The following is a 70,455-nucleotide window of genomic DNA, read 5'->3' on the forward strand; positions in this document are numbered from 1 at the left end:
CATCTCTAAGGTACGAGAACGAACTGGCGCTCCACCAGAGCGTCGATGCCGACATCAATGGCTTGCGGAGGGTCCTAGATGAGCTGACCCTGTGCAGAACCGACCTTGAGGCCCAGCTGGAAACACTCAGTGAGGAGCTGGCTTATCTCAAGAAGAACCATGAGGAGGTAGGTACCCAACCTTCCCAGTCTTCACAGCCTGCCTCCTTCCGGGAATCAAAAGCTAATTACATTTTGATAAATAGTGTGTCGGTCTGAAGTCATCAAGACAGTTTTTAATTCCTCCTTACACCTTTGAAATATTTCTATTATTCCCTGTCAAATGAAATAAGCAAGCCGAGGGTAATACCTTACAGCTACAATCCTAGATCTCAGGGAGCAAGGAGGAGAGTTCTAGGGGCAGCCTGAGCTCCAGAATAAGGCTGTCTCAAAACAGAAAAAGAAACAGACCTCGCAAAAGAGAAAAAGAAATCCATGAGGCTTTGAGCCTTACAGATCCTGTCCACTTGGCTTCCTTAACAAACCGAACCTAATGTCGTTGAACGAATCTGTTTCAGGAAATGCAGGCTCTGCAGTGCGCGGCCGGAGGTAACGTGAATGTGGAGATGAACGCGGCCCCCGGAGTGGACCTCACCGTCCTGCTGAACAACATGCGAGCCGAGTACGAGGCCCTGGCTGAGCAGAACCGCAGGGACGCCGAGGCCTGGTTCCAAGAGAAGGTAAAACCAGACTCGCTGGCACGCGCCCGCACCAAGCGTGGATGCGGATGCCGCGCTGCCCGCACCCTGACACCACCTCCTGACTTTGCAGAGCGCTTCCCTGCAGCAGCAGATTTCAGACGATGCTGGAGCCACCACCTCAGCCAGGAACGAACTCACTGAGATGAAACGGACTCTCCAAACCCTGGAGATAGAGCTGCAGTCCCTCTTAGCCATGGTAAGTAGGGAGGTCGAGGCGGATTTGCTTTGGAAGCTGAGAAAAACTCAAAAGAATTTTCATCCTCACTTGGGATTTTATCCACTGATTACTCTATTGGCATCTGCTTGAAAACTACACCTACATGTTAGCAAGCCCTGGAAACCAGCAACTACAATTATTGTAGCGTGCTCTAGGAGAAAGCTAATTTTGCCTCGAGCCTTCTCTCCCAAACCCAAAGATCAACACATTCATCTCTGCACAGCATAAATATCTTCCCTGGACTCCCCACCCAGTCTCCTCTCAGTCAGTTAATTAAGAGCACTTAAGTTCCTTTTAAGTGGCATGAATAAGGAGCAAAGTAGAGGTGTGAAGGTTGAGTCTAAAGCAAAATCTGCCTAATGACAGTAATAACACCTTTTTCATTAAGGGTTTGCCCAGCCAGTGCCCCCACGGGTTAGTCCACAAAACCCCCTGGGGCACAGACAGGCGGACTTCACCACTCACACCATTATCTCCAAAAGAAGCAGCAGGTTCAAAGAGGAGAGGCGATTCCCAGAGTTGCACCATCGGAGGACAAAGAATGGGACTTCCTATTCAACTTGCCAAACTTAGTCTCTTCCTTTCCGCCTGGGGCTAGGAAACTTCGAGCATTTACCCACAAAAGAATGCTTGTGCACTATGCGAATGTATGTAAAATTACAGGAAGATGATATAGGGCTTCAAACGGTTCAGTAAGATGTTATCTAGCCAGGCATAGTGATTGGTGCACTCGTTTAACTGCCGCACTTGGCAAGCAAAGGCAGGTGGATCTCTGTGAGTTTGAGGCCAGCCTGGTCTATGTAGTGAGTTCAGGACAGCCAGAGCTCCAGGGCTACGTAGAGAGACGGTGCCTCAAAGAAAAGAAAAAAACGGAAACCCTGTTGTCCTCATTTAAGTAAAATTATAATAGGTGTTCCCTCTTGTTCTGTATAAACTCACTTGACTTCATTTGACTTTACAAGCCAAGCAATTAGACAGTTTAAAGTTTAAAGGGGCCGTGCTTTTCTTTGGATCACAATACCTACACACTGTTTATACAACTGACTATAGACCAGCAGGAGACAAAGGCTTCCTGTGACTCACAGTGAGGGAGCAAAGTGTAGGGGGTGTCTACCACAGACTAGTCTGGTGTCTGCCGTGAATATTGAACAAGTGGAATCTTTTAGGTGGGCATGGTTGCCTATGTATATATGTGCAGTGTGTATCCATGTATGTGGTGCGCATATGTGAGAAGTCCAGAGGTCAGCCCAGGGTGATGATCTTTGGAACTGTCCACCATGTTCTTTGAGACAGTCTCTCAAGTGGAACCTGGGGCGTACAGGTTAGGCTACATAGGCTGATCCTCAAGTCAGAGAAATTCTGTCATCACTTCACCAGTACTGGCATTACACACACAGAGACTTTTTAATGTAGGCGTTGGGGACATGCTGCATGGCAAGCCCTTTACCAACAGCCGTCCTCACAGCTCTGAGTGTGATGGTTTGCCTTGTGTGAGGCTAACTCTCTTCTAAGAGACCTGGCTTTTTCTGAATCAATACAGTAACGTTCTCTGCAATACCATCTTCCCAACCTACAGAAACACTCTCTGGAGTGCTCCCTGACCGAGACCGAGGGCAACTACTGCACGCAGCTGGCTCAGATCCAGGCTCAGATCAGCGCCCTGGAGGAGCAGCTGCACCAGGTGAGGACGGAGACCGAGGGCCAGAAGCTGGAATATGAGCAGCTGCTGAATGTCAAGGCCCACCTGGAGAAGGAGATCGAGACCTACTGCCTCCTCATAGGAGGAGACGAGGGGTAAGTGCCCTTCCTTCAGAATACTCCTTAAGATTCCTAAACACCATCTGACTCTGAGCCAAGTCTCTGTGGTCCAGATCACATGTGACTAAAACCTCCCTCCCCAGTGTTACTTCAGCAGTCAACAAACATCTTCTGTAAGTCGGTGCTGGTTTATGGCTTAGCAAAACACGCATGTAATTAATGCAAATGTATTTGTGTTTTACAGCTCTTGTGTTAAGTCAAAAGGCCAAGGAGGACCCGGAAATCAGACAAAGGGTAAGTGAAAGCTCTATGAGGTGTTCATGGTTTCTTCCTCTCCTCCTTTTTCTTCTTTCCTCCTCCTCCTCTTCCTCTTCTTCCCCCGCCCAACCCTCTCTCCTGTGTGTGTGTGTGTGTGTGTGTGTGTGTGTGTGTGTGTAGGGGCACCTGTCTATGGAGACCAGAAGGCAACCTCTAATAGTATTCCTTAGCCATGGTAGTCCCCTTTTTTGTTTGAGACTGGGTCTCTGACTGTCCTAACGCTTGCCAGGTCACGAGATTGACTAACTACTCACTCCCAGGGATGCCCCTGTCTCTACCCCTCCAGCTCTACAATGACAAGTGATTTGTTTTATGTAGTTTCCAGGGTTGAAGCTCAGGTCTCCATCATTACAAAGCAAACACTTTACAGAGACTGAGTCACCCCCTCAGCCTTGCTTTCTGTCTTTTTTTATTGTCTAGGTTTTTGTTTTGTTTTTCAAGGTAGGGTTTCTCTGTATAGCCCCAGCTGTCCCCGGCTGTCCTGGAACTCTCTATGTAGATCAGGCTGGCTTCGAACTCAGAGTTCCACCTACCTCTGCCTCCCGAGTGCTGTGGTTAAAGGCGTGTGCCACCACACCCAGCATATTATCTACTTTTCAAGTGATGAGTTATTCTCTACCTGTGGATTTAGCACAATTTTAAGAGTTTGTTTGTGTCGTGTTAGATTCACCTAAAACCGCCATTGTTAAAACTGTCGTCGAAGAATTAGATCCCCGTGGCAAGGTTCTGTCCTCCCGAGTCCACACCCTGGAAGAGAAATCCACCAAAGTCAACAACAAGAACGAGCAGAGGATCCCTTCTTGAACTCCACCTCTAAAGCAGAGAGCTCTAACTTCAAAAACCAAATCTAAATGGTTTTCCTACATAGAGCCCTCTTAGGTTTCTGCCTTTCCCCAGGAGCAAAGATGAGCTCCTTTTAGATTAGTGACATTCTTTGGCTTTCTCTCTGGTTTCAATAAACGTCTTCCTGTTGCAAGTTATCCTCCCTGGTTCTGGTCCATCACTTCATCTTAAGTATACCGTCCCACAGAAGCTAAATTCTACCCCTTAATTTTCTCCGTTTAATCTACTGATCTTTGCAAGTTGGGAACTGGTTGAATTCATATTGGTGGTAGTCACATGTGAGTTCAAGACTCAGTTGATATGGCAACTGGTTGAATACAGAGTGGTTTGGCACATGTCTATAAGATTTTGTCTTCCATCCTTCCACGAATGCTGGGCAAACATAGGCTGGGTGCTGGGCACTGAAAATAAAAACAGCTAATTGAAAATAAAACCCAGTTTCTGGAGCTGGAGAGATGGCTCAGTATCAGCTACTGGTTCAGTTCCCAGCACTCATGTGGTGACTCTTGAATTCCTGTAATTCCAAGGGACCCAATGTCCTCTTCCAGGCCTCCTTGGTCTACATACAGTGCATACAGTACTCTGTACACATACATGCTGGCAAAACATACACATAAAATACAAATAAATAATCATTTTTTAAAAAACAGATCTTGAGTATAACAGACTAGTAGAAGTAAAAATAAGAAATTAAAAAGTCACAAACAGCCTAAACATAAAGGAAAAGGGGATTTTTTTTAAGAGAAGAGAGAAAGGGGTTGCATAAGAGGGAGCTGAAAGTATAAAAACCAGAGTTAGCAGAAGACTGTGGTTCCTGGACATGATAGGGCTGTTATGCTTGGGAGTTCTGTGCACTAGACCCATGCAGTACTAAGCTACTCAAATCTCCAGCACTGATGGTGAAGGGAGTTATGGAGTCTCACCCCCAGCTAAGGAGCTAGTGGCATGATGGCCGATAGGGGAGTGGAGGTGAAAGAGGAGGAGAAAGATGGTGAGAACTGGAGGATGGGGAGGAGCGCTGTAAAATACTGTCTTCTAGATTTCACATAGCTACTGCTTCCTGACCTCACAGCTCTATGTTGCATACGTGGCCATAGCTACCTACACAGGATCAAGTCAGCTATATTCCAGCAGAGATGGAGGAGGTGATTCACCAGGGCCCACCCCTTACAAAGGAGCTACTGGCAGTGGATGGTTACTAGGGAAGGGAGAATAGCTCTTTATTGAAGTTATGGCCATTGGTAGATTTCCATGCTCTCGAGGATGGTTCAACACCCATGTACTTTTGGGCAGCATTAACAAGACTTAGAAGGTGATGAAAGAAAAAACATGAAATCGGGAGAGAGTCATATTGTGGGTATAACAGTTACTTTTCTCATACAGTGATGTAATACCATGATTGAGACAACCTACAGATGAAAGACTCTGTTTTGGCTCGGACAGTTAGAGTCTATCACAATGCCAGGGCAAAGGTAGCAGGCAAGCAAGAAGGCTGGAGTGGAATCCTGGTTTTTTGTTTGTTATTTGTTTGTTTTTTAATTTTTTATATTTCTAAGATTTTTTATTTTATTTATGTAAGTACACTGTAGCTGTCTTCAGACACGAGGGCATCAGAGCTACCATGTGGGTTGTTGGGAATTGAATTCAGGGCGTCTGGAAGAACAGTTCTTGCTCTTAACTGCTGAGCCATCTCTCCAGCTCATGGAGCAGAATCCTTAAAACTGACATCCTGAACCACAAACCCAAAACAGAGGGAGTGACCTAAAAGTGATGAGCTTTAGGCTCTCAAATCCCACCCCTAGAGACATACTTCCTCCAGCAAGGCCATGCTTCTCAAGCCTTCCCAAACTACTGCCATCAACTGGGGACCAAGCATTCAAATTGAGCCCAGGGTTATAAGGAACATTTCTCATTCAGACCACCATGTAGGGGATATAGGAATAATTGGAAGGGGAAAATAAGATTATATTTCATTATCTACCTGTATAAAATTCTCTAGATAAATAAAAATTAAAATTTATTAATGGAGAATAGTGACTGTGGATGTCATTTTGTTTGTAGAGTGCTTGACAAGCATGCACGGAACCCTCATTTCCATCCCAGCATCACATAAACCCGGGCGGGGTTTCACACACCTGTACTCACACTCTTGGACGTAGATGGAGGAGGTCCAGAAGTCCAAGGACATTTTTAGCTACATAGAGAAGCCATCCTGGACTGCATGAGACCTAGCTTCAAAAGTATAAATAAGATAAAATAAGATAAAATAAGATACACAGATGAACTTAAAAGTTAAAACACTTAACTTTTTTTTTTTTTTTTTTTTGGTTCTTTTTTTTTCGGAGCTGGGGACCAACCCAGGGCCTTGTGCTTCCTAGGCAAGCGCTCTACCACTGAGCTAAATCCCAACCCCAAAACACTTAACTTTTGAGAACCGGCTTTTACAACCTATTCTCTTACGTCAGAACCAGAGGGGGAAAAAAGCCTCTTTCTGCATGGTTCCGTAGTCAAAACTACTTAGCCACTGTAGAAGACAGTTCAGCAGGTTCTTACAAAACTAAACGCACTCTGATTGTCCGATCGAGCAATGTCTGGGAACCACTGGATCCTTGCTCCTCCACCCAAAGGAGGTGAAAACACCTCCACACAAAACCCTGAGCAGGAGGAACTAGAGAGATGGCTCAGTGGTGAAGAGCATTCGCTGCTCTTCCAGAGGACTGGAGTCTCGTTCCCAGCACCCGTGTCAGCAGACTCACAATGCATCTGTAACGCAAGAGATCCAACCTCCTCTTCTGGCCTCTGTGGGCATCAGCATATATGTGACATAGACTCACACCTACTCAGACATGAGTAAAAATAAATCTCTTTAAAAAAAACTGTACAAAGATGTGTATAGTGAAATTATTAATTAATTAACAAAATTCAGGAGCAAACCAAATGCCCTTCAGTGGGTGGGTAAAAAAGAATAAATGACAGCAGATTCAGAGTTGGGGGGGTACTAACAAACCAGGGCTATCAAGCCAGGAAAAGACAGGAAACTTGAATGTGTGTTACTAAGTGAAAGAAGCTAATTTGGAAAGACTGCATCATGTAGGAGTCCAGCTCTCTGACATCCTGAAAAACACAAAACCATGGAAACAGTACACACGGGTCAGTGGTTGCCAAGGACTGAGAGGAGAGGATAAACAGTAGGGAAGGGGCAAAGGGATTCATGGGACTATTGAAAGTACTCTATATGCTACCTACCATGAGGGCAGGCAGGGGTCAGTATGTAATTGTCCAACCAAAAGAATTCACCAAAAGTGAACACTAACATGATCCATGGTGAGTATGATATGTCAAGGTATCTTTGTGAACAAATGCTCTGCTCCAGAGAGGACTGCTACTGCGGGCCAGTGAGGGCTGTTGATAAGTTGGGCGTGATGTGGGGAGAGGGGAGTAGGTGGGATATTTTTGTACCTTTCTCTGAATTTCATTGTAAAATTAAAACCATTCTTAAAAACTCTTTACAGATTTTTTCTTTTTAATGACTGAAGAGTTAGCTCAGATTTCTTCAGTGGTTGAGATGTCTGATCATCAAGTCACCCAAAGGAAGGGAACAAACTCTTTCTACTGGAACCAAGTAGAGAGAATAGGTGGGTGTACTGGGTGTACTTGTGCCTTTTAAACTATAACTTCTAAGGAAGAATCGGCGATAACAGATAAGCACTAGGCTACGTTCTTGGTCCCCACAACAGCCCTATAAGGTGGATACTGTGGTCATCACCATGAATAAGGAAACTGAGTCAGAGAGCAGTGGACTATTTTCCCAGAGTCACACAATTAATAACCGGAGGTGCTGGAATCCGGGTAGTCTGACTCACCACCCATGCTTAGCCACAACCTGACACCATGCTGGTGAGAACCAAGAGCTCTGAGGCTCCCCCTCCTTCTAGTGATAAAGGGGTTGCTAGCTCTAATTGTCTTCTCTTTCCCAAACCAGAGAAGCCATTAGGGGAGGAGCTAACACAACATAATCTGGTTCTCAGAAGAAACAGGAGGAATCTCTTACACAAAACAAACCACTCCTGTTCAAAAAAAGTGTTTTCCTGGTCAGGCAGGGTGGCTCAGTAGGTAAGGATGCTTGTCGCCAAAGTCTGATGACCTGAGTTAGATACCCAGGGTCCACATGGTGGAAGGAGAAAACTGATACCTGAAAGTTATCCTGTGATCTCTACATGTATATTACAGTACATGCACACATGCTCACATGCACACACATAAACACGCACACACCACACAAACACACACACATAAACACACACTAAATACATACAAACATACGTACATAAAAAGTTTTTTTATAAAAATGTTCTAGTCAACAGAAATGAAAAATATGCATCTTTAAAGTTTTAGATTTCTTTTTTTTATTCCTTTGGTGTGAGTGTGGATGTGGGTGTAGGGACACACCATGGCGCACGTGTGAAAGTCAGAGGACAACTTGCTGGGCTTGCGAATGTAAGTCCTCTCCTTCTGCCATCTGGAATTGAACTTGTACCCTCAGGCTTGGCATCAAGTGCCTTTCCCTCCTCAGGCATCTCACCAGCCCCTAGGATTTGCATTTTAACCGATGGAACACTGGAAACTAAACAGTGCATTTATGCGCAGTCAGGTCCTTAGAGGAAGACAGACGAGTAAAACTTCATCCGGAAATGAGAGATCGAAGCAGCATGGAGATTCAAGTTCAATTCAGTTTAGTTTCTTTAAATACCAGCCGCGTGCATAGAAGGCACTTCAGTACTTACTGCAGAGTCTCAAGAAACGACGGCTGACACACCAGCAGGTGTGAACACTGCTTTCCAGCCGTGAACGCACAGTCTGAAGAAACAAAGGCACCGATAGAAGTGACCTGGGAATCCATTCTAGTCATCTTAAGTTTCCAGAAAAGCAGAAATATAATAATTATAATAAAATTATAAATAAAACAGATTTATCCTTTTAAAGTTTTAGTTTAGAGGGATGGAGAAATGGCTCAGCCATTTTGAGCACTGGCTGCTCTTGCAGAGGACCTGAGTTCAATTCCCAGCATCTACCCAGCAGCTCACAACCATCTGTAACTCCAGTTCCAAGGGCAAGGGGCCCAACATCTTCTTCTGATCTCTATGGTGCCCAGACATACCTGCAGACGAAACATTCCTACACATGAAAAATTTAAACTTTAAAGAGTATTGGTTTGCGGGAAATCTGTGATGACGAGAAGGAGGAGACTCGTCCTCCTCCTAAGCATCAACCATGTTTCCAGGGGGTTCACATCATCTGTGCTGCCGTGATACCGAGCTCTGTGATCTACGTGGCCGTGGTGTTTCCACAGCCTACTCATCTGCAAAATAGTTCTAATAACATGTGCTTGACTTAGTCCACAAGAGATAAGTTAATTAGTATTTATAAGCTACCTGGAGATTAAGCAGACTGTGTTAATAACACTTTGCAGTCTCGTTAGAACTCTTATCTTTAAAAAAAAAAAAACTCAAGTCTCATAAACTATTTCTCTGCCAACACACTGTCTCAGTTGTCTCATTCATGGGAAACACTGGCAAAAAGTGTAAAAATCCGGCCAGTCACAAGCAAAATCACTAATAATTCTCTGGATATAACGTCTAAATCTTATGGTATGACGCTATGATCCCAATTACGACTCTGTATGAATTGTTTTTAAACATGTGTGCTTGTTTAGCTCACGCATTCTTGTCCACTTGGATAGCTTTTGTCTTGCAGTGACAAACACCCGATATTTCTCAAACTTCAATGCCTACAACATTAAAAAGTTTCATCCGGGAGAGAACTCATGCTTCGAAACTAAACCGGTAATCAGTCGACCGATCAATTTGTACCCACCATGGGTGATGGGTCCAACCTGCCCCTGTCCGATGTGTCCACCTTATTATAATAATACAAATAATTAACATTTGTCTGTGCCCTTCAGACTGTCTTCTAGCCATTCATTATTGGAGCTGCTCCTTGAAGCCTTCGCCTGACACTGTGGGATGTGATTATGTTCGTTTGTTCCCAGGGAAGAGACACACAAAGAGGCTGGCTGGCTTCCCTAGGGCTTTGTGGAAAAGAAGAAAGCGCCGGCTTCCCCATGGCAACCAGTCTCCTTCCGCATGGCAACCGGTCTCCTAGGTGCCAGGTTACAGGTTTCCTAGATCGCGATGGAAACAGCCCTCTCCTCCACATATTTTGTTCCCCACTAATCAATGCGAAGCTCAGACCTTAAAGTTGCAATGCTTTACATACAAAGATGAAAGCCAGAGAACCACGACAGGAGAGGGCAGGGCAGGGCAGGGCACGCCTGTGATCTCGGCATTTGGGAAGGCGGAGTCATGAGGAGGACCAGACAAGTTCAACGTCAGATTGGTCTATACGGTAAGTTCCAGGCCAGCCAGAGCTATAAAATGAGACTCTATCTCAAAATTAATTTTTAAGGAAAAAGGGAAATCAAAACATCTCACCAGACACAGCAGCATATAGCTGCCGTACCAGCACTCCCACAGCTGAGAGCGGAGAACTGGAGTTCAAAGCCACCCTGGGCTACCTGAGACCCATTCCAAATGGTCAACAAAAAAGAAAGAAACTCTCAGTACAAATCCCGCCAAAACCACATATTTATAAACTTTAGCAAAGCTGATACGCAAGTTATTACAGAACTTCTGTTAATCACTTTTGACACTTGTAAACAAGTGTCAGGGGCTGGTGAGACCTCTCAGTAAAGCGTTTGCCATGCAAGTGTGAGGACATGAGTTTGATTCCCCCAGGAGCCTAGTGGAAAAGCCAAGAGCTTGGGCATGCGTCTGCCATCCCAGTACTGGGTAGGCAGAGACATGCTGATCCTGGGGCTTCCTGGCCAGCAAGCCTTGCCAACCTCACAAGCTCCAGACCAATGAGACCTTATCTCAAAAACTGAACAGGAGGGCTGGAAAGATGGCTCAGTGGTTAAGAGCACTGTCTGCTCTTCCAGAGGTCCTGAGTTCAATTCCCAGCAACCACATGGTGGCTCACAACCATCTGTAATGAGATCTGATGCCCTCTTCTGGTGTGTCTGAAGACAGTGACAATGTACTCTTATAAATAAAGTAGATAAATAATTTTTTTTAAAAAAAGGAAACAGGATGGATGACAGAACCACACCTGAAGTTGTCCTCTAGCCTCTACACTTCATGTACACGCACACGCATGTGCACGTGCACATGCAAACACCCATTAACGTGAATATGCATGCACCTGGAAAATAGATCAGTTCAGAATTCTTATTGGCAAAAGATAAGGAGTTTCTGTCTCAATAAGAAGGGAACAGCTTAGTAAAATAGGGACAATTGAGATATTCTATTCTAGTGCATTTCTACACAGGGAGCAATTATTTCCAACGTGAATTCTTTGTTGCGTGGGGTGGGGTCTCTCCACCCTTTTTCCAGGGGTCAAAAGAATGTAAATTCTCACCTTGGTAACACAAGTAATGGTTTTTTTCCCTCTGTAATCTCTGGGGCTGTGATTTAGTGTTAGTAACACTGTAAAACTATGAATTAGGATCACAGTCTCTGGCACCTTTTTCATATATAAAAAAATATCCTCCAGGCACCTTGCCACCTACCGGACACTATTAAAAATCACCCACTTATGAGAAACAGCAATTAGGATATGAATAACGTTTTATTACAGATCGGCATGGCTAAGATTGAGTCCTATAAAAGCCAGTGGAGCTGTCGGCCCATGGAGGATAAACTTCGACTTTGCGCCTGTCTGGGGAAAGGCTGCCGTGCTGTGCTGTCGCCATGTCTTTTCGATTTTCAGGGGGATCCAGGGTCTGTTCTCGAGCTGGGTCTGTCAGGCTGTCCAGGGGAGGGGCAGGCTTTGTGGCCGGGAATGTGTGTGTTGGGCCGGGAGCAGAAAGCAGCTTTTCTTGCACCCTTGCGGGGATCTCTTCTGGAGGAAGCTTTGGCAATGAGGGGTCGAGTCGGGGAAATAGCGTTGGCTTCATTAACAACGAGCCAGGACTCTTCTCTGGGAACGAGAAGGTGGCCATGCAGAACCTCAATGACCGTCTGGCATTGTACCTGAACCACGTGAGCTCCCTGGAGGAGGCCAACACGGACCTGGAGAAAAAGATTGAAGGCTGGTATGAGAAGTGCGGGCCTGGCAAGGGCCGTAGACTGGACCATGACTGCAGCCGGTATTTCCCAGTCATTGAGGATTTGAAACGACAGGTAAGAAATGCAGAGTCCCATACTGTGGCTAGAGGCATGGGGGCGGGCTTAACTAAAAGCTAATCAGCCGTAAGGTGTGGTGGCTCACATCAGACATCCCAGCGACTGCAGAGGCTGAGACAGGAGGATCACAAGGCTGAGAGGGCCCGGGAGCCTAGAGACCCTATCTCAATTTTTTTAAAAAAAAGCTAGGAATATAATAGAATTTTTCCCAGCATGCCTGTGACTCTGAGTTCAATCTCCAGTACCATGAATATGCTTAATTAGTTAATTAATTCGTTTCAAATGTACTTAGCAAGTTTATGGGATGTGGAATTTGCTCACTCTCTGTTCCCAAAGTTGAGGGTGGCACCTGACAAATAAAAAAAATGTAGAATCAATAGTGGAAGAGAAATAGCTTCGGAATCAACATAATTGATTGTATATACAGCCCTGTAATCCCAGCCACTCCAGAGGCTGGAGCACGGGGGAATCACAAGTTCGAGGGCGGACTTGGTAATTTAATAAGATCCTGTTTCAAAAGAAAAAAATTAAAATGGGAGCTAGGGGCGTGGTTCGTTAGCAGAGTGCTTGCCCAGCGTGTGCCTGGCTTCTAGGTTCAATGTCCAGCACCACAAAGATGGTGCACGACTTATTTTGTTTTGACCTTTAACTCAAACTTTTTGGTGAATAACAGTGGGGTTTTCAGTGGGCCTATTTATTATCTGAATAAAAGAATGGCTGGGCTTTCGTTGGTGGCAGTGTTGGTGGCTGGTTGGTTGCTCTCCTCTAATATGCTAAGCAAGAGCTCTACGGCTGAGTTATACCCCAAAACCAAGTTTCCTTGAATATCCAAACAAGATGCAAATGCCTGAGACCGGTTCCCACTGACGCTGGAATGTCCTTTGACGTTTGTCCATTTGTCCCGTTCAGATCCTGTCTATGACCACCTGCAATGCCAACCTTGTCCTTCAAAATGACAACGCCAGACTCACGGCGGATGACTTCAAGATGAAGTAGGTGAAAGTGGACGGATTATCATTAACAGTGACTGTAAGACCACAGCTGCACTAGAGAATGTATCTTTTGCTTTTAAAAACCTATTGTGTGTGTGTGTGTGTGTGTGTGTGTGTGTGTGTGTGTTTTAGTTTATGTACTTGAGTGTTCTACCTGTATATGTGTCTGGGCAGGACTTGTGTGCCTGGTACCTTTGGAGGTCAGAAGGGAGCATCGGGTACACTAAAACCGGAGTTACAGACAGTTGTGAGCCACCATGTGGGTGCTGGGAGCAAAAGTGGGTCCTCTGAAAAAAGCAGTCTGTGCTCTTAACCACTGAGCCATCTCTCCAGCCCTCCAAACTAAACTAGTATAATGAAGCCATTCTATTCTAGATCAAGAAAGAAGTAAAAATTAATACATCCTTATAAAAAGATCTATCATAAATTTTTATAAATCTGACACTATATTATTCTGACATGCTATTAGATGGCAAAGATCAACTATAAAGAAATGACACCTCTAAAATAATGTACTTATAAGGTCTGGGATGTCACAAAAGGGTTTGTCACAAGAACATGAGGATCTACCTAAGTTCAGACCCCCAGCATCCACATAAAAAGAAGGGACCCGAACACACATGTAAATCCAGTGCTGGTGAGATGGAGACAGGGCCAGGCAGTGGTGGTCTGTGCCTTTAATCCTAGCATTCCAGAGGCAGAGGTAGGCAGGTATCTGTAAGTTCAAGGCCAGCCTCTTCTACATACTGAGTTGCCAGAGAGTCAGAGAGATACACAGAGAGACCCTGTATCAAAAAAACCAGGGCTGAAGGGAGACAGGAGAGGCTTGCTAGCTAGCAAGTCTAGACAAACTGGTGAGCTCCAGCTTCATCGAGAGACCCTGTCTCAGAAAAGAAGGGAGAGAGATATTGAGAAAGATACCCAACATTGACCTCTCACCTCCACATACACATGCCCATGCAAACACATACGGTGGGGGGGAGGGGATGTACCTATAAGCTAATAGATATCTCAAACTATTTTAATAATTTGCCATTGTGGGGTTGGGGATTTAGCTCAGTGGTAGAGCGCTTGCCTAGAAAGCGCAAGGCCCTGGGTTCGATCCTCAGCTCCGAAAAATAGAAAGAAAAAAAAATAATAATTTGCCATTGCAAGAAGCCTCAGAAATACATGCAGAACCAGAATATGCCCTTGGTACCCAAAGTGCCTTTATAAGTTGTACCTGCTGGTAATCCCAACCCTAAAACACCTTCACACCCTTTAAGGTATGAAAATGAACTGGCCCTGCACCAGAGTGTTGAGGCGGACACCAACGGTCTTCGCAGAGTGTTGGACGAGCTGACGCTGTCCACAACCGACTTAGAAATACAACGTGAGGCTCTGAGCGAGGAGCTGACGTACCTCCAAAAGAACCATGAGGAGGTAAGGAAGAGCCTTGCACACCGATTTCCCTCTTCAAGTCCTCTAATCATTCGCCATCATATCCAGGATGTGAATATCGATCAAAAACCTCCCCCTGGGTATTAATGTTTACCCTTTTCCAGGAAATGGGAGTTCTGCAAAATGCATCAGGGGGGAACATCAATGTGGAGATGAACGCGGCCCCCGGCCTGGATCTAACCGCCATGTTGAACAACATGAGGGCCGAATATGAAGATTTGGCTGAGCAGAACCGGAAAGATGCAGAGGCCAGTTTTAAAGAGAAGGTACGCCTGCGGCAGGTGACAGGAGAGGGGCTCGTTTGGCAAACAATCAAGCGGGCTACTAACCCTTCTGACTATTCCTCTTCAGAGTGCATCGCTGCAGCAACAGATTTCAGACGATGCAGGAGCGATCACGGCGGCCAGAAACGAGCTGATGGAACTGAAACGCAATCTGCAGACTCTGGAGATAGAACTTCAATCCATCACGGCTATGGTACGTGAGAACGGAACTGAAGGGGTGCGCGCCTGCGCACTTTGCAGTAAAACACCTCACTCAGGATGTTTTGTAAAGAAAGGGGGTTTATTTACTCACCCAAGTAGTGCAGCCCCAACGGTGCTAAGAGCCCTCTCTGGCTACACCACATCATAGCAAGTGGCATCGTGGCAGAAATCTGAGCATCGTGAGACCAGAAGCTAGAGCACAGGGAGTGTCCACGCTCAACTGTTCTAAAATAACCCTCTCTGGAGAGCTAACTAGTGTCCAACTAGAGCCCCACCTCTTACTGTCACTTATCTTAATGTCACAGCACTGGGACCAAGCCCCTCATACATAAATCCTCGAGTGGAAATACTCAAACCACGCATAACACCTAACATTGCATTTGCATAGGCAAGTAAATGATATATTACGTCTATGAGAGTTTTGTCTGCATGTATATGTGTGCATCATGTATGCATCTGGTGACTGTAAGGCTCAGAAATGGACGTTAAATCCCCTGGAGCTAGAATTACAGTCTCTGGAGAGGCACCAGGAAGCTCCCAGCCCAGGTCCTCTGCTAGAGCAGTAACTGTTCTTAACTGTGGAGCTGTCTCTCCAGTCCCTACAAGATGAATATTTACAACATTAAATATTAGTCTACATAATTAAACAACCACCATATGTTATATTAACTATCAGAAATTCCGTCCATACGCACTACTTCTGACATGGCATTCCCAAACCTTGACATGCTTTTCTCGGTGAACCCCACCCGTTCTGATTTTTTAACTGAGAATAGGCACACCTCGAGCTAACACCCGATTCCACCTCAAGAATGTTTCAGCATGGACACGTGGCCCTCTCTTGCCTCATTCAAGCCTCACTCTGCTTTTTCTTCAGAAACAATCCTACGAAAGTTCATTGGCCGAGACCGAAGGGAATTACTATGCGCAACTCCAGCAGATCCAGGAGCAGATTGGGCTGCGGGAGGAGCAGCTGCAGCAGATCCGAACGGAGACCGAGAGCCAGAAACTGGAGCACGAGCAGCTGCTCGGCATCAAAACGTGTTTGGAGAAGGAAATTGATACATACTGCAACCTACTAGACCGAGAGGAACAGTGAGTACCAATGTCTGACACAACTAACTGCACGGGAGCTGGGTTTCTATGTGTTATTATACATTTGTTACATGTTATGTAATATAGTATGTGCTTGCTACAGTAGGTTACGGCATATTTAGTATATCTTCAATTTAACTTGCAATACATAGCATACACAGTAAATCCTATAACTTCATAAAAACCATATATATCCATATATATATATTCAACTATGTCATTATTGCCTACAATGAAATTAAAACAGACAGAAAATTAAAATCCAAAACTCAGGTTTCTTTTGGCTTAAGTGTTGTGGTGTTGTTGCTAATAATGATGATGATGGTGATGATGATGATGGTGGTGGTGAGGGTGGTGATGATGATGGTGCTGGTGATAATGATAGTGGTGATGGTGATGATGACGGTGGTGGTGATAGTGATGATGATGGTGGTGGTAATGATGGTAGTGGTGATGGTGGTGGTGGTGGGGGGGGGTGATGGTGATGATGATTTCTGAGACAGTATCTCATTATGTAGTCTAAACCCTTAACTCTGTGATTTTCCTATCTCAGTCTCCTAAGTACTGGGATTATGGGCATGGACCACACATACATCCTAGAAATCAAAGATCTAAGTATGGAAAACATCTGCATGCATAATTTATATAAAGAACAATTAAAAACAAAATACTTGGTCATCCCAGTATCTGGTCCAAGGAAAAGTTTGCTTTCTTTTATGTTTATGTTTAAATACATTTCTTAAAAACTAACTTGTTTTATCACTTCAGTAGTTACCCCACCTATACCCTCTGTCCAAGCTCAGAATGAGGATTAAGAATATCTCACTGGGGGCTGGAGAGATGGCTCAGTGGTTGAGAGCACTGGCTGCTCATCCAGAGGTCCTGAGTTCAATTCCCAGCAACCACATGGTGGCTCACAACCATCTGTAATGGGATCTGACATCCTCTTCTGTCTGAAGCAGGCATACATGCAAATAGAGTGCTCATATACATAAATAAATAACTCTTTAAAAAAAATCCCACCGCATTGGTGGTACAGCAGTGAACATAGCCATCTCCTGAGAAGATGTTATAGAGAGAAACTATCAGAGTTTGTTAGCCAAGATCCCAAAAGCCCCAGAATTGCAGTCTCGGTTGTGAGTCATGTTCCAAGTGAATTTGAACATGTAATTAACCCTCTTTGGACCACAGTTACCTTTTTGTTAAAGTTGTAAACACAGTAAAACCATACTCTGTTCTCAGTCACAGCACCTCCCTATGCAGACAAAACACCTTGAGAGAGGCTGACACTAAACCAGGCCATCAGTTACTAAACACTGGCCCATGTTCATACCATGTGTTAATAGTTGCCTTCTGCAGTCTCTGAGGCCAGGGGGAGCCCTCAGCAGACTGGTGATGGTGGTGGTGGTGGTGGTGGTGGTGATGGTGGTGGTTGTGGTGGTGGTGGTATTTTGTCTTCAATACATCCCACTACAGTTCCCCCTCCTTCCACTCCTCCCAGTCCCCACCCTACCCTCCACATCTCCCCTCTCTCATAGATCCGCTCCTCCTCTGTTTCCCAGGGACATCCACCAAATACAGCATAACAAGACACAATAAAACAAGGCACAAACCCTCATAGCAAGCCTGGACAGGGCAGCCCAGTAGGCGTTGGCAGTATGGTGGTGGACACAGCTGCCTTGCAGACTATTCTAAGAGAAGCCAGCAGTGATGGCCCCCTCCTTGGTATCTGGAGACCATTCATTCTTCTCTTAACATATAGTACCTTTTAGGCACTGTTAAGCATAATGATTTACGTGAATGTTGTCTTTCTAACACTATAAACTACTGTGCTTCTTAGGTCTTTATTTCTCTACAGCACCCAATCTACCTCTTAGAGGAGGCATTGAACCGTTGAATGAAAAGTCAGAACACAAGCTTGGGACAGATGCCCTTGCTGCTAGATAGAAGAGACAATATCCAGCCATAAACATCCCTTTAATCTCTTCTCACTGTGCCGAAGTCACCAAAAGCTTATTAACATCCATTTAAAATAAAACAATTTAAAACTTACTGAAATTATTATTTCTGGGGATGGAGAGAGGTGGCTCAGCAGTTAAAACCAGTTCAATTCCCAACACCCATGTCAGATAAATCACAACCAACTGTAACTCCAGATCCAGGGGAACTAATGCCCTCTTCTGGATTCGCCTGGCAACTGCATCTATGTGGATGCACACACACGTACATAAACAAAACTAAAAATAATTTTAAAAAAAGAAATCCTATAATTTCCAACTCACAATCATTTATGTGCTTCCAATTGAAAGGAAAATATAATAACCTACTCCTCTCTTCACAGAAAAAGTGAATCCACAGGTTACAAACCAAAGGATCGCAAGCCTACAAGCGAAGTCAATGGTACGGAAGAGATTTTACTTGGTGTAATATTGTGTGTGTGTGCATGTGCATGTGCACATGTATGCATCCTAGCACGTGTGTGCCTGCTGTGCATGGATGGGTAGGGCAAAGATCAACCTTGGGTGCCTTTCTCAAATGCTCTCCACTTTGTTCTTTTGAGACAATCTCTCGCTGGTCTGGAACTTGTCAATCTGGCCAGGCTGGCTGGCCAGTGAATGCCCAAGGATCCTCCTGTCTCAGCTTCTCCAGTGCTGGGATCGCAAGTGTGCCCTACTGTGCCTGGCTTTTGTATGTGCACGCCCGGGATTAGACTGGGTTCCTAACACTCCCGCAGCAGGAACGTCAGTTACCGAGCTGCATCCCCAGCCTGAATGATCCTGTTAAACCTTTCAGCTTTTTTTTTTTTTTCTTTTTTTTTTTTCGAGCTGGGGACCTAACCCAGGGCCTTAGCTTGCTAGGCAAGCGCTCTACCACTGACCTAAATCCCAACCCCCCTTTCAGTTTTATTTTTTTTTTTTTTTTGAGCTGGGGACCTAACCTCCCTTGCAGCCTGGCAATGCGCCCTGAGCTAAATCCCCAACCCCCCTTTCAGTTTTATTAACCCACCATCCTATGTGTTAACTAAAAAAATTGTTTTAAGTTTAGATCTAGTGAGTGGACCAGCGAGGTCACTGTGACTTGACTGACTGACTGATTGATTGATTGATTGATTTTTAACTAGAGTTTTGCTAGGTAGCTCAAACTGGCCTGGAACTCAGTCTTTTTGCCTTGGCCTATCACACGTGAGGATTACAGATGTGCACCACTATACTAATCACCTGGAGATTCTTAGTATTTATATCTCACATCCCTGTAGAACAGATGTGTTTAAATTATAAAATTTAATTTGTCGTGAAGGACAAATCCTCAAGCATCTTTATTGCTTAGAATGCATTGTTTTTAAGTTTTACTGCTTATTTAAAAGTGCTAAAATTTTAAGTCACTAAAATAAAAGAAGCTGGTATTTAAAGAAGGCAACAGTTCTGGCCCGGTGATTCAGGCCTATGATCCTGAGGACTTGGGAGACTGTAGCTGGAGGTTTGTAGATTCTGGACTCGTCTGGGTCACAAAGCGAGTTGAAAACCAGTTTGAGTGATTTAATGAAACTCTTCTCTCAAAATAAAGAACGAAACCAGGGATAGATATAAGTGAGAGACAAGAATCCCGGTCTAGTATATTTTTGAGTATCTGGGTTCAACCTCCAGTTCTAAAAGGAAGAGGGGGCAGGGAGAAAGGGGGAAAGGAATAGTGGAAGAAGGAGGGATAGAAGGGAGGAAGGGAGGAAGGGAGGAAGGGAGGAAGGGAGAAGGCATTGACTATTTCAGACCTACATTTACCTGATGCCTAGAGTCTCTCGCTGGTCTGGAGCTTGAAAATACATATTTCATTTGTGCTTTCAAACACCCTTTGCACACAGACAGACAGACACACACACAAATACACAGAGAGAGGGGGTCAGAGAGGGAGAGGAGGAGAGGGAGTTTGAGAGGGAGGAGAGGAGGGGGAGGGGGGGGAGAGAGAGAGAGAGAGAGAGAGAGAGAGAGAGAGAGAGAGAGAGAGAGAGAGAGAGAGAACATTCAATCAGGCCTGGCTCTTGTTAAGAACCGACCCCAAACATAGCATTGTATCTCAATTTTCTTCAAACTCCCAAAAGAAACACTTTAAATACATACCTGCCATGGCTAGGTGCCTCTCCCCTGTTAAGACTGACCACTGAACTTTCCCTAACTTCATTTTAGACTCAGCAGAAGAAACGTTTGCCAGAACAGTGGCTGAAGAGCTAGATCAGCTTGGCAACCTCCTTTCACTGCGGGTGCACTCCGTGGAAGAAAAATCCTCTAAGATCAGCAATATCACCATGGAGCAGCGGCTGCCTTCCAAAGCCCCATGAGGCCAGCAAGATCGTTCATCAGACAAGACGCTGCCTCTGCGAAATCCCTCTGCTCAAGAAAAATCATCCATGCCTGTTCCTATGAGCCAAACGACTAGACTCAAGTTTCCTTTTCTTCTTCCTCTTCTCACGCGGTTGTGGGCAACACAGACAGAGGCACTAGGACCCTTGGCTTTGACAGAGAAAAGAATTTCATGGACAGACAATGTGAAGCAGAATTGGAGATTTACTAAAAGGCCATTTTTCACTTAGATCTAAAGCATGGCAGTCGATAGAGAGGTGTCCGGGACAGGGGTGAGATAGACCCAAGCATCAGTGTGGGCTTCTCCCCAGAAAGTCACGCTTAAGTGTCTTTAGCAAAGGTATATATAGAACTTTGGTACCTCTCAGGTCATATCTCTAAAGGTTACAGGAATCAGCCCTCTTCTTTAACATTGCTCGAAGGGTGCGGCTGAGAAGGTTTAAACTTAAAACTAATTTCCTTCAGTAAACCAGGTTGTAAGATAGATTGATGGAGGTGTTGTTGTGCTGTAGAGCGAGAAAGGAGTGCTAGAAACTCAGGGTGATACACATGCTGGTCATGAGGAAGTACGATTTAGCTTGACGGGTGTCTCTCGAGAAGGATGTGCACAATGTCCGTTGTGTACAGTGTCAGTTGTGTAGTATGTCTTTTATGTACTGTGTCAGTTGTGTACTGTGTCAGTTGTGTATTGTGTCTGTTGTGTACAGTGTCAGTTGTGTATTGTGTCTGTTGTGTACTGTATCTGTTGTATACAGTGTCAGTTTTGGACAATGTCAGTTGTGTATTGTGTCTGTTGTGTACTGTATCTGTTGTATACAGTGTCAGTTTTGGACAATGTCAGTTGTATATTGTGTCTGTTGTGTACAGTGTCAGTTGTATACTGTGTCTGTTGTGTACAGTGTCAGTTGTGTACTTTGTTGTGTATCTGTTGTGTACTTTGTCTCAGGCCATTTGGGCTGCATCCGCATTTCCGATGGGATTTCCGATGTTTCTGGCCTTTCTTGGGAGAAGAGTCAGGTCAGCCTCTGAGATGAAAGGCATAATGTTTCTCATCCTTTTCTTCCCGTGTCCCCATGAAGTTCCTATCTGTCTACCCAGCCCAGTGCTTTGGTAAGCCTTTCCTAGAAATGGGGCAACCTCAGTAGCTCCTGATTTTATTTTGTGAACCTTTGGCCACTTCATAAAGAGCTCTTCTGTTGCTAATGAATTAGTTTTAAGTATCTGCTTCTTTTTGGTTTCCACGGCTGACCCCCACATGACTATGCCAAGGATGTAATAAGAAAACACCGTGCTTCACCCCGATGTCCCATTTACCTCAATAACAACAGAAAGGACACTAGTCCTAACCTTGGGTCCCAAACCCCAGTTTACTGTGTAAACATCCTATTCGGTCTTCTATGGGTGTAGAAGTTACTGTATCCATAGATCATTCACACTTGTGATGCTTAGATGGATGATCAGGGAAAGTTTCTGAGCCTGGTGAGGTCTCCTTCGACTTTGGAATGCATGTGTCTTTCCCCTCCAACCCCACAGTGATGACTAAGCAAACCTAGAACTCAAGCAGGAGGTCTTACTGACAGCCTCTGTGCACAAGACCATGCCTGACACTACGCAGTGAACAACCCTTAACAGAGAAACTCACAACTCATCAAAGCACAGAGAATAACGTCCTGCAGGGCTCAGTCATATATGGACCATCTATATCACATGCCCGGATCCAAGGTTCAGGGACCATCTCAGAAGATGGGGAAAGACTCTAAGAGCCAAAAGCCATAGAGGACCAGACTGAAACAGGCAGGACCACTGCACCCATGAACTCACAGCAGCTGTAGTTGCCCACACAAGATGAACACAACATCAAGCCAGTCATCAAACATGAATGAAACAGGGAGGGGTTCACAAGGCCCACCCCCCAACCTTAGCTGAGGCAATACTGACAGTTGATGGCTTCCAGGAGTGGGAGAAGATATGACCCCTGTCAAGTAGATCATCTCCATGCCCATATGCATATGAGAAGCACAAATTCGATTCAACTGGTTGGGGGGATGAAATTGGGAGGGGGCTGGAACATGGGTCTGGCTGCGCACGCCTTTAATCCCCACACTCATTAAAGCAAGGCGAGAGAGTCCAAAGTGTGAAGACAGCTTGCACTCGCAGCCAATTCTAGGCTGGCCTAATATACGAAACCTTGTCCAAGGAAAAGAATAAGGAAGGGGAAAAGGAGGAGTGACCAGGACCGACATGTCATTCTTCAGTGACAAGCCCTGAGGACCAGGGGATGAGAAGACAAGGAAACAGATAAGTTTAGAACTGGGAGGTTTGCTATGTCTTATGCGAAGCAAGCTTATTAAGGAGTACAGCACCTTGTGTGCTATTCCCATGGGGGGAATTAGAGTCAGTAGAAAATAACATACAATGGGACAAAGCCAGTATGAGGCTAATGAAGTAACGATGCACAAAAAGAACACGGGGTTTTCGAAACAGCATTATAGACCAAACACACAGCAGCCTGAGGACTGGTAACTCCACTTTCTTCAGTGGGAATAGCCAAGTTCCAGGGACAGAAACTTTAACCCTTTCTAGGCCCTAGCTTCAATCCCAGACTGGCCTCGCCCACATCTGCTCCTGGGCAAGGACACAGAATGAACGTTCCCTTCATGCTTCCATCGGGGCTCTGAGAAACCTTTAGGTCAGCCTGGCTCTCAACAGAGAAGGAAGGAAGGTAGGGGAGGATGAAGAGGAGGTGGAAGAGGAAGAAAAAAGAGAAGAGAAGATTAAATTAAAAAAACAATTTGAGGGGTTGGGGAAACAATTTGAGGATAAATGAAAGGTGGGTTGTATATAAAGGAGTAATGGAGATGGAGGCTTAGGTGGGGGGAGGGCTGGGAGAGGAGAGCAGAGGAGAGGGTGAAGGGAGGAATAACTAACACTAAGGGTGTTTGAAAGGCCACATGGAAACGTACTGCCTTTACACACGTGTGTGCGTGTGTGTACGTGTGTGTGTGTGTGTGTGTGTGTGTGTGTATCACCCCTCAAGTTATTGGTCAAGGGTATCCTGGAGATCCCCTCCCAAAACTACAGACTATTGCCATTGCTCTTGGTTCCCCTGGGCAACAAGAGCCTATTGCTGATGACATTCTGACTATATGACAAACGACATAAACAGGCATTGACTATATGACATGGAGAAATCACAGCAGGGATTTCCCAGGAAGCTCCCTCCCTCCTGGTCGGCTCTCATAGCGCTGGAAGATGTTTTGCAGCCTTCTGAGACAAAATAATAATAATAATTAATAATAACAACAACAATAATGATCAGTCATCTTGCCTAGCTGTGAACACTGTGAAACACCCATTGTGAGTGCTGGGAATGGAGAGGTGCGTGCTCGTAACACTAAGTCAGCCATTGCTCTAGCCCATCACTGCTGTTCTGTTTTAAATCCTAAATAGCGTTAGGGAGATGGCTCAATGGGGGGATTTTTTTGCTGTGCAAACATGAAGACCGAAGTTTGGATTCCCAACTCCCACTGGAAAGTCAGACTTGGCAACAAGTCCATGACCCCAGTGCTGGGGGTACAAAGGAGGATCCTAGGGGTTTGCTGACCAGACGAGCTAGATAAAATGGTGAACTTCAGTTTCCGTGAGTGGCCCTATCTCAAAAACTAATGTAGAGGTACTTGGCAAGATAGCCCAATGGATAAAGCACTTGTCACACGAGCCTAAGGACCTGAGCACAATCCCTAGACACCACATTAGCTTAGGGGGAGAGAAGTAACTCCCTAGAGTCATCCCTCAGGCTCCATGTGCTGTGGAATGCATGCACATCGTAAATATAACAAATACACGTGTACACACACAATAGTGATAACGATAGCAACTTTTTTTAAAAGATATAAGTAGAGAGGGACTGGAGAGATGGCTCAGTGGTTAAGAGCATTGACTGTTCTTCCAGAGGTCCTGAGTTCAAATCCCAGCAACCACATGGTGGCTCACAACCTCTGTAATGGGATCTGATGCCCTCTTCTGGTGTGTCTGAACACAGTGACAGTGTACTCACATACGTTAAATGAATAAATCTTCTTTTTTAAAAAAAAAGATATAAGTAAATATGTATAATGCCAGGGTTGGGGATTTAGCTCAGTGGTAGAGCGCTTGCCCAGCAAGCGCAAGGTCCTGGGTTCGGTCCCCAGCTCTGAAAAAAAGAAAAGAAAAAAAAATATGTATAATGCCTGATCAAACATTCATAGAACTAATAAGTGAATTCAGGAATGGTGTAAAAAACAATATTGACATATGAAAATCAGCAGTAACAAAGTATCACAGAAGAAAGCTATCCCTTTACCACAGCACAAAAGTTCCCAAGGAAAAAGTGTAACTTGATGCAGGAGGTGGAGGATCTTTCCACTGATAGCTCCCTAAATGAGGAGCTATTCCAGACCCTTGATGGCTACAAGGGGAGGGAGGATTAGTGTTAAGGGTGTGGCCCCCGGTAGGTGTAGACGATGAGCAGTCTCTTAATAGACATGCTCCTGGCCCCACACACAGGAGTATGTGAGCCCCACAAATTGGAGCCAAGGGTTACTTTTGAAAAAGAATACAAAATTGGGAAAGGAGGAAGTGGGTGAATCTTGGAGGGATTGAAGGGTAAATATCAAAATACATCGTGTGAAATTCTGAAAAGGATAGATGAAAATATTTTAGAACATTTCAAAAGACAAAACTCAGTGGAAATACATCTCCTGATTGTAGATTTAAAAGAATTGAAATTGTCAAAATATACAGATTCTGTGAAATCTCTTTTTAAAACACAGAGATAAAAAAACAAGCTTCAGGCTAGAGAGATGGCTCAGCAGTTAAGAGCACTGACTGCTCTTCCAGAGGTCCTGAGTTCAATTCCCAGCAAGCACATGGCTCACAACCATCTGTAATGGGATCCGATGCTCTCTTCTGGTGTGTGTGAAGACAGCTACAGTGTACTTATAGACATAAAATAAATAAATAATTCCTTAAAAAAAAAAAAAAAAAAAAAGCTCGTGGAAGATGTTCAGTGAGCTTCAAATGGGCCCGCAGTTGTGAACAGTTAGAAGGAAGAAAAAGAGTGAAGTTAAAGACATCACTTGCTTTGACCCCAGAACCTATTACCAATGTCAGGAATGTAAAACATTGTGTTCCAACACAGAAGCACACCCATAACCTCACAGATGAAAATGAAGGGCCCAGGAATAATCCCCAGGCATTCACAATCAATTTACTTTAAGATTCCAAGAATACATGAGGGGCAGTCTCTTCAACGGATAATGCGCCGAAAACTGGAGAAGAAATGAAGGTTTCAGGTCCTTGCCTAATCCTATGTAAAATAAATAAATAAATTAATTAATTAAATAAATTTAATGCTTAAAACTATGGCTTGGAAAATATGATTACTGGACAAATCATAAGAAAAAACTTCCTGACATGTCTGGAAAAACCTTTTTTCTGATTTACTTTAATTACATATGTGTGCATATCTGTATACGTATGTGCCCCATATTTGTGCACTGCCTGTGAGGCTGGAAGAGGGCATCAGATCCCCTGGAGCTGGAGGTAAAGGCAGTTGTGAGTTGCCTCATGTGGATGCTGGGAGTCAAATTTAAGTCTTCTGAAAATGTGGAACATTGGGGGGCAGTGGGGGGGAGGAAGCTAAGCTAAAAATACAGTCAACAAATGCAAAATTAGAAACACAGAACTACAAAACACTAAAAATCTTCCTCAGAACAAAAGAACAGAGTAAAGAACTACTCCACACACTATGAGAAAATACTGTGAAGGCAATATCTAGTAAGATTGTTTAGTATCCAAAATATATAAATATTAGTGTCATATATGTGAAATAACATATAAATATATGTATATACAAATGTACAGATTATAAATGTCATATGTAAATTATAAATATATAAAAATTTAGTACCTGAAATATATGAAGAACTTAATAACAAAAAAGCAATCTGATTTAAAAGGCATTCCTTTAAGGAAACTGTCAACAAACCTATACAAAGGAATTCGACCTCACTAATCTCACGGCAGTACAAGGGAAAATGTTGGTCGAGGGGCAAAAAAATTCAGTTAGGAGAAAGGAGTTCAGGAGATGCATTATACAATTGGGTGACTACATTAATGACAACGCATGTTTTGCTTGAAAACTGCTGAGTGCAATGTAAATGTTCTCACCACAGAAATATGTGAGAGAAGTGTGTGTTAATTAGCTGGACTTGCTCATTCCATTGTGTGTGCGTAATGAAACGCCATAGTGAGTGTGTGTGTGTGTGTGTGTGTGTGTGTGTGTGTGTAATTTCAATCTGTCATTTAAATGTGGGCTTTACATATTAAGGGTTTTCAATAAATATATAGGAACCCACACTCAGAGAATAGTTCATTACCTTTCCATGATTTTCAACTGAGCTAAATAAACCACACAAAGAAAGATGAAATTGCTCCTCCCAAGTTGGCTTCAAATTCTGTGAGGTCAGGAAATACGGTGATGTCCTTCCAAACTCCCACAAAACATACCAGCAATTAGGGGCGTGTTCCTAATTACCAATGGATGAGAGGAGAGAACAACTATGCTCTCTCATAAGTGTCAACAAAGTATGTTGCAGGTGTCAGCGGAATGGAAGCTAATTTCCCATCGGGAATGGTGACGAGGAATTCAGAATCAACCCCAGCCTAGTGACTGAAGGACCAAGTGGGAAGGAAAGGTGTAGCTGTTGCTCTTCCGGACCAACGTAAGAAGAATGGAAACATCAAAGTCCCAAAACCTTCAAAACCTGCCTTGGCGTAATAACCCCCAAACCCCTGATACCAAATCCCTGCTCTGAGATCGAGCCACAAGCGTTATCAGCCTCGGCTGGAAGTAACCTATGACTCACTGGTAATTTTAAATTGTAATAATGAGCCTGCCATTGCTCCACCCGGATCCATTTCTCAGATAAACACTAACCTAGGGGCAACTGCCCTTCTACAGAAACGAGCCCAACGATGTTAGTTACTAATTAGAAAAAATCATCCAATTACGCTAACTTGCTGAGGCTGGCAAGCCGGGCTTTACCCTATGTAGGCAGAATTTCATAGAACACCCTGGAGAATTGTCTATAAAAAGGCAAACAAAACCATCGGGGGCAGAAGGCACTCTATTCTGACTTTCAAGGACACAGTCCTGCGACACGCTTGCCCTGAAATCATGTCTCTTCGCCTTTCCAGTGGATCCAAGAGGTCCTATGCTCGTCCCAGCACAGGATCGCTCAGGGGCGCCAGCTTTGGTGCTGCAAATGCTTGTGGCGTAGCAGGCATTGGAAGTGGCTTCTCCTGCGCCTTTGGGGGCAGCTCCACAGGAGGAAACACGGGGGTGGCCAACTCCTGTGCTGGCTTCACTGTGAATGAGGGGGGCCTCCTCTCTGGCAATGAGAAGGTGACCATGCAGAACCTCAATGACCGCCTGGCCTCCTACCTGGATAATGTACAAGCACTTCAGGAGGCCAACGCTGACCTGGAGCAGAAGATCAAGGGCTGGTATGAAAAATTTGGACCTGGGTCGTGCCGCGGTCTCGATCATGACTACAGTAGATACTTCCCCATCATTGATGATCTTAAAAACCAGGTAAGAAATTGTATTTTTGCACATCACACCTATGTAATTTACTATCTAAACGTCCTTTTTACTGAAGGAAAAAAAAAAGCATGCTACATGATTATTAGTGGTTATTATTTTTAAGCGCATTTCACTTTAGCATTGGAAATAATCATGAAGTAGATTCAAGTGTTTAACTCCACATTAAAAAATACCCTTGACTGATAGCCTAGTTAATTTTTTTTTTTTTTTCTTTTTTTCGGATCTAGGGTCCAAACCCAGGGTTTTGCGCTTCCTAGGCAAGCACTTTACCACTGAGCTAAATCCCCAACCCCTAGTTAATTTTTATCATTAGCATTTTCTAAAATTAAGAAAACCTTTACGTTTTTAAAAATTATTGTGATAAGTAGCCTTTGTAAAAAGTCAAACTCCTGGTTTCCAGATCATCACTTCCACCACCAGCAATGCCAACGCCGTTCTGCAGATTGACAATGCCAGGCTCACGGCTGATGACTTCAGACTCAAGTAAGTCGTCCCAGAGTGAAAAGAATCCATGGCTATCCACTCGGTCTTAATTCAGGGTTTTTTTTAATCTCTCCATTGAGTTCTAGTCAGTCTTATGCCAGTGTTGGAAAGCGTTCAGATTTAAAGTATGCAGGATGAATAGAGAGGGGTGAAAAGATTGTTGGAACGAGAGGATGGGAGGAGTAAGACTCTGGACACAGCAGACTCAGCCACCCATTCATGCGCTCACTATTAGGGTTATCTGAAAAAAGTCAAGCCAATAAGATCAGTCAAGATCCCAGCAGGCAGCGCTGATTGTGGGCTAAGTCACAAAAAAAAAAAAAAAAAAACGGAAATATGGGAGGGGCCATGTTGAGGGTTATCCAAGGGGAGTGGGAGTCGATGGCGAGCTAGAGCGCTAGAGGTGTGTATGATCAATACACATCTTAGATTCTTTTAGAGAGAGAGAGACAGAGACAGAGACAGAGAGACAGAGCAGACACAGAGACAGAGAGACAGACAGAGACAGAGAGACAGAGACAGAGAGACAGACAGAGACAGAGAGACAGAGACAGAGACAGAGACAGAGAGAGAGAATTCTTTCACTTTTCTATACATCGGCTAGTTTTAGTGATTATTTATAAAACTGGGGCCCGGTAATCTGCTTCTTTGTTTTTTGTCAAATGCCTCTCACATGTTTTAAAAAACGTTAAGCGTGGGTTGGGGATTTAGCTCAGTGGTAGAGCACTTGCCTAGCAAGCGCAAGGCCCTGGGTTCAGTCTCCAGCTCCGAAAAAAACAACAACAAAAAAAAAACATTAAGCGTGTAATCTACTTCAAAGAAGTCATGAAAGTGGCCGGGTTTGCCACTTCAGAAGTCCCGAGTATACCCATGATTGGTGCCTGTCTCCAACCATGTGACACCCTGGAAACATCCCTGATGCTTTTGAAGGTACGAAAACGAGCTGGCCCTCCACCAGAGCGTAGAGGCTGACGTGAACGGGCTGCGCAGGGTTCTGGATGAAATCACTCTATGCCGCACTGACCTGGAGATTCAGTACGAAACCCTGAGTGAGGAACTGACTTACCTCAAGAAGAACCACAAAGAGGTAAGAGAGGACCGGCTGGCTGTCAGCCTCCCGGCACACAGCACCACACCTCCCCTCATAAACCAGAAATCGGTCTAAAGACTCAGGCTCACCCCACCGGAGGCCAGCTTGCCTTTGCAGGTGATGAGCTACCTGTGTTATCTGCCCTTCTCCTTCTGCCCATTTTCCCACGGCTGGGGGGGGAGCGGGAATCACTCTTTCCAGAACGATCGGGCTTCTAAGATCAGTGGCTGGCTGTCATTATCACTAAATTAAGCAGACCACTTAGACAATTATACCCAATTAGATGAAATGAATGTGCTTTAAAGGCCGTCCTGAGAAACCGAGTCTAAATTTCTACATAACAGCAGCACGTATTAACCTCATACATCGGGGTATTCAGTTTTAATAGTAAGACATTCTTTTTTAATAATATTAGCCTTGATTCTTTGAGAACTCAATATATGTTGGCCACATCCACCCTTCCTCCCCCACCCCCTCCTGTCTCCATCCTCTCTGTCTTCACCTCCCCACCTATCCAACTTTGAGTTTTCTTCTCCCCTATTCACATGGAGTCCATCAAGTGTAATTTACTCTTGGAAATGCAGCCAGGAGTGTAGTCACTGCCAGGGGTCACATTGCTGGCGAAAACTGACTCTCCCTCTCCCTGCTGCTGTCAAATGTCAGTAGATCCTCGGTACGAGTAGGATTTTGTGCCCAACTCAAGCACCATGCTTGGATTTTGTCTGGCTTGAGCTTGTATGAGTCTCGTGAACGCTGTCACTAACTCTGTGACAACCTCCCTATGGGATCCAGAAACTATTCCTACCTTGACATCATGAACTGCCTCTGGTTCTTCTTTTTTATTTTTATTTTTTTTATTTTATTTTTTTTTTTCTTTTCTATTTTTCGGAGCTGGGGACTGAACCCAAGGCCTTGCGCTTGCTAGGCAAGCGCTCTACCACTGAGCTAAATCCCCAACCCCCTCTGGTTCTTCTGATCTCTCTACACCTTCTGCCATAATTATTCCTGTGTTTTGCTTTTCAAGATCTATGTATGTACGCGTATGAGTGCTCTGTTTGCATGTGTGCCTTCATGGCACCAGAGGGCATCAGATCCCATTGTAAATAAATGGTCATGCGCCACCATGTGGCTGCTGGAAAAACAGCCAGTGAGCTTAACCACTGAGCCATCTCTTCAGTCCCTAAAATATTCCTAATAGACACGGTGATAAAGGTGAAACTACCATTGAACTGTTATACTAGAACTTACACTTCCAGGCACATAGCATCCTTCGAAGTGCTCACTTGACCACGAAGCCATTGTTCTTACAGTCCCTATTTCCTGTACTAAAATATGGGGGAGGGGGTAATGTTTTAAATCTTTTTTTTTTTTTTTTTTTTTTTTTTTTTTTTTTAGTGGTTGAAGACCCATAGTTAACACAAAAGCTTAAATCAGGAGCAAAGGCTAACACGCTCATGGTTAGTCATGAGGCTAATTTGTAAATTAACCGACCTGAATTATAGCATTTATTTGGCTCTCTGCATTCGCATGTGGTTATGATCCATGGTAGTTACTCAGGGAATTGTTGATGAATTAGGAGCAATTGTTTTTTTTTTAAATGCTTTGCTTATGGATGGCCCACAGATTTTCCTTTGGTTTTATTGTTTTGGTTTTTTGTTTGTTTGTTTGTTTGTTTGTTTTTTTGTTGTTGTTGTTGTTGTTGAACTGGCAAAGTTTTCACTAAATCCTGTGGCCTTTAAAGCCACACTGAGAAACAAAGGTAGAGCATCTACCAGGAAAGACATTATAGAAGGACCTGGGGGTTGGCATCGTGAAGGAAAGCCAGCCCCCCCTGATTCAGGGGTGGAGAGGAGAGGGAAGGTCTCTACAGCAGACAGCCAACCTACACTGTGTGGGTTCACACCAGCCTGGCAGGGACAGCTGCGTCCACAGAGACACTTAGAACTGCTCGCCAACAGCACGCCACGCAGACAGAATACTGCGGAGTCTTTGATGGCAGAACAGATCCCCGCCCTCCAGATGACAGGAGTCACCATAGCCAGCATTCACGTGGCAAACAATACTGGAAGGTCACAGGATTATTAATAATACTTCTCTTAGTACCACCCAGAGAGGGATTTTTCCAAGGAGCTTCAAGCTTCAGATAAATCATAACTTTCCCAAATTAGCACAATTACAACTGGCCAGAACCAGAAATCACACTAAAGTCCAAAGGGGTGCTTTATAATGATTGTGTAAACTTAACGATCAACTGGATGCACACGTTCCTGAGCGCTCGTGAGCGCACGCACACGCACACACACACACACACACACACACACACACACACAATTTATTTATTTATCTATTTATATCATTTCAACTGTCTCAGATTATCTGAACACAACCTTTTGGTTATGCCGAGGCTGTGCGTTTTCAGGGAGTCCCTGAGTTGAGAAAGCATCAAGGTGCTCTCTATCTGACCGAAGAAGACCGACTGAAAGCATATTTAAGCAATCCAGTAAGAGCCAGAGGGCTATCCTTTTAAAAGGTTTAAAGACTTGTACTTGTGAAGGAATGAAGGCTTACTCTGTGTCTCAGAGCTAAACAGGACTTGCAGCCTCAGGAACAGGGTTTGACTCACAATAATAAAAACCTTGAAGATTCTTTCAGAACGAAGCGGGACACTTGACGAGGTCATTGGCCTCGAGAGGCAAGTCAAATGAATGGGCGATACAAAATGTGGAGAGATGGTCACTGCAGAGCCAAGGAGGGAAAGCAGGGCTCTGTCGAAAGCTAAGCTTCTAGACTCCCTGAAAGTCCCGCTTGACTTGAGCTCAACATCCCTCTGCCTCCAGGAAATGCAGGCTCTGCAGTGCGCGGCCGGAGGTAACGTGAATGTGGAGATGAACGCAGCCCCGGGCGTGGACCTCACCGTCCTGCTGAACAACATGCGAGCCGAGTACGAGGCCCTGGCTGAGCAGAACCGCAGGGACGCCGAGGCCTGGTTCCAAGAGAAGGTAACTCTCGCCGGACAATGCTGCCCCTCTGTGTTTTGTGCTGTTCCCCAAACTAAACTCTGCCCCTCTTGGATATCACTTCAGAGCGCTTCGCTGCAGCAGCAGATCACCGAGGATGTGGGCGCCACCACCTCAGCCAGGAATGAGCTGACGGAAATGAAACGTACGCTCCAAACCTTGGAGATTGAACTACAGTCTCTCCTGGCCACGGTATGGAAGGAATCTCCCACAGCTCCCTGAGTTTGTTTTCAATTTCCACCTACTGGTTAAAAGCCCCACCCAGTTGCTGCTGAAAAGACACCCACATATACTTTCGTTCTGTTTTGGTTTGGTTTTTAAAGAATTATTTATCTATCTATTTATTTATTTCATGTATGTGAGTACACTGTCGCTGTCTTCACACACACCAGAAGAGAGCATCAGATCACATTACAGATGGTTGTGAGCCACCCTGTGGTTGCTGGGAATTCAACTCAGGACCTCTGGAAGAGCAATCAGTGCTCTAAACCGCCGAGCCATCACTCCAGTCCTTGGCTTGTTTTTGTTTGTTTGTTGTTTGTTTATCCGGTTTTGGTTTTGGTTTTGCGATAGGATTTCATATGTGGCTCTGACAGGCCTGGAACACCAGGTTGTCCTGGAACTCACAGAGATCTACCTGCCTCTGCCTTCCAAGCTCTGGGCTTTAAAGGCAGGGGCCACTACGGTAGCTAGGGACGACTCGCTGAACGGGCTGTGCATCCTCTTACCCACTCTCTGTTCTTCCTGACAGAAACACTCTCTGGAGTGCTCCCTGACCGAGACCGAGGGCAACTACTGCACGCAGCTGGCTCAGATCCAGGCTCAGATCAGCGCCCTGGAGGAGCAGCTGCACCAGGTGAGGACGGAGACCGAGGGCCAGAAGCTGGAATATGAGCAGCTGCTGAATGTCAAGGCCCACCTGGAGAAGGAGATCGAGACCTACTGCCTCCTCATAGGAGGAGACGAGGGGTAGGTGAAGGGGTTTATGTGGCAAATGTGTTTGCGTTCCCTCCTCTGCGCCTGCCTCTTCCACAAGAGTGGATTCCAACACCCGCAGCAGAAAACTATCTCGAAGAAAACGGCATTGGTGCTGGACGTGCGCACGCAGGCTTCCTCTTGATCTCCCTCTTTTTTCTTTCTTTCTTTTTTTTTTTTTTTTTTTTAATCTTTTTTTTTTTTGGAGCTGGGGACCGAACCCAGGGCCTTGAGCTTGCTAGGCAAGCGCTCTACCACTGAGCTAAATCCCCAACCCCTTGATCTCCCTCTTAAAGGACAGCAACTACTTGCACACCCTTTGCATTCCAGTCGGCACTGTAAGTGACCCGGAGATTCGAGGTATAGGAGAATGCGTATAGGTTTTATGTAAACAATATGCAACCCTAGCAATGATGATATTTGAACAGTCTTTGCCTCTAAAGCCATTACAACCACAGCACCTTTCCTCACCGATGCTAAGGAATGACTACCCCGAAATGCCCTTATCTACTAGATCAGGGACCAGACTGTGACCATCAGTGACCAGGAACAAACGCCACTGTTTCTGTTACCTTGGCTGCTGAGTGTTAAGCACCGCATTCCATTGCCAAGAAACAAATCAGCAGCACTTAGCCAAACCCAACACAGCAAGGAATGGAGATTAAACTGCTGCTTCTTAATGTTAGAGTGTTTTCAGCTGTGACCCACTGACCCTGTTCTCCAAAGAGCAAGAGAAAGCCTAATGCTGGATCTCCAACAGACGGGCTTCCTTCCCCCCTTACTCTTCTGGTGTCTCCACAGGGCCTGTAAGTCTGCGAGTTACAAGTCTAAAGATTACGGCTCTGGAAACGCGGGAAACCAAATCAAAGGTAATGAAAGGGAAATCCCATACTTCTGTCAGCCCCCCCTCACTTCCAGCACACAGGCCGTTGTTTTTATGCTACAGTAAGACTTAGAGTGGATACCGTGGCACGCTACATGTCTGAGTTCAGACGTGTGTGCTTATTTTCAATAACGTCAAAAGTCACCGTGATTTGGCCCAACCAGGTTATCAAAATTCACCAAAGATAAATCACATCTGTGCCCTCTACATACTCTAACCTACGCTTGTGGGGGAAACCGTCTTACTATTCCTTTCTGTACCCTCTTACTCATTTCCTTCTCGCTCGCTAAAAATCTTCCCTTAACTTGCAATTTTCAGATTCCCCCAAAGCCATAGTGGTTAAGAAAGTCCTAGAGGAGGTGGACCAACGCAGCAAGATTCTAACCACTAGGCTCCACTCCCTGGAAGAGAAACCTCAAAGCAATTAGCAAAGATCATGAGCAAACGAAGAAGAAAAAAAGCTTCAGAGAAGACAAGGCGTGAAATGCGTCTGGGAAATGAGCAAGCCTATGGAAAAAAAAAAAAAAAAAAAAAAAAAATGTCTGTCCTGTGGTCTTCTGTTCCTTTCTCCTTCTGAGCCAGCAACAGCAGCAGCAGCAGGACTCCCCATCCATCTGGTGGGATGTTGCTTGCAAATGAACGCCAGGGCTCACCTGATTACCCTACAGCCATCTGTTAGCTGTTCCTTCCAGTCAATAAACCTCCCTTGAGCAACTTACCTCTGGTGGCTGGCGCTGTCTTGTCTTTGAAAGGTCCGTGGCTGTGCTGCCGACTATGAACACGTAGCGACTTTGGGTTTTCGTGAAAAGTTTACGCACTAATTAAGAGGTCGTCCCCCTTAGGTGTTCACAAGGATTTCTAGACAAGGTCAGAGAGAATAAAGAGTATTTCCACTGACAGGTTGACAGAAGGAGCCTATTTCCTGCCAGCGTTGGTAAAATGTATCCCCGGCACATTCTTCATCCGCAACTGGGAACAAAGAAAGCGTTTGTCTCGAAGCCTTGTATGAAGTGAGGTAGACATCCAATAATTACTGACTTTACTCCAATTTTAATACTCACAGCAATTTAATTTTCAAAATCACTGCCCCTTAAGAATATAATGTCACAGCAATATTCCAAATATTAAAAAGATTAGAGCAAAAGTTGGCTTAGAATCTAGATCATGTCCATAAACTTGTGGTTTTGTCATTGTTCCTTATCAGTGTAAATTAATATTACATGATAACATACATCACTATGACGTTTTCATGCTTGCATGTGATGTATTTCGAGCATATGCACTCCCAGGACACTCTTGTCCCCCAACTCCTGCTGATCCCCTTCCTCTTCACAATGAGTCCTCCTATTTTCATGTTCTGTGTGTGCATGTGTAGGTGTGTGTATGTATGTGTACATGTATGTTCATATATGTGTACACATGTGTATATACATGTTCTTGTGATATGTTTTGTAAAGTACCAGGTACCTCAGCAGGCCCATGCCAAGGCACCAGTTTTTTCAGGGGCATGGGAAGGAGGTTTGAGAAGGGGAGTAGAGGCAGAGAGAGGGACAGAGAGGAGGACAGAGAGAGGAGAGAGAGAGAGAGAGAGAGAGAGAGAGAGAGAGAGAGAGAGAGAAGGGCTGGCAGAAACACTTGAGAGAGAAGGAAGGGGGAGGAGAGAGGGGGAGAAAGGGGTCAGAGAGAGCAAAGAGAGGCCAAACAGTCCTTTTACAGCAAGCCAAGCATGCTTGGTGGAACCTAGAAGGAACACTAACATGCTAAAAACTTGTATGTGCGTGCGTGCATGAGTGTGTGTACGTGTGTGTAGAGGGGGAGTATATTTCAATGAGTTTCATTATTAAAGTTGTTCAAAATCCTCAGGAGTGGATGGGAGCTCTCATACATTCCAATTAAGAAAGTATGTTAGGGGTTGGGGATTTAGCTCAGTGGTAGAGCGCTTGCCTAGGAAGCACAAGGCCTGGTTGGTCCCCAGCTCCGGAAAAAAAAAAAAAAAAAAAAAAACCAAAAAAAAAAAAAAAAGAAAGGAAGAAAAGAAAGTATGTTAGTCAGGAGTACTGAATGTTTTGACATCTACAAACGTGCAGGGCTGCACTCACGGCTATGACTATCCTCAGACGTACGTAGCCCGTGGGCCACAGGTTGGGAATACCTATTAGATGAACTGTAAACTTGATTTCCTTGGATCAAAGGTAGCCTGTTAGCTGTGCTTGTCCCTCTGTGGATAAGTTATCTGCATTTTAACCGATTTGGGGATTTTCCCTTTCGGGGCTCTGTATGAAAACATCAAAGAGAAAAGATGGTGACGTCCTTTAAGAACACAGGAATTATCTGATACAATCTTAGCTACGGGCCACTAAAGCCAGAATCACAGGTTATGTGAATCAAAAACATTGCAATCTCCCAGAAAATTCCACTTCAAAAAATATTTCATGGGGGCCAGAGAGATGGCTCAGCAGTTAAGAGGTGGCTGCTCTTCCAGAGGTCCTGAGTTCAATTCCCAGCAACCACATGGTGGCTCACAACCATCTGTAATGGGATCCGATGCCCTCTTCTTCTCTGCCTACCGGTCAACCCTCCTTCATTATCTACGCTGAAGCTCCCAACTGTAAAACTGTACACAACTACACACTGATTGTGACTAACCAGTGTGCCTAAAAAGGGAAATCTCAATAGATGTAAATAAATCGTACACAATGGTCTGCTGAAATGCTTTTACCATCTCCCGAGAGATTTCTAAATATCTCTTCCCAACGTGTCTAGCTTGATGTCAACCCTAAAAAAGAATTTATACCATAGGCACTGGAAAGCACTACAAAATAGGACTTATTTCTCCCTCGAACATGTGTGTACACACAATCTAAGAATTCTTAATACCTCCAAGCGGGTTTCTACTGCATGTGACACAAAACTTAAATATCTTTCAGGTCTTCTTGAACAACTAGTGATGACTTATCTTGAGAACATAGGGTGATGGGTTTTAGCTGCTCGCTTCAGGGCCAGCAAGATGGTTCAGTGAGCAAAGGTGCTTGCCGCTAAGCCTAACGACCCAAGTTCAATCCCTGAGAGCCACATGGCAGGAGATAAACAATTTAAACCTCCACTTGTCTGCCGTGGCACCTGAATACACACACACACACACACACACACACACACACACACACACACACACCACAAATAAACATGGAAAGAATATAATTTAAAATAATTTTGAGTAGCATATATTTCTGTGCTTGCAGTCTCCCAGTAGATCATGTGTGATGTGTGTCACATCGTGGCTTAAATGTTTACTGGTTAGTAAAACTGTTTTTCTGGTGGAAAGATGGCTCAGTGGATAAGAACAATGGTTGCTCTTCCAGAGGACTGGAGTTCAATTCCCAGTACTTACTTGGAAACTCACTACTGCCTATAATTCTAGTCCAAGGGAATCCAGCTCTCTCTTCTGGCCTCTGAGGACACCATGCACTCAGGCAAAAACATCCATACAGGTAAAATGATAAGATTTTTCCAAAAATAAAATTTAAAAGCAACATGAAACTTCACTTAAACGCACACTTCATCGTCACAGAATACATTCACGGCACGTGTGAAAACTTCATGACCTAGTTCCAGATCGCTCCCTTCGCCTTGAAGGAAAACCTCTACCACTAATCACTTCACACCTTAGTCTCTAACATACAGCTCGGCCCTGGAAAGCTGAAATTCGAGTAGGGAGAAGGGGCTGACAAGATGGCTCAGTGAGGTAAAATGCTCGCCACACAAGTGTGAAGATGTAAATTCAAATCTCCAGAACCACGAGACGGAAGCACCCACTTGCTGTCTTGATAGTCCTGGGAGGAGATGGGAAGTTATGGATCAGCTAGCTTAGCATAGAAAGCAGAAAAACAAGAGACCCTGTCTCAAAGGAAGTAAAATGGAAGGTTGTGAGGGGAGTGGGGAAGGGAGTGTCCCTGCAGGCTTTACAGTCTCCATTGAAACAATCCAGGTGAAGCAAGAATAAAACTTGGTTCAGACCAACCTAGTCAGCTGTCCACGGTTCAGACACCAGAGTTTGACACCAGGTCATTTATTTTATCCCTATTTATTTAAGCACAGTGCAACTTGAGGGGAAAAGTTTCCTGATAACAATTAGCTCACACCTGTGAGCACAGCTGGGCTTAAGACGTGTTTACACTGAAATGCTTGACAAAGTACATCTGGCTTCTTTCACAAAGACGGGTACTGTTGACTCAGAGAGTGACCGAGATTTGGGGTCTAGAAAAAATAACTAAGGTAAACACAGCCTATGGCTGTCAGGATCAGCCTGGCCCTACGATAACATGCAAAACACATGCACTGTTGTAAAGGACAAGTGACATCTCTCATATGGATGGATTTTAAGGCCTAGAATCTATGTCCAGAAGTTAGGGTGAAAGGGTCTGAGGTAAGCAAAACATAAATTCCGGGGAAACGGGTAGAGCCTGGCTCAACAGATAGCAAGACCACCAGGCTGTAAACTAGACACACACACACACACACACACACACACACACACACACACACACACACACACACCGCATTCTGGGAGAACAGGTAAATATATTCTTCCTTTAAGACAGAAGCCTGGCGTTGACCCTTTCCTGGCCTCTCCAGTGCTTGTCTGTGTACAAGGATTTCTGCTCTCTACAGAAGGTAAAGACCAACACCCAAGGTTGTCCTCTGGTCTCCAAATACACTGTGAGCGTTGGAATTCAGGCGCGCACAAAACCACACACACACACACACACACACACACACACACACACACACACACTCACAAAGGTAAGTCATTAAGACATGCAAGTAAGGGTTGGGGATTTAGCTCAGTGGTAGAGCACTTGCCTAGCAACCGCAAGGCCCTGGGTTCGGTCCCCAGCTCCAAAAAAAAAAAAAAAAAAAAAAAAAAGACATGCAAGTAGAAGAAAACCAACAGGAAAGGAAAGGGAGAAAGAATAAAGGTTAAGAATTGAGGAGATAAAATGAAGGTAAAGTGAGACAGACAGACATGATAGATAGATAGATAGATAGATAGATAGATAGATAGATAGACAGACAGATGGATGGGCAGACGAACGGAAAGATGGATGGATGAAAATGCCATTTTTTTTTTCTTTTCTTTTTTTCAGAGCTGGGAACCAAACCCAGGGCCTTGCGCTTGCTAGGCAAGCGCTCTACCACTGAGCTAAATCCCCAACCCCGAAAATGCCATTTTAAAATTCACTGTTTTAAGTGATTAATAGACACTAATTAAATTTGGTTTTGCCAGGGCTGGAAAGATAGCCTAGAAGTTAAGAGCACTGACTGCTCTTCCAGAGGTCCTGAATTCAATTCCCAGAAACGACATGGTGGCTCACAATCATCTGTAATGAGATCTTGTGCCTGCAGGCATAGATGCAGGCAGAATACTGTATACATCATAAATAAATCTTTAAAAAAAAAAAAAAAAAAAAAAAAGCCTTAGCTACAATTTGGTGCCACCTGCTGTCCAAAAAGTATAACATTAGCCCATCATCTCAAGGGCTAGGGGCAGAATGTGCAGAATGGGAACCAAAAAACTATTACTATGGGTCTAAATCCCCTACAGTGCCCTAAGATGTGAAGGGTTTTTGTTACTCTTGTCCTGTGTGGCCAATAGACATGCTGAACTCCTCAGTGTGTGAACTTGAGAGCAGATCTGTGAGCAAGCCATAACAGGATCCCTAAGAGATGAATCCGTGCTACCCAGGAACAATTCATGAACTAAGAATACCCAGGCGGCACTGCACGCTGCCTCACATCCAGCATGATTCTATCAAAGCGAGGCAAATTTAAGTAAGAAGTGCCATTTTCAATATCAAACACTCCCTTAAAAATGGTTAATACTCATTCATCAAGAGAGTACAGAAAAGACACCAACACCTTGCCACACAGAGGGTGGGCTGGCAAAATCACCCAAAGACTAATACAGCAACCAACTCCAGATAATGTTTCCATGAAGCCAGCAAGTCCCCTTCTAGGGATCTGCCTTTACAATAATCAATTATTAATACCTGTCTATTCTTGGCTGCTTACCAAAGGGAAACCTCAGAAATAATAAAATATCCATCGACCAAAGTAAGTGCAGTCAGGAAGCACCAGCAAGATTCTATTAGGAACCATAACACAGCCATTTAAAATGTCCAGTTTGCCAGGTAGTGTTGTGGTTTGCCCTGAAGTTATCTGTATTTTGATGCTAATTCCACTGCCCCTAGGACAGCTGCCTATTCGGAACTCAGGTGACTTCACCAGAGCCTCCCCATTGAATTTGTAAAGTACAGGTGAAGGGCAGGTACAGGATAGAAGGAAGCCTGTCATTGGAGGAGAAGGAAGGATGGGCGGGAGAGAAGTTTGAAAGAAGAGGAGGAGACTAGAGGAGAAGGAGAGAGAGGAGACAGAGGAGAGGGGGAGAAGCCATGGCAGGTGATGTTAAGATTCTGCTCTGTGTATTTACAGGTTGATATCAATGTTCCTAAGGGATGGATGGTACCGGGCTTTGTATGTTTAAGTGAGCAATTATATCTTACCAATTGGGTCAAAGATTATTGTGTTGTGTGTTCTTTTATGTGAGGGTTTGAGTGTAGGAAAGTGTGTGGCTGGGATGTGTTTCTGCCAAGATATCTAGCAGATATCTTGGGACACTGTGGTGCAGACCTAGCGAGGTAAAAGACAACTCTACTCTTTTCTTTTTATATTTTTACAACAACAAGGTAGTGGTGGCACACGCCTTTAATCCCAGCACTCAGGAGGCAGAGTCAGGTGGATCTCTGTGAGTTCAGGGCCAGCCTATTCTACAGAGTTCCAGAACAGTCAGGGCTGTTACAAGAGAAATCCTGTCTGAAAAATTAACTAACTAAATAACTAGCTAACTAACTAACTAACTAGCTAACTAACTAAATACAAGTTCACTCATTGACCTGAAAAGATATTAGTCATTCATTGGAAAATGAAAACCAGAGACCCAGTATGACCCAGCTTTACATACAAGCTCATGAAAAATCAAAAACAATACACACCAACATCTTCCCAATGTTGCGTATTCTGAGGTAGTGAAAATACCAGGGACAAAATGAGTCAGTAAATAAAGGCACCTGCCACCAAGCTTGTCAAGTTAAGTTTGATTCCCAGGAACCATATGGTAGAAAGAGAGAACTGGCTGTCACACTCATGCATACACACACACCACAGCACATACATGTGAGTGCATATACACACACACACCATAGCACATACATATAAATGCATACACACACACCACAGCGCACACATGTGAATGCATACACACATGCAGTTGCATGCATCAATTATATATTTAATTTAATTTTTTTTTTTTTTAGAAAAATACCTCCAATAAGGAACCTCGTTGGGGTAATCTTTTTTACATTGTGTGAAAGTGTGTCTCTGTACTTTTTAATTGTTAATTCTGTCCTGGCTGAGAGCTAAATGCTGGCAGGATATTGGTACTGTCATTTCTGTGGCCTGGCCTCAGGCACTTAAAGTTCGACAGCCCTCTCTGCCTAGAGGTGATCTAAAGTTGTATGAGAGATTGTCTCACTACTAATTGCTTGTAATAAACAGCTGACGGCCAATAGTCAGGAAATTGGGAGCAGAACTTCAGAGAGACAGAGACAGAGACAGAGAGATTGATTGATAATGGGAGAAGAAAGCAGAAACAGGAGCAGGAGACTGAAGAACAGACAAAGGGGACAGACAGACCACAGCAGCGCAGAGAGAGACACAGAGCTAGCTACATGGCAGGGCCTGGGCAAGATGGTTAGATTAAGTTAAATGAGCTAGCTGGGAGACTGCCCAGCAAAAGGTCTAAGCTTCAAACTATAACGGACACCTGTGTCATTATTTATACCACTGGTGGGCCCGAGAAAGTCCTGCTACAGAACCTCAAATCGCACCTTAAGATCTTAGTGAAATAAGAACAAAGCTCAAAGTTAGCAGAAGAAAGCAAATGGCAAAGACCAAAGATGTAACCGAGTCTAGGAAACCACAGAAGTGATCAGCAAGAGCTGGGACGCGGCTCGGTTAGCTCAGTGCTTGTCAAGCATTCGCAAAGCCACACACGGCTTAGAGCCGCAGAGCTGCACCTGACTAGGACTGCGCTGGCCTGTTGTCATCCCAGCATTTGGGGGGAAGTATAAGCAGGAAAATCAGAAATTCCACAACAGCCTGGGCTACGTGAGAAGTTCAAGGGCGGCATGGGCTACACGAAACCCCGTCTCGAGAAAGCTAATGGATCAATTAATTAATTTTTAAAATGTGAATGAAATTAATAGCTGTAGTTTTAAAGTTAATTTTTTTTAAAAAATCTTTAGCTAAATTTTAAAAAATTAACGAAGATTCAAGTAAAGAAAAGAGAAGGTATAGAGATCGTAAGACAGCAAAGAAGTGAAGGAGAAGAAAGAGTCACAAAGTGGGAGATCGGTTCTCACATTTTTTTATTCTGCATGTATGGGTGTTTCCCCCACATGTATGTCGGCACAACACATGCATGCACTTCCCACAGAGGCCACAAGAGGGCATCTGTTGCAGAATTTTAGCAGAGCCACTGTAATGGCACCTAGGCTTTGAGGGAGCCTTCTGTAAATAGAGATTGTTATCTGAGGTTTATGGAGATGCTCTTCCTAGGGAGTCACAGAGCCTCTGCGTAACTTAGTTCCCGGTGGCACACCAGGAAATTCTGTGGCTGAGAATTGCAAAGGAAATGGTTTCTTCAAACAAGATCAGACAAGGTTTTAGTGCGCGGAGACTGGCTTGCTAAAAGGGCCCTTTGTGTAACAATGGAGGCTCTGCGGAAACAGATTCGAAATTCAGTCCTTTAAAAGCGGGCACGCGCGCGCCCGCGCGCGCGCGCGCGCACACACACACACACACACACACACACACACACACACACCACTGCTGAGAAGCCTAAATTCATCCTGCGGTGTCTCTGTTCAGACTCCCCACTTCGGAGTTTGGAGCACACAGATACAGGGACGTAAATCTACCTATTCTCCTCAGCACCGTTTCCCACACTGGTCTCAATGGAGTAGCATAGGAGCCGTCTGAGTCATTCACAGCAAGTCACAAAGGGGGTCTTGGATTTGGCAGCAGCAGAAAAGCCGGTAGGGATCCGTGACTCCAGGGTGGGGTGGGAGATTCAGCGACAAGTGTGTGACAGCGGGTGTGGAATTAGGAAGTGGGGTGGCAAGGTGAACCCCTAGGCCAGCTCTGTGGAAACTGGGTCTCTAATGAGGGCAGCTGTTGGTCAACTGCAGGAGACAACAAACCGGCCATCTGCAGCCAAGATACCACATCTAGGTCAGCACTCAGTGAGTCACCGTTCTTCATGTGGGGGAGGGGGCGATGAGGGTTACTTTTCTGTTGGGCCCTACCTTGGTGTTTCCCTCCCACCTCGCTGAGCCTTTTAGCCTGCTATAGCAAGAAATTGTTTACACCCTTGGGAGCTGCTCTGGGAGCTGCTCTTAGCCCCTGATTTGGGGCTGGCACCCTTCCTCCCCACTGAGCCTTCCTGCTTGTTGTTGTTAAGAAGTTGTTTATGCCCCTGATTGGGCCAGAACTTTCACCACATAGACTTTTCCTGTTTTCCTGGTTGGGGCTTTCACCTGCCTTGTTGTTTTCAAGGCTTTTGCCTTGGGTATATAAGGAGATCTCAGTAAAGCCTTGGAGGCACTCGCTGAAAACGGATGACTTGTGTACTTGATTTATTTCAATCCCGCAGACCTACGCCCGATACTCACACACTGTCGGTGCAGGCACCGACATCTGGAGGTTCCACCGAGATCGGGAAAGAGAGGACCAACTGACGGGATCGTTCCAAAAGGCCGGCCGGCAAGGAAGCAGAACGTATTGGGGACAAGCGACCATGGGGCAAAACTGGGAGTAAGTAGTGCTACAAAGGTTTTGTCTTAGTGATGGGAACTACAAGTTCCTCGTTATTGGTCGTAGATAAGCTTGTAAGTTTACTCAAACAACAAGGTACTGGTATCAAGGTAAAGATAGCCCAAGATCTTGTTAAAACTATAGAACAAGTCAGTCCTTGGTTTATAGCTAGTGGCAGTTTGAATATTCTGGATTGGAAACGGAGGTTGAGAAATTGGGAGAAAATGGGCCAGGAAAGCCCCAGTAAGCAGAATTCAGAAGGACTGCAGAAATTGAAAGCATGTGCAAAGATAAAGATTTGGGGTAGTGCTGAGTAAACCTTGTCAAAAGGGACAAGGTAATAATGGTAAAATTTTTTTGTGTATGTGTTCTCTTAGAGTTATGCTAAAATCTAGAGAAGCAAAGTCAATTCTCATAGATGCTTTTAGTCTTTGGACTCTGACTAGAGACAGTTTACACCCTAGACAAGAGAGAGAATGGGGTTGAGAGAAACAGTCCTCCCGGACTCTCCACAGATGCTTTGGCAAAAGAAGGAAATGAGCTTAAGTTTTTTGGAGCTCTCCTGGGAACAGAAGGTGGTGGGAGACGTCTTGCCTCCTTGCTGGCTCCTCTTGGAGAAGTGCTTATTTCTGGTTCTGGGTCCTTTAGGATATCTGGGTCCCTTTGGTTGAACACCATCTAGTTCTTTTCCTCTGTCTATTGTCTGGCCTTGGTGCACCAAGCTGTCCATGTATGTCAGTTTATGTCTGGGTTTTGCTTCTCGTTGCTTGAATGTTTTGTGTTTCATGTTTAAAAGAAAAAAAAAATGGTTAAAACATTAAATGCCGGTTGGTTCACCCATTGATGTAGTTTTAACTCCTTTCAAGAAAGGAACAAATAAAAAGTTTCAATTGGCTTTTGGAACCCTGCATCTGTAGCTAGAAGCCTAAGTCCGCTGGGGAAGCTCCCCAGGGGGCTGACTAAATGTTTACACTGCCGATCCTAAAGGCATAGAGCTTCACAGCTTCTATGGCAATGGAACTGAATTTTCTCTTAGAAAAATTTTTTTGACTGGGATTATTGGACTGAACAGGTGACAAGGTGTTTCTCTTAAAACTTATAACTAGAAAAAGTAAAAATGGTGATTGATTTAAATATTAAAGATATGTGTAGCCACTTCATTTTTGTTTCTGATTGGTTTTAAGTGTATAATACCTCTACATTGTCTTGGTTAAAGGTTACTGGCTTTTAAGTTAATGAGTATGGTTAAAAAGTTATAACATTGGTAACATAAAGTTGACTTAAACCTCATAATAGATAGAGTAATTTTAGACAACATGTGACATAAACCAACCCAGGGAAACAGGTCTTAACTGAAATAATATTTTAATATAATTCTTATCCTAGAAACCAGACTTATAAAAATTTAGGGCAATGTCTCTTTGTTGAATTAGAGCCTGCACCATCATCCATTCATACGCAAGAATTGGCAGTCAAACTTTAAAGCATGAGGAATGAACTTGGTGTTTTGGAGAGACTGGATTTTGAAGAATAGATGGTTTCTTGGAGGTTGAGTTTTGTTTTCCAAAGTTATGGTTGTGCTCTGGTGTTAAAGGGAAGCTTAAAGATTGTGGTTAAAGATTGCCAGTGTTACATTGGCTATAGTTTACAGTTTGATCACAGACAAGCTCAAGATTCTAACTCACACATATTTGTAATTAAGAAAAATCAAACAGGTGGAGATTGTTAACAGGATTTACAAAAGGTTGATGAGGCTATAGACACTTTGTTTACTCAAACTGCTATTTCGAGAAATATATGTAAAATTATTATGGATTTAAGAGATTGTTTTTATGCTGTTTCTTTACATCCTGGTGATTGTAAAGGAGAGCCCATGAAGTGATACCATTGGAAATTTTTGCCTTGAATCACTTTTGGCCCTACATTATGTAAAAATTTTCTTTGTCACTGCTTCAATACAAGAAGACTTTGAATTTTTCAGTGTATTATTCATTATATAGACATTTTAATTTTACTACAAGCTTACAACGTGCTTTAAATTTTTGGGAGTAGCTGCTGCTCCAGAAAATATTCAGTATTTCTTTTCAGTATTTGAGACATTGGTCAACTAAGCAGAGAAAAAATTTTCTAAAATCTGTGCCATTTGGGTTGGCACCCCTTTTCCTTTGGTTCTGAATGGGGCTAGGACAGTGTCAAGGGAGGAGATTCTCAATTGTTCTTCCAGGTCCTATCCTACCGACCAGTTGTTGGGAACAAGAAGATTCAACATGGATTGTTCGAGTTCCTGGTGTGATCCCCATACCTCTGGATGAAGGCTGATTCCCAGTGGTACTCTACAGGCATAAAAGAGACTTTGGCATTACTGCGACAGTCATTGCTGCCATCGCCATTTCAGCCACTACTGCTACAGTGGCCGGTGTGGCTATATCTCAGTTGACAGCTGTTGTTGGGACTGTGGGACTATGGATACATTCTGGAGAAGTCGCCACGGCATTGGCTGTGCAGAATAGCGTTAATACTCAGTTTGGTCATTCTTCATCTCAACCAACAAACTGTTCTCAATTGGACTTCCTCTGTGAAACCCATGTTATATCTTGTTCTAACTTTTATCATTCTATGTGTGTAAAACCCTGTTAAGATCCTTAATAGTGGCAAGGCTCTTGGGGATGAATGCTTATCTTGATTGCTCGCTCTTAGCAGCTGCCCTTGGGCTGTTTTAAGGTACCAACAGATCCAGTCTCAGGCTGAAACCAAACAGGTTTGGTTTTCATTGGCCAGGAATAATCCATTGGCCCAAATTAGGCTCAGTTTATACGACAAGTAGTTAGCCGAAGACGGGCAACCTTCTGGGATCATACTCTCCTAAGACAGAAAATCCTGAGGCTGGCGGGATTTTCAGAGACGGGAAAGAGTTTTGGAACCCCAGATTGATCCTAAGACAGGCGCTACTTAAAAAAATAAAAGAGGGGGAATTGTTGGGCCCTACCTTGGTGTTTCCTCCCACCTCGCTGAGCCTTTTTAGCCTGCTATAGCAAGAAATTGTTTATATACCCTTGGGAGCTGCTCTGGAGCTGCTCTTAGCCCCTGATTTGGGGCTGGCACCTTCCTCCCACTGAGCCTTCCTGCTTGTTGTTGTTAAGAAGTTGTTTGTGCCCCTGATTGGGCCAGAACTTTCACCACATAGACTTTTTCATGTTTTCCTGGTTGGGGGCTTTCACCTGCCTTGTTGTTTTCCAAGGCTTTTGCCTTGGGTATATAAGGAGATCTCAGTAAAGCCTTGGAGGCACTCGCTGAAAACGGATGACTTGTGTACTTGATTTATTTCAATCCCGCAGACCTACGCCCGATACTCACACCGACACTTTTCTGACATTTTCTCAATGTTGTGAAAACTGCAAGAAGCCTTGCTGTGATCTTATAAAACACCACAAGAATACATAGTAACCTTTTAAAAGCAGGGGCTTGAGGCGGGCGAGCATGGAGAAAGTTTAGTTCTCTGGCACGCACTTGGTCCTGGGTTGTGCACACACCTCTCCTGCAGCTCGGCCCTGATTCCCACCTCCACGGAGCTACACATACTCCCATCTCTGAACAGCAGCATTAAGTTCCCCTAGCAACAGTCAAATTTAGATAGTTTCCCTCCGAGTCCTCTGTGAGAAGGGTCATACCAGAAAAGACTACGGGACAGGGACTGGAAAGAGTGCAGGACTGAGGAGGGAAATTAAATGCTCTTTCCTTCTACTCACAAACCAAAATTAATCTCACAGAGAGATTACAGAAATGTGAGGATGCAAACTTTCAAATGCTTTAAATATTTTTTTAAGAGAATGTGTATATAGGGGCTGGGGAAATGGCTCAGTCAGTAAAGTGCTTGATACACACGTACAAACATCTGAACTCAGATCCTCTGACCTGCATAAAACACCAGCACGGCAGGCAGCAGGATCATAATCCCAGTGCTGAGGAGACAGGGATGGGAGGTGTTGTGTTTTATTTTTAAAAAGGCCAAAGTGCCCCTGTGGGGGTTCAGAGGAGACCTGGGAGGGGGCAAAAGAATGGAGGACAGGGGGTGCAAAGGAGGAGAGCAAGTCTGTGCTCTGATCAAGCTCTCAAACTTTAATTTAAAACAGCGGCTTATAAAGACAAGCAGGTGGAGAGGTTGCCCAGGACCAATCCATCACTGCCGCCATCCTCCCTATAGCCCTAAACCGTAAGTTGCAGGTATAGACTGATAAAAACAGATGGCTGGAGACAGAAGCTGTAAAAGTGATAAGGACAGACAACTGGCTAGGTGTCCTCTGGGTGTAAGTGGGCTTGACATTCCTGAAACGTTCCTGAGACAGAGGATGTGTAAGTGGGCTTGGCTCTCGGCACCAAAGTTATGTTTTGTAGAGCAAGGTATGGTGTGGTGGGAGGGGTGCCTCGGTGGACCACACTGAGGTATCCCTTCCCCCTGAGGTACCAGGAGGAGGAGGAAAAGGAGGAGAGGCAAGGCCGGCTGTCCAGGAACAAGTGGAGAGAGGGGGAAGGGAAAAGGGGAGAGAGAAAGAAAGAAGAGAGTGAGAGAAAGAGAAAGGGCAGAGAGAGGGAGGAGGGGCCTAACATCCCTTTTATAGCAAGCCAGGCCTGCCCGAGCGGTTGCCAGGTAACTGTTGGGCAGAGCCTATGGAAAGCTAACAGGATGTCCTGGGTCTTGCTGACCACTTCGTGAGTACCAGATTTGATGAGAGGCTCTGTCTCAAACGATGAGGTAGAGAGTGATAAAGGAACACACTTCTGGCTCCACACATCCACATGCATGTGCGGGTAAGGACAAACATTACATTCACATACCATGCACACACGAGGACAGAATGTCTGAGGGGATGATAGAGGCATGTAAGGAAAAAAGATAGACTTGTATCAACAGAATATGTAACAGGAAAACAAAATGCAAAGAAAACATTTAAACCTCCGTTAAAAAAACAATAGAAACGCAGCCGGACACCAAGGAACCTGTATGTAGCCAGAAAACAGGGTCAGATTTGGGGTGCAAGGTTACACTGTCTTGTCCTGGTTTAGTTCTTTGGAGAACCTCATAAGATCCAGCTGCACCACTCGCCGGCACAAGTGCGAATGAATATTGTTCAGATGGGGTCACTTCAGAAAGCCTCCAAGCAGAAAAAGCACCAAAAAGCCCACTCTCGATCCCACCCCCAACTCTCCCACCCCCACGACCAGTGTGGTGTTTTATAAAAAAGAGCCAGCATATGTTTGGTAGAAGGTGGAAGGGGTGCCTCTGAGGACCCACGCTGAGGCGTCCCTTCCCCCTAAGGTACCAGCCACACCACGGATGCAGTATGGAATAGTTTATTTAGTACATGGGAAGGGGAATTGGAGGGAGTAGAGACAGAGAAAGGTCAGCTATGGTGAGATGTGACCAGAGTGCCTCGGTGGGTCCAGGATGAAGCCCTTCCTCCTGAGGCACCAGCCATACAGTGGAGTATAGTATAGAATAGAGTTTAATTAGGGCCATGAGTAGGTGAATAGAGAAGGGGGCGGGGGGTGGGGGGCGGAAAGAAGAGGCCAGCCAGGACCACTTAAGGGGACAGGGTCAGAGAGACAAAAAGGTAAAAGAGTAAGGAAGGGCCTAACAGCCCCTTTTACATCAAGCCAGGCCTACCTGTTACTGTTACAGTTACAGCCAGGTGACTGTTGGGTGGAGCTTAGCAGGAATGCAAACAGGTAGGGTTTTACTGCTGTGAACAGACATCACGGCCAAGGTAACTCTTATAAGGGACAACATTTACTTGGGGTTAGCTTACAGGTTCAGAGGTTCAGTCCATTATCATCAAGGTGGGAGCATGGCAGCATCTAGGCAGGCATGGTGCGGGAGTAGCTGAGAGTTCTACATCCTCATCTGAAGGCTGCTAGTGGAACACCGACTTCCAGGCAGCTAGGGCAAGGGTCTTAAAACCCACACCCACAGTGACACACTTCCTCCAAGGCCACACCAACACAACAAGGCCACATCTCCAAAAAGTACCACTCCCTGGACCAAGTATATTCAAAACCACCACAGTATTCATAAATATATTTTGAGTCTGAGTCTTAGTCTTATTTCTGGGAGCATGGGGCTGGGAGGCAGAACCGGGTCTAACTTATACAGTCTGCAGAGTCAAACAAGTCCTATTTGTTTAATATCAGTAAAAACTCGTTTTATCAAGAAAGTATAGAATACCTTGCCAGGTGGTGGGTGAGCTGGAAACACCATCAGGCTCCAGATAATATTTCCTTGGAGCCAATGAGTTCTCATTCTAGGAATCTATCTTTGCAGAATCAATTATTAATAGCTGTCTATTCTCTCCATCCGCTTAGCGTAGTGAAACCTCAGCCTCATATCCATTGACCAGAGTGAATCAGTGCAGTCAGAAAGCACCAGCCAGACTCTATTAGGGACCATAATGCAGCCCTCGAGAATGTCCAAGTTCATTCATTTGATCCGAAAAGATATTAGTCTTTCATTGAGAAATCCAGCGGAAATTCAGTATGACCCAGCTTTATAAGAAAACAATTGCGTGCACATTATACTCATGCTCACGAAAATCAGAAATAATATGGATCAACATCTTCCTAAGGGTGGATATGTTGAGGTAGTAAAAATACAGGGGGCAAGATTGCCCAGTAATTAAAGGCGTCTGCCAATAAGATTGACAACACGTGTTTGATTCCCCTGAACGCACACGAGAAACGAGCTTCTTTTTGTTGAAGCTTTCTTTTGTTATTCTTTACCCATATAATAATATATCCTCGTTACAATTTCCCCTCCCCCCTTACCTTTCCTCCTCCCAGTTCCTCTCCGCCCCCTCTCCCCTCCAAATCTGCTCCCTTTTTACCTCTCATTAGGAAAAAAAACAGGCTTGTAAGAGATAACAACCAAACATGACAAAATGAAAGACGAAGCAAAAACTGTCATATCCAATTCGGACACAGCAAGCCAACAGAAGGAAAAGGGTTCCAAGAGCAAGCACAAGAGACCCACTCCTTCTCACAGAAAGGAGTCCCATAAAAATCTAATCTAATCGCTATGATGTATACACAGAGGACCTGGTGCAGACCCATGCAGGCCCTGTGCTTGCTGCTTCAATCTCTGTAAGCTCGTGTGTACCTTGCTTAGTTGATCCAGAGGACCTTGTTCTCCTGGTGTCCTCCATCTTCTCTGGCTCCTACAGTATTTCCACCTCCCCTTCCTCAGGACTCTCTGAGCCGTGAGTGGAGGAATTTGAAGGAGATCTCCCATTTAGACTCTGTCCTCATAATGTCTAACTGTGGGTCTCTGTGCTGTTGTAGAGTATTTGGTCACACTGTGAACCCCAAAATTGTGAAGTGGGAAAAAAAAACCTGTTTCTTGTTGTGGTGTGGCTCAGCCCTAGCTTTCTGTAAACAAGAGCTAAGTAGGTCAAGAGGCAGAGCAAGCAACCAATTGACAGGGAGTGAACGTAAGAAAACTCAGGAAAGAGAAAGGAGGGTCTGTGAGTTAAAGGGTGTGGAAGACAGTGTGGAGAAGGAGGTCAGCTGGGTTCTTTCTCTGCTCTCTGAGCTAGCAGGCTTTCACCACAGCGTCTGGCTCCTGAGTCTTCATTTGGTAAATTAAACATTTGGGATTGTTGTTTTAAGAACAACACCGCATCCGTTCCCATCTGCTGCGGGAGGAAGCCTCTTTGCTGATGATTGGGTAAGGCAAGGGCAGGGTGGTACACAGAGGTGTGGAGCTCACACAGCTCCTGCCCCCAACATGATACAACCGCACTGTCGCCCTGACTCAGCAACAACAAGACATCCGAGATAAAGAATGGTTTGTTTTCTGGATTAGGTCTCCTCTTCAGTGGTCCATTCTGTCCCCAGAAACCATGAAGTTCACAATCCAGTGCCATCGGAAATCATGATCCGTGTTGCCACTGGCTGTTATGGGCAAGAAAGTTCTTCTTGGTCTGGTATCTATGACTGCAGACTCATAACTGAGAATGAGAGATGTCGGACCCTCCTGGGCCCCTTCAGTGTTTGACCCCTGCTGAGCCCTGCTGATGCATGTGGAAGCCTTTTGTTCCTAACAAAGGAACGCCCTGGCCCTGAACAGCACGCCTGGGCGATGATACACCTGGGCGATAACACTGCTAATCAGTTCTTGTTTTTTGTTCCTCTTTCTTTGCTCCTGAGGGCATAAGATGGTTTTTCCACTGTGCTTCCTGGATTTCTCCACCCAGTGAACTTGGGGCATATATTCAGTGAATCAAGTAAAAGATTTTGCATTCTCATACACGAATGACCCGAGTATGTGTTTTTTCTTAAACCTCACAGGCCTATGCCCAGCTCTCGTTACCGTGTCGGTACCATGCCAACAGAGAGACATTGAAGCTTCTATGTAACAAACTCCTCCTACCTCCCTCCCCCCCAAAAAAAGAAAAAGAGAAAAAGAGACAGTCCATCCAGGAAGTTCTTGAAGGGAGTCCCTTAAAAGCTATGATGAAGATACCGAAGTGTATCTCCTCACAGCTGATGGCTTCCGGTGAGTAATGGAGAAGGACTCTGTTCTTTTTAAGGGTGTTAGTAACAGAACCGTCCATGGGCAACCAGAAACAGTTTACAAGCCAGCTTCTGAAACCAGTGATGACGCCATCCCTAGGCGCCATTGACACTCCTGCATCTGTTGCAGTGGCAACCACCTCACACCCTGTGTGTATGCATTACCTACGTTGCCTGCATCACCTGTGTTAGTTGCCTGTGTTACCTATGCCATGACGAGTATAAAAGAGACAGACCCTGACCCAAAGCCCTCTCTCTCTTCCTCATTTCTTCCCCTCACCACCAACCCCCACCCCCCTCTTTCAGAGGCTCCAGTGACTAGATGGGCAACGCAAATTGGTGGGTTGCTTGGTTGTTGTTTTGTTTTGTTTTCAGAGGAGGGTTGTAAAGATGAAAGGGTGGACCTTGGAGGTATGGAAATCCAGCATTGCACAAAACTTCCAAATAATTAATAAAAATATTAATGTTGGGGGAAAATGAATATAAGAAGAGTAAGAATGAAAATGATGTGGGTGGGGAGAAACTGATAAAGTCCAGGTTGGATTGAGAACAAGATGTACTAAAAGAGTCCCGGAGAGGTAGTTAAGTCTGAACTCACGGAAGGAAGAAGGGGTGTGGCACTGGCCTTTGCCCCAGCAACATCATGCCAAGCATCTGCAGAACACACCGTAATGGTCACTAGTTAGCACAGGCTGTCATACGTTGTTAGCACAAAGAGATATTTGTGTCTGCTCTGTAGGGGTGGAGCTGATCAACCTGGAGCTGATCGCTGGCTGCTGCGAGAAGGACCCAAGCTTTCTGTCTGGCATCCTCCAGTCAAGATTTCCCAGCTCCGTCCACGGGACAAGAACCAAAAGACAGCAGTTGCTCATTGGGAGCCGTTCTGCACTTAGTTGAGTCCGCTGCCCCCACAGCAAAGCTGACTCTTGTTCCTTTTCCCTCATCCCAGAGGACTTGGCTTTCATGGCCAGTGTTCTTACTGGTTTTCTTCACATTCTGGTGACCAGCATTCAGGTGAGGCCAGCATCCTAACCGAAGATCCGGCTCCCAAGCCTGGCTGAGGACTTGTCTGAATCTGCTTCCTTTCTGCTCAGTCCCCTCTGGGCGAGTAGCCATGGAAACAGAGCTGGATCACCCAGGTTCCGTGTTCCTGTAGGAAGTAGTTTCAAGACGGTTTATAGTAGCCCTGCAAAGAAGGTTGTAAATCAAAGCAATTTAAAATCACACTGGTGGGAATACAGAGAAGCGGTCACAGCAAGATGGGGGAATCTCCCCTAGAGGCCTCAGATGCGGTCTGATGATATCCTTAGCCTTGGGTTCGATAATGCGAATAGATTTCAAAAGGATGAAATTGGTCAAAAACGGTGTGGTCAGACTGACGCCTGCAGCGGTGAGAAGGAAGGATTCGAGCAGATAAGAATCACTGAAACTACCAAAGCAAACGACGGAACTGGAAGATGACTCAGCAGTACCGTGACTGTCGCCCAGGCCTGATGGCTTAACCTGAGTTCAACTCCCAGAAACCATGTGTCTTACTTAGGGTCGCTATTGCTATAATGAACTACTGTGACCAAACCAACTTGGGGAGGAGAGAGTTTATTCAAACACACTTCCACAGCACTCTTAAATCAGGACAGGGACTCAAATGGGAAAGAAACCCAGGGGCAGGAGCTGATACAGAGACCATGGAGGGGATGCTGTTTCCTGGCTTGCTCAACCTGCTTTCTTATAGAACCCAGGACCACCAATCTAGGGATGGTAACACAATGGTCCTCTCCTATCAACCACTAATTAATTAAGAAGATGCCTTACAGGCTAGCCTACAGGCAGAGCTCATAGAGGCTTTTCTCAATTGAGTTTCCTTCCTCTCAGTTGGCTTTAGCTTGTGTTCAGTTGACATAGACTAGGTAGCATACCATGTAAAGACAGAAGATGAGAACCAACTTCGTAGAGTTGTCCTCTGACCTCCATTTCCACATGTATGTGTAAACACACACACACACACACACACACACACACGCACGCACGCACGCATGCACACACACAGAACCACTATTGAGAAAAAGAGGAGGAGAAAGAAGAAGATGAAGAAGAGGAGGATGAAAAGGTAGACCCAGAGACGGGACTGGGGTCTTCCCAAAATCATTCTCAGAAGCATTGTTTTGTATTTTACTTTTTTGGGGGGATGGCCTGGATGTCTGTGCACCACTTGCATGCCTGGTGCCCATGGAAGCCAGAGAGGGTATCAGATCCCCTACAACTGGAGTTACAGATAGTTGCAAGCTGCTATGTGGGTGCTGGGAATTGAACCTGGGCCCTCAGAAAGGGCGGCCAGTGCTCTGACACATAAGGCTTATAGCATATCCTAGCATTGCTCCAAGCTTAAGATCCACGGGGTCCCAGCCTATCACCAAGCTAGACAACAATGTCCTGAGTTCAGGATCCTTCCCTAATACTGCAGCCACAGGCCACAGTGGCCCAGTGGCGCACCAGGGATGGGGACCATGTTAAATGGCCTGTGCAGGAACCATAGACTGTAGGCTTGGCTTAAATCAGTGGTTCTCAGCCTTCTTAATGCTGTGACCCTTTAATATAGTTCCTCACATTGTAGTGCTCCAACAATAAAATTATTGTTGTTTCTACTTTTTAACTGTAATTTTGCTACTGTTATGAATTTGATATGCAAGATAGCTGATATGCAACCCCTTCAAAGACCACCGAGGTTACGGCCCACAGGTTGAGAGCAGCTGGTTTAAAGGGTTTTTCTGAGGTAACCAAGTCTGCATAGACTCCAATAAATATATCTTCAAATGCAGAGTCACCCCATGGCCACCAGGATGCAGAAGAATCCAGGAAACCGGTTTCACCAAAGAGACAAAAGAAGGTGCCAGAGATGTAATGAGACAAGACTATGTATTGAAAATCAGGGAGTTTAGCGCACATCAGAAAAACAATAAAAAGAATAATAATAACTAAGGAGACAATTGACAGTAGATTGATTAAAAAAATAGAAAAAAGGCAGGGAACCGAACAAGGCACTGGGCACAAGGGATGAAAAATCCAATATCCAGCACTGACTACTTAATTAAGTAGAGGAATCCATGAGCTCCGAGGGGGCTTGTTTGACAAACTATGGTTAGAAGGAAAAAGAGAATGAAAAGGAATGAAAAATGTACACAGGGCTTAGCAGGCACAGTGGTGCACACCTGTAGTCTCAGTTCCAGGGAGTCAGTGAGGTCCATGCAAGTCCTGGGGTAGCCTGGTCTACATAGTGAGTTCCACACCACTCCGGACTATATGATGAGATCCATCCTCAGAAGAGAGAAGAAGAGGAAGAGGGGAAGGGAAGCAGGGAGAAGGAGAGGGGAGGGGAGAGGGAGAGGGAGATGGGAGAGGAGAGAGGGAGGGAGAGGAGGGGGGGGAGACGGAGAAAAAAAATGAATTCAAGGGTAAGAAGGGTCCATGGATAGAGGCTCTTGCCACCAAGACTCACAACCTGGGTTCAATCCCTGAAGGGATCCAGAAGATAGAAGGAGAGAAGTATCTTCCACAGCTAGTCCTCTGAGTTCCACACCAGCACTGTGGCACTCCTGTACTCACCTCACACATGTATACACACATGCTTGCATAGAAGAAAGGAAGGAAGGAAGGAAGGAAGGAAGGAAGGAAGGAAGGAGAAAGGAAGACAGAGAGGGAGAGATGGGGGGAATGAAGGATTCCTATGGTAACACAAAAAAGCAAATGTCTGAGTCATTCATTCAGGTTGGCATTCAAATGGAAGAAAAGAGTCATGAAAGAGTGGGAAACCTTCATAAAGAAGAATAAGATAATGGCTGGAGAGATGGCTCAGCAGTTAAGGAGCACTGACTGCTCTTCCAGAAGTCCTAAGGTCAATCCCCAGCAACCACAAGGTGGCTCACAACCATCTGTAATGGGATCTGATGACTTCTGTCTGATGCCCTATTTTGTCATGCAGGCACACATGCAAATAGAGCACTTATACACATAAAAATACATGCATAAATAAATCTTTTTAATAATAATAATAAAGCAGAAAAATCAAATTAAAGTCAAGGTCTCCAGCTAGGTTCAGCACAAGTGAGATTGTTGCTAAGACATTATAATTAAGTTGCCAAAGTTCAAAGACACAGAAGGATCTTAGAAGCAGGAAGAGAAACAAAGCAAACCGCGCATGTGCACCCCTGGCAGACATCTCAGCAGAACCCTAACAGATCAAGGGACAATGGAATGCTGTATTCAGAGGACTAAGGGAGAGATCTGCCGAGCAAGAATAATACTGCACCCAGCAAGATGTCCTCCAGAGTGAAGGAGAGGTGGGCGTGTCACCAAAAGCAAAAACCAGCGTTGCTGTTGTCCGTCTCCACCGAAATGCTCCAGGGAGTTCTGCAGTCTGAAGGAATGGGACACTGGAAAGCATCAAGTCTAAGCTCACAGGCAAAAGTCAGTCAAGTGTTGAGAGCTCTAATAATGTAGGGGGGGAGTGGAGGGTGAGGGGGGAGTGGAGGGTGAGGGGGGAATGTCAGTTACACCTTCAGCATGAGAAGTAAAGAGGAAAGACTGAAAATAATAAGCAAATGATTTGTAAGGTGGTGAGGAACACAAAAGCTGTAGAAGATGGCATCTCCAACCCGGAAGGTGGCAACAAGGGAGTTTCAGCGCCGAGGGGTTTTACTTTCCTTTGTTGTCGAGATTAAGCTGTTATCAGCTGTGGTGTTATCACCTAGAAGATGTTTCTCGTAAGCCTCATGATAACCAGCAAGTAGAAATCTATAGCTGAAAGAAACGGGGAAAAAAGCAAGGGATCAAAATGCATCACCGGGGGAAATGTCTTAACCACAAAGGAAGATGGTAGGAGGAGAGAGGAACAAGGAATCTACATTGTAACACATTGAAAACAACTAACAAAATAGCGAAGGAAAATCCGGACCTAACAAATCCTTGCACTTAAGTGGACTCAACCTGTGGTCCTCTTAATTCTCAGAATAGATACATAGATACATACACAAGATCCACCACGTGCTGTCTGCAGAAATCCACTTAAGGGTTTAATTTATTGTTAATTACATCTCTCTCTCTCTCTCTCTCTCTCTCTCTCTCTCTCTCTCTCTCTCTCCTGTGTGTGTGTGTGTGTGTGTGTGTGTGTGTGTGTGTGTGTGTGTGTGTGTGTGTGCACTTATGCATGTGAGGCAGTGCCTGGAGATACCAGAAGAGGACGCCAGAGCCTCTGCAGTTGGAGTTATAAGTGGTTGTGAGCTGCCTGTCATGGGTGCTAGGAGCCAAGCTTGGGTCCTCTGAAAGAGCAGCATGTACTCTTTTTTTTCTTACCCACCCCCCAGCATGTACTCTTAACCCCTGAGCCAGCGCTCTCCTTCACCAAGACGCACTATAGCAATAAGAACACAGATGAAGGCAAAGCGAAGGGATGGGGAAAATACCGCAGGCCAGTGAAAACCAAAAGAAAGACACAACAATTACATGGACATAAAACCAACTTCAAGTCAAAAGACTGTAAGAGAGAGAGGGGGGTTGAGGAGAGAACAAGAGAAGTGGAGAGGGGGAGGATCACTGTATAAAGATAAACCCACTCAGCAAAAAGAGACAGCAATTATCAATCTGTATGCACCCAACGCCAGAGACCAATATATAAAGTGAATGTGGAAGTCTGAGAAAGGAGAGAGCAATTATAATGCGATAGTATTGAGGGTCTGCAACACTTTGCTTTGAGGGATCATCTGAACCGAAAGTCAATAACAGAACATAAATAACAGACACATAATAGCTTCCGTCAGATAAGGGACCACACATCTTCTCAACTGCACATGGGACAGCTCCAGGACGGGTCAGTTATCAAGTCAACAGATTCAGGAAGACAGAAACCGCATCAAGAACTTTTCTAATCACCGTGGTATAAAACCATAAATCAATAACAGGAGGAACATTGGAAAATTTACAAGTGTGTGAAAGTTAAATCGCATGTTCTAAACGGCCAATGGATTGGCAACAAATTTAAAAAGAAAAATTAAACATTTCTTAGGGCAAACCAAAAATGGAAAGGACAATACTTTAAAATCTTAGCGATCCAGCAAAGATAAAAGTTTACAAAAGAGTATGTACATAAGAAGAGATATAGTCGGGTATGTCAAATATAAGGCCAGCCTGGGCTACATAATAAGTCCCAGGCCAACCTGAGCTATCCTGTGAGATTTGTTTAAAAGATCCATTGGAATTGCTTAGAAGGTAAGGGTGCTTGCCACCTAGGCTGATAACGGGAGCTCTCTGCTTAAAACTTCCACAAGGTGTTACACACAGAGACACGCACACATACACATGCACACACACACACATGCACACACACAAAAACATAACACACACACTGTGGCAAATGGATGATGGATGTGCACATAGGCATGCACCATGCCCCTACGTATGCACACACTCATAATTATCTAATTTTAAATGGGGGGGAGGGGGGACTCAAATAAGGAACCTGAAATCAATCACAGCTTAAGATAAGAGCTAAGAAGGAAGCAAATAACAAAGATCAAAGACGAAACAGAAACTAGGAAACCACAGAAGCGATCAGCAGGATCACGGCTCAGTTAGTTCAGTTCCTGTCAAGCATGCGCAAAGACACGGCTTGCCTGACAGGCATGTGCAAAGACACGGCTTAGAGCCTCAGAGCTGCATCTGACTGGGACTGTGCCCAACTATCATCCCAGCACTTGGGAGGTATAAGGAGAGTCATAAGTTCAAGGACAGCCTGGGCTACTGAGGAGCAGCCTAGGCTACATGAGACTCTAGCAGAATGTCTGCACACTCGTATTTTTTAAATTTGTTTTATTTCATGTGTATTTTGCTGTGCCTACATGGACATCCGTGCACCACATTTGTGTGCCATCCGCAGAGGCCAGAAGAGGATCAGACCCCACGGGACTGGATGGTTGTGAGCCACCATGTGGGTCCTGGGAATTGAACCCAGGTCCTCTGGAAGAGCAGCCAGCTCTCTTAACTGCCAAACCATCTCACCGGCCCCAATCTGCTCTCCTTTTATTGGTACTTTGTAACTTCTCTGGTGCCCCATTGTAGCACTGGGCTGAAATCAACTGATGGACACTGCTAGGTCCACTGGGTGGCCTCTCAGCACGCATTACGCACTGGAATAGGACATTTATCTTTCAAGTAGTTGAGTCCGGGCTAGCCTAAATAATGACTCTGCACGGGAGCTGGCCCACTGACCTTGGGCATCCTCCCCTGGCCCGTATTACACTATTCCTTTTCCTTTATCATTTGCCAGGCTCCAGCAACAATCAGCAAATACGATAAACTTCAGGCGCCTCCTTTGACCTAGCTTTATTATTATTTGTCTTATTGGCAAAAAAAAAAAAAAAAAAAAAAAAAAAAAAAAATGTTCTCTAGGCTATGCAGGAGACCCAAATTGAGTTCCTTTCTCAACAAAGATTCACCACGAGCACTAAGTCACGCCCATCAGCGTGTCTAGGAAGCATGGGGTGCTTCCAGCTGAAATTTAAGGGAAAAAAATTCAAATAAAAGCACCCACCATCTAGTTGGCAACAACAACCAACACTGGTGGTTACTATTTGCAAGTCACTCAGCAAAACATCCATGTGCACAAGAATTGTCATCTATAGAATTCATTACTGGTCAACATATGAGGGGCTGACACTCCTGGTCATTCCTTTTGAGCTAGCTCCTGGTTACTAGGCAACCCCTGGCTAGCTGCCAGAATGTCGTGTGTGAACGCTCTCGTCCACTGAAAACTCACTGTGTTCCTGAGGCTTACTGTAAAAGGAAATACCAAGAACTAGTGTGTTATCATTGACAAAGACAGTGAGTATCCCACGTGAGGGTGTCTGGAAACACTGGGGAGTAAGGTTTACTGACAAATCCTGACATCTCAGGCCAGAACAGAATAGTATTTAAATGTGTGATGGAAAGCCTTTAATTTAATCTGATAAACACACCAGACAGTTTGCAGATCCCAGGCCCCAGATTAGCCTCCTGCATAGATTCGTTGGTTAGAAGAGAAACAAAACGGATGCACCAGAGAGTGTGAAGATGCTTTTAAGGACACACACACACACACACACACACACACACACACACACACACAACAATAAAGGTAATTATCGTCTAATTAATAATAATACCACAATAAAATTAGCTTAAGGAAGAAGGTTGGGTAGAGATTAAAGCAGGCGCAGGATTTAAAAGGCCACCAAGACAAGGCAGACAGTTTCAAATATGAAAATTCAGTTACTTGAGTATAAAGCTAAGTATACTTGGGGAAAACAACGCCCTTTTAAAATTGTGGTAAAGTAGACACCAGAGCTCACCGTCGTGATCACTTGATGTATACAGTTCAGCAGGGCCGAGCACGCTCACCTTGTCTGAGAAACTGATCTACTGAAACCTCGCCACGCTGGGAGGCTCAATCTCACAATTCAACAGCAGCCGAGCCACCCCCGTGCCCGCCCAGCCCCTGGTGCCACCATCCTACTGTGTGTGGCTGTGAATTTGACTTCTCTAGGCACTCAATACAAGTAGGGCCAAACAACTACAAATGCTCTTTCACAGTTTTTAGTTTAAAAATAGAAATAAAACCATTTGTTCATTCTGTGTATATGTATGTTCCCACGTGCACAGGCTGTGGCGAAATGTGAAGGTTGCAGGAATCGATCCTCTCTTCCTCTCGGGTCCAAGTATTAAATTAGGGTGGTCAGACTACACACACACACACACACACACACACACACACACACACACACACACATACACCAGAGCCGAGGACTGAACCCAGGGCCTTGTGCTTGCTAGGCAAGCGCTCTACCACTGAGCTTAATCCCCAACCCCTAAACAACACTTTCAAACCAGAGGAACTAGTGGCCAACATAAAAGGAACTGTCTATGCCACAAACAAGAATACAACGCAGAAAAGGAACAGGGAAAGTTCTGGAACTGAAGATCCCAAGGTAGGATGATCCTAACCATAGAGTGAGTTATCAGAATTAAAGGTCCTTGCTTCTTTACAGTCTTTAGACAAAAACAGGAAAACCTAAGCAAAGAGACTGGATGAACTCCAACAAGCTCCTGTAAAATTACTCCTTTGTGTATTAACAGTGGTTTCTAGTTTCTCTTTTCCAAAACAGGAGACAGGAGCAGTAAACATTGGTTCCTCTCCATTTCTTAAGACTTGATTCTCAAGAATGAAGTCACTGTGGCTGTCAGACAAGAGCAGAGGCCGGGAAGTGTAGCTTGGTTGATAGTGTGCTTAACCGGCAAGCACAAAGCCCTGGATTCAGTCCCCAGGCCAGTACAACCCTGACAGTGGTTGGTGCATGCCTGTAACCACGGCCCTCGGGAATTAGAGGCAGGAGGATCAGAAATGCAAGGGCTCCCTCTCCAGCCTAGACTCTCCAAGACCTTATCTCGAGATAGGAAGCGGAGCAAGGAGGAGCAGAGTTCAACCAGAAAGAAAAACCTTTGCAGTCTCTCCCTGGTCCCAAGCTAGAACAATCTGAAACCTTGTCCGATTGTTCTCAGTCAATATCTGTCTGAGCAAGCATGTCCCTGAGACCAGCCGTCCTCACTGGGGAGTATGATATCCACGTCTTATCAACTGTGAAAACACCTCAATTCACTCCAAATTACAAACCAAGCAATAACCAAATCAAAGAGGAGAGAGCTTCATTAAAGGCAAAATCCAGGCTTGACGCTAACCCTAATTCTGCTGTGGAAGGTAACGCAGACTTCCTGGGTGGGAAGTGTTCCCTCTCATCACACTGAGCGTTTTAATTACACTTGATAGTCTGAAGCTATGCACTGCCATTGGGAAACCCTGGAGCAAAGGGAATGGAATTATATTTTCTGAATACTAGGAACTACCAGTCATCAAAACCTCTCAAAGACTAGAACAGTAACTCTGAAGGGAGAAAAGAAAAAAATCGTCTCCACCTCATTTTTTCTCTACGTCTGACCTAGCCTCGTAAAAAAGAGCCAGTAGGGTAAGTTCGTGGAAAATAAATTATCCAATTAGGGATTAACAAAACTGTAACAGGGATTAGGAAATGCCCAGAGAAAAGGAACACCCTACCGCTGTGTATATAAGGGCCAAAAAGGCAGACTGCAACAGGCCATTCACTCCGCCTTTCCTGACACGAGAGCAGCTTAGTACTCTCTAAGCATCATGTTCTGCTCAGCTCAGAAAGGGTCCTGCTCCTCCCGAGTCTCCTCCTCCGGGGCCGTGGGCAGCAGGGGCTGCACTGGCAGTGGGAGCAGCTATGGGCTGGGGGGAGGCTCTGCCTGGGGCTTCCAGGGGAGCAGCAGCAGCTGGGGCCTGAGTGGGGGGTCTAAGGGTAGCATTGGAGGGGGCTTCGGAAGCTGCTCAGTAAGGGGTGGATTCGGAGCAGCCTCCAGCTTTGGTGGAGGTTCTGGCTTTGGCGGGGGCTCCTGCGGAGGCGTCTCTAGCTATGGGGGTAGTCTAGGGGGTGGTCTCGGTGGTATCGGTGGCTATGATGGGGGCCTTCTCTCTGGAAGTGAGAAGCAAACCATGCAGGACCTCAATGACCGTCTGGCCAACTACCTAGACAAGGTCCGAGCCCTGGAGGAAGCCAACACTGATCTGGAGACTAAAATCAAGGACTGGTACTGCAGGCATGGATCTGGAAAAGATGGGCCCAGAAGAGACTACAGCCAATACTGCTCAGTCATCGAAGATCTGAAGAACCAGGTGGGGCCCCTATACAGCTGTGCTCCTGTGACCTATCTGACTTTTATCCAGGTCACACATGCCGATGAGATTGTTTTTACATTTATCTCCTTGTGTGTGTGAGCGTGTCTGCATGTGTGTGTGGAGAAGGGACACGTATGTCAGGGCTCAAGGGTGAAAGTCGGGGGACATCTTGTGGGAGCTGGTTCTCTGAGTCCCTGGGATAAAACTCGGGGCAGTAGACATAGTGAGTGTCTGTACACACTAAGGCATCTCCAGGGCCCTGTAATGAAATTTGAAGTCAATGAATTATTCATGTGTGCGAAATGGGTCCTGCTGTCCCTGGATTATGACAATTCCGCATAGGACACACAATAATAGTGTTCTGTCTGAATCTCAAATTTGGGTATGGCATTTGGACAATGCCAGATGGCCAACTGACAGGTAGACGTAAGAGTGATGGTACGAAGGGGATAATTAGGGTGACCTAATTATTCATGACTCATTCTGACAGGTTAGAACATTTTTTTGTGTGTCTTTCTGGATTCATTAGGACGATTTTTTTTTCTTCCTAGAGAATCTGGCAAAATGTTGCATAATGTCATCAAACTAAAAAAATTTTAAAAAAACATTCAGCCACAGGTGTATGAGACATATATTTTTAAGTGAAATTCTGTGTTCCCATTGAAGCCTTGGCTAGGTGAGGAAATGACCCATCTTCTGATCAGCAGACACAGACAGAGGACAGTATTGTATAAAACACTGGCCTATGTCTACCCACAACAGTTACAAAAGCTGTTTCCTGTTGCAAGAGAGCTGTGGTGCTAAGTATCCATGGGCCACGGCTAAGGGTGTCAGCAGATCTACCCACCTTTAAGAGTTTAAGGCATAGGAGACACGTAACCTCGGCAGGTGGGCATCAAAAGCAAGAAAGAGAGCCGCTGGGCATTCAAATCTTCCTCTTTCCTAGATCATTTCAGCCACCTGTGAAAATGCCAAGCTGGCTCTGCAGATTGACAACGCTAGGCTGGCCGCCGATGACTTCCGAATGAAGTAAGGACCAGGAAGTGCTTGAAAGCAAGAACCATAGGGAATTAAATGCAGTCCAATTGCTAAGGGGGGAAAAAAACCCTTTGGTGGGATCGTGACCTAAATAAAGCAGGGGTGTGCTTAGTTGGTTTTCTTTTATTTTACTGTTTGTTTAGTTTAGGGTGTTTCGAGGTGTTTTGTTTTGTTTTGTTTTGTTTCTGTTTGAGACAGATACCTGTGTAGCCCAAACAGGAGACAAACTCACTATGTAACTGAGGCTGGCTTTGAACTCTTCATCTTTCTGCCTCTAGCAAGAGTGCATGCAGTTGTCTGGCTCTCGGGAGTAAACTTTAGAGACTATTGTTGGAAAAGAAGGAAAGGGAAAAAGAAAGCAAGAAAGGGTGGGAGGGAGGAAAGAAGGGGGGATATTTTAAGGTTGATAATTATAAAAATATCGTACATGGCTAAAGCTAATACTAGAAATTTTTTCTTCTTCTTGAGGTTTTAAAAAAAAAAAAAACCTTCAGAGAAACCTCAGCCATTTTCATTTATCAAAATAGTCAGGAGTGGGCTGGGGACGCAGCTCCAACAGTAAGAGCACTTTGCTGGCAAAGGCAAGGGCTCTGGGTTCCACACAAAAAGAAAAAATGAGGAACAGTGCTCAAAGGTGAAAACTTGCCAGGGTTGTGAAAGAGAGGTGCTCTGAGAGCCGTACCCTCACCTACCTTCCCGCAACCCGCTCCAGGTATGAGCATGAACTATGCCTTCGACAGTCCTTGGAGGCCGACATCAATGGCCTGCGGAAAGTGCTGGACGAAATGACCATGACTCGCTGTGACCTGGAGATGCAGATCGAGGGTCTGACTGAGGAACTGGTCTTCCTGAGGAAGAACCATGAGGAGGTAGGAACCGGCTCTACATACATGAACTGCTCTGCCGTAGGCATTTTCCACTGCATCCAATGGTGGGAAACCGTAGTCATGAGCTGGTCGGTCGCACCTTGAAGCTCCTCCGGGTGTCACGGTTTTAAATGTTTACAGTGACGCGTGCATTAGAAGGTTGTACCTTTCGGTTCCCATCACTATGGTGCCTTTTTGTCCCCATGCTAGGAAATGAAGTGCCTGCAAGGAAGCTCTGGAGGGGACGTGACAGTAGAAATGAATGCTGCCCCAGGAGCCGACCTGACGAAACTACTGAATGATATGAGGGCTCAGTATGAGGCGATGGCCGAGCAGAACCGCCAGGAAGCTGAAAAACAGTTCAACGAGCGGGTAGGGTGCTACACCCAACGCCCAACCCTGTTATCAAGCTTAAGCCACCACCTCTGCTCCTGCAGCCTGTGACAACTCTGCTTTATTTCCATGTAGAGCGCATGCCTGCAAGCCCAAATCTCTACAGATGCAGGGGCAGCCAATTGCGCCAAGAGTGAGGTCATGGAGCTGAGGCGCACAGTGCAGACCCTGGAAATCGAGCTTCAGTCTCAGCTGGCCCTGGTGAGTATGGACCATTGTTTCTGTTAACTTTGTTTTAAATCTCCAGCAGAGTTAAGTAAATGAGTAAAAGATTAAAAAAAAAAAAAGTAAAAGATAAGCAAAGGATATTTCATTGCCAAAATGCTCACTTAAGCACATAAAGGCAGAGAAAGCAAAACTGTTTTGCTCTCTGGGCCTGGGAGATGGCTCCATGGGGACAGTATTACTTGCTGTGCAGGCATGAGGACCAGAGTTCAGGTCCCCAACACCTCTGGGAAAGCTTGGGGAGGGGATGCATGGAAACAAGATGGAGTCATGAGTCATCTAGCCAAATCGGTGAGCTCTAGTTTCAGTGAGAGAGCCTGTCGACTTCTGGCCTTCACATACACAAGTCCACATTCTCCCTCCCCCCCCCTCCTTCCCTTCCCCTTCCCCCTCCTCCCTCCCTCCACCTCTTCCCCCTCCCCTCTCTCTTCATTAAAGATTTCATTTGAGTCATGCCTGTGAAAGTTAAACAAAAACAAGACAACGTAGATTATGCCCATTGTAGGTGAAAGCATGCATCTTCTCATACAAAATTGGAGGGATTTCCAAGTCCTCAGACTTATCTTGAACGTGAATTTTCATTTTCTCTCCATCGTAGAAATGCTCTCTGGAAGGGACCCTGGCTGACACAGAAGCTCGCTATGTAGCTCAACTGTCTGGAATCCAGACGCAGATTAGCAGCCTGGAGGAGCAGCTCAGCCAGATTCGGGGCGAGACACAATGCCAGAGTGCAGAGTACGAATGCCTGCTGGACATCAAGACCCGCCTGGAGCAGGAGATTGAGACCTACCGTCGCCTGCTCAACGGAGATGGGGGGTAAGCAAAAGCCGCTGAGATGCTCGAGGTGGGCTTATGTAACAGAAGAGGGAAGAGGGAGGAATCAACCATGTACCCCTAAAGTAATAGGGTAACAGACACAGCCCGACCAGAAGACACCTGAACCTGCATCCTGGGGCATCCCTGGGCTTCTCCCACCTTGGCAACTGCAAAGGAAAATGTTCTTTCTTCTTACCCGCAGTGGATGTGACTATAGGAACTTAGTATCCAGGCAGGTGGTACTGAATGACTCAAACTTCGGAAGCTGTTCTGGACAAGAAAAAGGTAGGCATTTTCTGAATGCTGCTGACAATGTTACCATCTAAAAGTACTTCTCCAGGGATTGACACTGAAGAGTATTTTACAATGAAATGAAAAGGCGGCTTTACTTGTATAAGTTTACTGTTGGGTTGGGGAAATGGTCCCAGCAGAAGTGCTTTCCTTGCAAGCAGAAAGACCTGAGTTCAAGCCCTAGAAACCATGGGCAAAGCAAAAGAACAAGGAAGCAAATAACCAAACAAACAGAAAACAGCCAGGCTTATGGTACCACAGACTTATGGACTTGTTAGAGACCAAGAAAGGTAGATTGCTGGAGCTTTCTGGCTGGCCCATTTGGCTCATTCCAGGCTAGACAGAGACACTCAGTCAAAAAAAAAATTTAAAGAAGTGGATGTTGCCTGGAGAACCACAGCTGACTTTCACATGCATGTGTACCCACCTACACATGTGTACACTCACTCACACACACACACACACACACACACACACACACACATACTGCATACCCACCTATACATGTGTACACACATGTTAATATTCAATAACACAATCTGAAACAGAGAGGGCACAGTCAGCCAAGCGTTGAATTTCTCCTGCTCTAAGCCTCAGTGACCGTTTGCAGACTGACCTTGTGATCCCATGACTTTCAGATCCCAGCAAGACGAGGGTAACGAAGACCATCATAGAGGAGGTGGTAGATGGTAAAGTTGTCTCATCTCAAGTCAGCAACATTTCTGAAGTGAAAATAAAATAAGCAGCTTCCAGATCAGCAGGACGTCTGTCCAAAAAAAAAAATTGACAGGGGAGCCAGTGAAATGTCCACACCAGTCTGACCATTGCACCCACTCACTCCCGGGAAACCTGCTACCCAAAATTAGCTGACCAGCGCACTTTCTGCTTCCTCTTATTCTTCCTATTAGGACGTTCTCTTTAAAGTAGAAAGGAGAAATTGGCTCTGACTGTTTCTGTACTCCAATAAACGTACTTTTGCAAGCTAGCAAAGTCATTTGCATGGATGTTTCTTTCCTCGGAAATTTAATATTATACTACTACATGAGGCTGGAGTCATGATTGACAGCTCGTTATTGGGTTGCTCGAGTTCTTTATTTAATTTAATGACTTCCCTATTAAAGTGGAGATTCCAGACATTTTGCATGTGGGGTTCAACATCACAAAGAACAGAATGGTGTCATAGCTGAAGGCAGACCTCAGTGTCCCTAATACTATAACAGTCTAGCTCCTCAGACAAAGGTAAAATTATTAGAATGATTAACTTATAATTCATCAATGCCTGCTTCTTTATGTCAGTCACTGAACAGGTGTTTCACAAGCTTAGAGGAAGAAACACAAGCTACACCTCATAGATCAACAAGTTCGCAACTGGTTGTGGCTGTTCACACCTGTAGTCTCAGCACCTGGGGAATTGCCACAGGTTCCAGACGAACCTGGGTTCCGTAGTAGATTCCAGACTAGCCAAGGCTATAGAGTGTCTCGACGACAGTAAAGCTTACTTGGTCAGTGAGGAGGAAAACTAAACATGAAGAAAACAGAGGCTACAGGGTGTTTATGGTAAAGGACGTCAGCTACGCGTGGTGGTATGCGCTGATAACCCCAGCGCTTGGGAAGCAGAGGCAGGAGGATTGGGAATTCAGTGTCATCTGCAAGTTTGAGGCTAGCCTGAGCTACATAAGAGTCTATTTCAAAAAAAGAAAGAAAGAAAAAGAAATTGATGAAACTTGATTACACAGGATTTGCCAACCACACTACAAATATGGGGATATTAAGAGTTGGCCGAATAAAAACCATAGGGGAAAAAATGTTCTACTTGTGGTGTGGAGTCAATCTCTTTTTTTTTTTTTTTTTTTCTTTTTTTTTTTTTTTTCAGGGGTGGGGACTGAACACAGGACCTTGCTTCCTCTAGGCAAGCGCTCTACCACTGAGCCAAATCCCCAACCCTGAGTCAATCTCTTAACACTTTAAAAGTCCCAAAGAGAAGAAATGGGTTTTGGACCTTGTTCCTTTGCCAGTTATAGCCACATCTCCAACCAAAAAAAAAAGAATGAACGTCATGACTGGAGAGATGGCTCAGAGTCTAAGAGCACGAACTATTCTTATAGAGAACCAGAGTTCATTTTCTACCACCCACTTTGAGTGGCTTCCAACCACCCATAACCCCAACTGCAGGGGATCCGATGTTTTTGCCCTCCAAAGGCACCCCACACGCGTATGCACACAGCTACACACACATGAACACAACGAAAACATAATAAAAACGAATGTTTGAAAATGAATGTCAGGGCACTCTCCTTTGGAGTCCCTCCTACTTTTTTTTTTTTTTTTTTTTTGGTTCTTTTTTTTCGAGCTGGGGACCGAACCCAGGGCCTTGCGCTTCCTAGGTAAGCGCTCTACCACTGAGCTAAATCCCCAGCCCCCTCCTACTCTTGACAGTTTTTCCTCACTTTTCTTCGATGAGTCTGTTCTCTGTCCAGAACCCAAAGTACCTGGTAATCTGTAACTTGTCCTGTCACGAGCCCCAGAACATCAGGGAAAGACAGAAGGGGAAGAGGATAGAGCCCAAAGGAAAGTGCAGAGCCGGAAGGGGCTAGTCCATTTCTCATGGTGCCAACATAGGAAACTCAGGAGAGTTCTACTCAAAGTGGAAGCGTGTCCTATGCAGCCATCATCCAGCCATCCCGAGTCAGCCATAGGCCAGGCGTCTTCTTGGAGCTGGTTTTCTAGCTGTGGGTCCCGACTATCTGGACCTCTGTTTAAGGCTGAGGTAGCCCTTGTGGGGTTTCCAGCATCCTTTGACCCTTGTATCAAAGCAAACTGAAAATCTACTCAGAAAATTCCCTGGAGTTGAGAGCCCTGTTCCCTTAGCCGGTATTAACCAGTATTAACACTATGTATTTGTCCTTTACATGAGGAAAAGCCCAGCTATGTGTGCCAAGCTGCAGCATTGCACGAGAACCCGATGCTAGGAATGTACCCCATACC

At 45.0% G+C, this 70,455-nt stretch overlaps 4 protein-coding genes and 1 long non-coding RNA gene across 6 annotated transcripts in view; 4 read left to right on the forward strand and 1 right to left on the reverse strand.

Moving 5' to 3' along the window:
* LOC116908976 (keratin, type I cytoskeletal 27) overlaps positions 1 to 3,836 on the forward strand; it is a 5,320-nt gene extending 1,484 nt beyond the window's left edge. The window contains exons 3-8 of the mRNA XM_032912441.1: positions 11 to 167; positions 557 to 718; positions 810 to 935; positions 2,533 to 2,750; positions 2,959 to 3,008; positions 3,697 to 3,836. Coding sequence (XP_032768332.1) covers positions 11 to 167; positions 557 to 718; positions 810 to 935; positions 2,533 to 2,750; positions 2,959 to 3,008; positions 3,697 to 3,836 — 853 coding nt within the window. The remainder of the gene's footprint in view (positions 1 to 10; positions 168 to 556; positions 719 to 809; positions 936 to 2,532; positions 2,751 to 2,958; positions 3,009 to 3,696) is intronic.
* Positions 3,837 to 11,542: 7,706 nt separating this feature from the next.
* LOC116910040 lies at positions 11,543 to 14,964 on the reverse strand. Its single transcript, XR_004389123.1, has 2 exons — positions 14,880 to 14,964; positions 11,543 to 12,004 (listed from the first exon to the last, which is right to left on the reverse strand). It is a non-coding gene; the product is annotated as an uncharacterized LOC116910040 (long non-coding RNA).
* Positions 11,662 to 21,689, forward strand: LOC116910039 (keratin, type I cytoskeletal 26). The gene is made up of 8 exons (XM_032913827.1): positions 11,662 to 12,115; positions 13,028 to 13,110; positions 14,376 to 14,532; positions 14,655 to 14,816; positions 14,902 to 15,027; positions 15,913 to 16,130; positions 18,472 to 18,530; positions 20,309 to 21,689. Exons 1-8 carry the CDS (start codon positions 11,684 to 11,686, stop codon positions 20,458 to 20,460), a joined length of 1,389 nt encoding a protein of 462 aa, XP_032769718.1. The 5' UTR covers positions 11,662 to 11,683; the 3' UTR covers positions 20,461 to 21,689.
* A 6,012-nt stretch (positions 21,690 to 27,701) lies between these two features.
* Krt25 (keratin 25) lies at positions 27,702 to 35,079 on the forward strand. Of its 2 annotated transcripts, XM_032912516.1 has the most exons (8): positions 27,702 to 28,118; positions 28,531 to 28,613; positions 29,544 to 29,700; positions 32,541 to 32,702; positions 32,787 to 32,912; positions 33,472 to 33,689; positions 34,497 to 34,564; positions 34,897 to 35,079. In XM_032912516.1, the coding sequence occupies exons 1-8, from the start codon at positions 27,702 to 27,704 to the stop codon at positions 35,004 to 35,006; spliced, it is 1,341 nt and encodes a 446-aa protein (XP_032768407.1). In that variant the 3' UTR covers positions 35,007 to 35,079. The 2 variants fall into 2 exon arrangements, with proteins under 2 accessions (XP_032768407.1, XP_032768406.1); XM_032912515.1 differs by having other exon boundaries at positions 32,541 to 32,912.
* Positions 35,080 to 63,295: 28,216 nt separating this feature from the next.
* Krt24 (keratin 24) lies at positions 63,296 to 68,212 on the forward strand. The gene is made up of 8 exons (XM_032912630.1): positions 63,296 to 63,838; positions 64,788 to 64,870; positions 65,592 to 65,748; positions 65,956 to 66,117; positions 66,214 to 66,339; positions 66,962 to 67,179; positions 67,382 to 67,464; positions 68,109 to 68,212. Exons 1-8 carry the CDS (start codon positions 63,296 to 63,298, stop codon positions 68,210 to 68,212), a joined length of 1,476 nt encoding a protein of 491 aa, XP_032768521.1.
* The last annotated feature ends 2,243 nt before the right edge of the window (positions 68,213 to 70,455 follow it).

The sequence above is a fragment of the Rattus rattus genome, chromosome 9, assembly GCF_011064425.1.
Source record: "Rattus rattus isolate New Zealand chromosome 9, Rrattus_CSIRO_v1, whole genome shotgun sequence".
In the NCBI taxonomy this organism is placed as follows: Eukaryota; Metazoa; Chordata; class Mammalia; order Rodentia; family Muridae; genus Rattus; species Rattus rattus.

What these genes read in the sequence shown, in the direction of transcription:
- Krt25 (XM_032912515.1), top strand. Translation starts at nt 27,702, where the DNA reads ATGTCTCTTCGCCTTTCCAGTGGATCCAAGAGGTCCTATGCTCGTCCC. An exon ending in TCAAGAAGAACCACAAAGAG is followed by an intron (nt 29,701 to 32,540) that starts GTAAGAGAGGAC and finishes CTCTGCCTCCAG; the next exon opens with GAAATGCAGGCTCTGCAGTG. An exon ending in CTCATAGGAGGAGACGAGGG is followed by an intron (nt 33,690 to 34,496) that starts GTAGGTGAAGGG and finishes GTGTCTCCACAG; the next exon opens with GGCCTGTAAGTCTGCGAGTT.
- Krt24 (XM_032912630.1), top strand. Translation starts at nt 63,296, where the DNA reads ATGTTCTGCTCAGCTCAGAAAGGGTCCTGCTCCTCCCGAGTCTCCTCC. An exon ending in AAAAACAGTTCAACGAGCGG is followed by an intron (nt 66,118 to 66,213) that starts GTAGGGTGCTAC and finishes ATTTCCATGTAG; the next exon opens with AGCGCATGCCTGCAAGCCCA. An exon ending in CTGTTCTGGACAAGAAAAAG is followed by an intron (nt 67,465 to 68,108) that starts GTAGGCATTTTC and finishes CATGACTTTCAG; the next exon opens with ATCCCAGCAAGACGAGGGTA.
- LOC116910039 (XM_032913827.1), top strand. Translation starts at nt 11,684, where the DNA reads ATGTCTTTTCGATTTTCAGGGGGATCCAGGGTCTGTTCTCGAGCTGGG. An exon ending in TCCAAAAGAACCATGAGGAG is followed by an intron (nt 14,533 to 14,654) that starts GTAAGGAAGAGC and finishes ACCCTTTTCCAG; the next exon opens with GAAATGGGAGTTCTGCAAAA. An exon ending in CTACTAGACCGAGAGGAACA is followed by an intron (nt 16,131 to 18,471) that starts GTGAGTACCAAT and finishes CTCTCTTCACAG; the next exon opens with AAAAAGTGAATCCACAGGTT.